The sequence below is a fragment of the Cololabis saira genome, chromosome 1 (assembly GCF_033807715.1).
Source record: "Cololabis saira isolate AMF1-May2022 chromosome 1, fColSai1.1, whole genome shotgun sequence".
Lineage (NCBI taxonomy): Eukaryota > Metazoa > Chordata > Actinopteri > Beloniformes > Belonidae > Cololabis > Cololabis saira.
This window is the reverse complement of record NC_084587.1, coordinates 39,254,123-39,326,211: the sequence shown is the minus strand read 5'-3', so window position 1 is coordinate 39,326,211 and position 72,089 is coordinate 39,254,123. Positions and strand designations below refer to the sequence as shown.

The following is a 72,089-nucleotide window of genomic DNA, read 5'->3' as shown; positions in this document are numbered from 1 at the left end:
TCATATTGTGTACCACTGGACTATTAGTATCTCTGACTTTCTATTTGAGTGACTGTACAAAGTTGATAATTGGAAACTGTACTTTTAGATCAGCGTAAAGCTTCTGCCAAGCCCTCTTGTCACAAAACTCGTGAACACATTCAAATGCTTCCATAATTGACCTCATCACATACATGTGCAGGGGCATGAGCTCACCATTGCTGTACAATGTTTTAGTCTGGAAGGGCAAACCGAGGCCTTATCAGAGGCCAGCTACTAGTCTTGTTCCATATGGCACAAATCGGGAGGCATCACATGCTCACTGGCTTCCCAGTCTTACTGCCAGGCAGGTTTGCTAATTGGGCAACAAGATCAGAGGCAATATTACAAGCCAATTAAACCAATCGGGACAGATTGGCAAGTGATGAGCTCCACTGTGTAATTGAGAGTGTGAAGTGGTTGTCACCTCTCTCTCTGGGTCCATCTGAATAAGTGATGAGACTGCAGAGGACTGAAACTAGTTAGCACATTAGTGATGTCACATGAGGCCCCTGCATCGTTACCCTCAAATCAGGAGGCTATGGAACTGGGTTAGAAGCGTTCTTGCACTGCCTGACTTTATGCCACCGTTGTAGTAAAAAGATCCACAGCACCGATTTTCCAACTGGACATCCATCAAAAGTTGGACACCCTCTCATTCAAGTTCAAAAAAACGCTTTGTTTCACATATCTCTTAATGATTTATTTCATTCTCTCCAGGATTTGAGCTTGGCTGTGACATGTGTGCCATGTTTTTCAGTTGATGTTGTGTTCTTTGCAACCGTATGAGGAGGTGCATGTATATGTCTCTGTGTTTGTGCATGTGTGAAGGGGAGTGAAAGAGAGAGAAACTGATCCATGCGACAGCTATTTTAATTTGTTGTGGGAATATTATTGTACTGGTCCAGTCCATTGGGTAGCACCTGCATGCCAAGTTTGCTTAATCATGCAAAAAGAACAGAAAAATGTATTACAGATGTCAGATTGTGTCTCAGCAGAGTCAAGAATTTGACAAACACCTTGACCCTGAGAGAACAGTGCAAAATGATTTTATGTTGCATTAAAGCAGCACTATGTAACTTTTCCACCTTAATATAATATTTCCAGAGTCATTGTGATGGTACATCAACTTACAACAGGTTTAATGACACCTCTGTCATGGTCTGAGGGGGTCTGTATTGCCTTCACTGGCACTATGGTAAGAACCCTTCCACACTAAAAAACTACACATTTTTACAGCTTTGACTGCTTTACGGCATACGTCACTTCCCCCTCCTTCCTGATTCGTAGTCGAGACCAAAGCTGGGCGGGGCGTGGAGCGCAGAGCTCAGCAGAAGCTGGTATCATGGCCGAAGCAGCGAAAGAACCGAAGAAAATAAAAGTTTTATCGGAGGGGGCGAAAAAAAAGAAAGCTGGGGAGTAACAAGCTAAATGCCCGGACAAAAAAAAAAAAAATGCCCGGACAAGAATAAACATTGGACCGGTGTTCACTCACTGGCGTGAGATGAAAGACGAGGAGGGATGTCCGACAAGAGAGACAGAATTGTTATGATACAGATGTAAATGTAGAGTTCTTTGTTCAATAAGAATCATGCCTGGTCCTGCTCAAGGTTTCTTCCCTCCTAAAGGGGAGTTTTTCCTTGCCACTGTTTGGCTTAAGGTTTTTCTCCCACTAGGGGAGTTTTTACCTGCCATTGTTTATGTAATAACTGCTTGGGGGTCATGTTCTGGGTATGGGTCTCTGTAAAGCGTCTAGAGACAACTCTGTTGTATTAGACGCTATATAAATAAAATTTAATTGAATTGAAAATCAAAATTAGAATGTTTTCACATACAGGGGATTCGTCTTGAGTTCTAGTATTTTTCCTGAGAACTGTAAAATTGTGCAGGGCTGATCTACAAAATATAAGGAATGGGCATTCAGTTATTCACAGGTTATAAAGTATTTTTTTAATTTTGTCAGTAAGTATGTTTGACTACTAATTTATGACGAAGTCCCTCTAAAAAACGTTTGTAGTTTGGGGCGCATTATCTCGCTGAAACAGGACAGGGGGGGCGGGGGTGACTTCAATAATAAAACCAAGTTGAACTTAGTGATTTTCAACATCGTCATATTATATTGTTTAGCCAAAAATAGGTACATTACCTCTTCGCTATCCATCCTGCAAACAACCGCTGAAAACAGAAAAGTAGTTTTGAAAGTCCGACCCGTCTTATTTCATTCACCATCAAAACAAATGCACGCGACGGGGACAGGATCATTCCGGCAGTACACGCTGGTGCTCATGGGAAATGTAGTGTTCTTTCTGGTAAAGCACTACCGCTTTTGTCCAAAGGAGCCGCCAAACTCAACAAAAGCTGAAAGTTACTTTGTGCTGCTTTAAAGGAGCTTGAGGCAGGATTTATGAAAAAAATCCTTATACATTTTAAGTTTTCTAGTAATAATGTCAGATGAAGCGTTCCAAACCAAAACGAATGAGCCCTCTCTAGTGTATCTCTCTGTTGCCTTGAACAGGCTGTGGGCTGCAAAATGTGCTGCAATTCGGGGGCCGAATTTCCCGCGCTGTCCTGCGGATGTGACGTCACATGACGCTGCATGCGCGTTCTCCCGGTTCTCCCGTGCCGGCTTCGCTGTTGGCTGCAGTACCCCCGACGGCCGTCGTGGCGAAGGTTGGCGCTAGAGAGTCTCATTTCTTAAAAGGCGCCTCATGCTCCTTTAAGGTAGAACTTACTCTTACCATCATGTAGGTAAAAAGCTCCATTTATCTTGTACATTAGCATGCACAGTATAACAACCATAATTTAATCACAATTTCTTTGTTGTTATTTAATGATTTTATGCATATATATGTTTGTGAATAGAAAGCATGGTGTAAAAACAAATCAAACGATATGACAAAAAAATATTTTTATCCAAATACTGAATATAAAAGAACAGAAGCTTTATTAGCTTTATTAGTTTGCAACAGAACTTAATTTATTTAGACATTAGTTTTGTAAATAGTCAACACTTTTAATACATCTTGTAACTCATAAGAACCTAACCCTATCTCTACTTGAAGAAAAAATATGTTTTAAAACATAAAACAGGTGAAGTGGACTATATGTGTAAGGAACTTCCCAGGATATTTAAAGGCAGTGTACGCCTGTTTCCCTATGGTCCCCTTATACTTTATATACTTATATATATTATACCCCCTGTCAAACAGTTTGGGGCTTTCCCACAGTTTTTTTATTTACCTCCTGTTTTATTTTGAAATCCTGTTATTGGATGTGGCTGTGTGTTTAAGTTTTACTTGACTTCCCTTGTTCCCATCTGCCCTGATCATTTGCACCTGTGTCTCATCTGTGTCTTTCCCTTGCTGCCTGCCGATCTGCACTATTCTTCCCTTCATGCGTCATGTCATGTTTTTGGTTTTGTCCCGTTTAGGTTCTTGTTTGTTGGAATTAGTGATGGCAAAATGAGGCTTTTTGAAGCAGTGAATCATTTTGAACCATTGTTTGAACCAGCCCTGTGAATGTGGTGTATCTTATACTATAATATAAACACTATAATAACGTTTATGTATCTGTGCATGTATGTTGTACATATGTGTACCTCATTAAAGATTCTGAGTAATTTACTCATGAAACAATAATTTAAAAACAATGTGAAAATTTTTGGTTTGTCATTCATGTTGTCTTTGGGAATGTTCTTGGTGTAATAAAGAGGATGCTTGTGTTACTTCAGGTGTTTTTATTCAAGAAAAGTGATTTTTGCACAGTAAAAGGGCTAAAACTGTAATGGCTGGCAGAGAACCCAAATGCAGCACACAGAGCACACAGTGGTAGTTTGTCTGGTTCACTTTATTTCCCAACAGGGGCGAAGAGCCGGCAGGAATGCAGGACAAGGATCAGGCAGTAATCAATGTCAGGTTCGGAAGATGAGGTTGGGCACCAGAGAAGAGGAGACAAGGCAGAGTCCAGGAACAGGCAGGGTCGGCAACGGGAAGTCAAAACAGGGAACGTTGGAGAGACTTGCATCAAGAGGGCAAAGAGACAATCTGGCAGTGAGCATGGAGGAGAGGGGAGCTTTTGAGCTGGCTTGATTGCCTAAGAGCTGCAGCTGGGCGAGCCGATGAGTGGAGCGACCAACGAGATGGGCGTGGCTGGCATATGGGGTGAGCAGGAGAGAGGCGAGTGGAAAACCACTGAAGGCAGGTCTGTGCGGAGGGCTGACCGTGACAAAAAAGGTTTCTTTTTTTTGTGACAATTTCTCCAGCTTTGGAAAATACTCACAGGGAACAGAGGAGGCTGGTGTGACAAGGGACTGTTTGGCAATGTGGTATACAGAGTTTTGTGCTCTGCCTAATATTTCAGTGGATCCTCTGCTCTGTCCAGAGGAGGCGCAGATAGGTATCGCTGCACCTCCACTATACAGTAGCATTTGCTGTTGTGTTTTTCCATATTCTTCAATCATTGCTCAGAAACTCCCACAGGTTAATTCACGGAGGAAGGGGCACATTATAGAATATATTTTCAATGACAATGTGGCATGAGATTGTGTCTTACCTTTGGAGGCTTTAGCGGGTGTGGTGCTGCTTTTAAAATATGTGACAATCCCTGCTCACCTGCCTGGTAAACTGTATTCCTACTTGAAATGGTGTATCTAGGATCCAGTTTTGCCACAAATGCCCTGAATGTAAGGGATATGGAGTGAACCCAATCGCAGCACAAATTAACCAGGTTTTTATATTTAAACAGTCTTTATTTGGCAGGTTATAGCAGATCAGAGAATGGCAGTAGAGACTGGATCCAGAGCTTGATAAGTTCCCAGAGGATGTTAGCTGGAGAGGAGAAGCTTATCAGGTGGGACTCTTGGTGGAGCAGGAACCGGCTTAATGCCAACCAGCCACAGGCAGACAAGAAACGGAAAGCAGGCAGGCAAACTCGTGGTCGGGGGCAGAAGGCTCAAGGATTTACCACAGCTGAGACAGAAGCGATGGCCCGGGGCCAAGTCAGGTCAATACCAGGTAAGTAATCTGGGAATAAATGCTGGAGAGTCAAGCATAGGAGCAAAAACAATCTGGCAGTGTGTGTGTGAACCAGAGAGGCTTAAATACAGGCTTGACACAGATGAGGAGCACCTGAGTGCACAGGTGAACAGAGTTTACTGATACAGTGGTTGTGGCCGGCAGGGAGAGTGGAGGGGGAGGAGAATGGAAAATTACTGGCAGGGCAGCAGAGGAACGGATTGTGACATTGAATTCAGGATCATCAGCCACAGTGAAAGACTGGGAGTCCTTCACTATGAACTCCACAAGATTTCCATAAAGCTCTTCCTTTATGGATCCTGAAACCTGCGTCTGACAGAATGGTCCCTAACATCCTGAACGGGTGGGGGGAAGATACGGGTCCCTGGACGAGCCAACATATTGGCTGGCTGGTCGGGTTGTTGCCGATCAAAGTCAGTCATGAGGGTGGATCCTACAATATGGCGACCATATGGAACCCAGGAACCTTTCCTCTGGGCCATAACCCTCCTATTCCACAAGGTACTGGAGACCTCTACCGCACTGACGAGAATGAATCAGGCGCTGCACTGCATACACTGGGCCACCATGGACGATACCTGGAGGGGGGGAGGAGGTAGTGCTAAGAGGTTGTTATGGACTGGCTTAACCTTGGATACATGGAAGTTTGGGTGAACTCTCATGGAACGTGAGAACTGCCACTGGATCTGAAAGATTGACAGTGGCAGTATAGTGACTCACAGAACAAAGGAGGGTGGAACGAGCTTGGAGCCATGTTCTGCGGCAGCGGTGGATGAAGGCTTGGACAGACGGGCAGGAAATCTCCTTCTCATGGGCTGAGAAAAGTGATCTATCAGAGGTGGGTAGACCAGTAACAAAGTCCAAAGATATGAGGGACCATGGGCGATGAGGAACAGGAAGAGGTTGAAGCAGCCCAGCAGGAGGCTGGCGAGAGGATTTGTGTTGATTGGAGGTTGGACAGGCTTTGACAAATTCCTGGATGCCCTCCTGCAAGGTGGGCCATCAGAAACGTTGGAGAATGGCATGCCGTGTCTGTAGAACACAAGGGTGACAGGATATCTTCGAGGAGTGGGCCCATAGTAATACATCTGACCTCAAAGCTTGAGGGACAAAAAGATAGTTAGGCGGGCAGGAGCTGGGACCCGGCTGGCCTTCTGTGGCTGCTCTAACCCTCTGCTCTATGTCCCAGGTCAATGTGGCAACAAGGCAAGACATAGAAAAGATGGACTTAGGTTTGTCGACAGGATCCTCCGTCCTCTGGAAGTGTCGGGAAAGGGCATCAGCCTTAACATTGTGGGACCCTGGACGGTAGGAGAGGGTGAAGTTGAACCAGGTAAAAACAGCGACCAGTGGGCCTGACCAGAGTTAAGTCTTTTAGCGGAGAGTATATATTCCAAATTCTTGTGATCTGTCCATACAAAAAAAGGATCCTTGGTGCCCTCAAACTAATGGCACCACTCCTCTAATGCCATCTTAACTGCCAACAGTTCCTTGTTGCCTATGTCATTATTTCACTCAGTGGGGGACAGATGGCGAGAGAAGAAGGCACAGGGATGGAGCTTGTGGTCAGCACCAGAGCGCTGAGACAGGACAGCCCCAACCCCAACATCTGAGGTGTCCACCTCGACCACAAACTGCTGTTTAGAGTCAGGCATCAGGAGGATGGGTGATGAGGTGAACCGATCCTTGAGGGTCCTGAAGGCTCCTGCCTTTGGAGGTGACCACTGAAAAGGCACTTTGGAGGAAGTCATGGCAATGAGGGGGGTTGCCATGGAGTTGTAGTTGCAGATAAAGCAATGGTAAAAGTTTGCAAACCGCAGGAATGCTGAAGCTATTTGCGGTTTTCAGGAACAGGATTGAACAAGAATTGACAGCAGAGACCTTGGCTTGGTCCATTTGAATGTTGCCTTGTGTCACAATGTTCCGCAGAAAAGACACTGAAGAGACATGAAATTCAATTTTTTCTGCTTTACATACAGGTAATTCTTCAGGAGGCGCTGAAGAAGGGACTAGACAAGATGGATGTGTTGCTCCTTGGACCAGGAGAAGATAAGTATGTCATCAAAGTGAGCAAAGACATATAGATTGAGCATGTCTCTGAGCACATTGTTTATCATTTCCTGGAAACCGGCAGGGGCATTGGTCAGAGCGAATGGCATTTCGAAATACTTGAAGTGTCCAGTTGGGGTGTTGAATGCCATCTTCGATTCATCTCGCTCTCTGATGCGGACGAGGTGGTAGGCGTTGCACAGGTCAAGCTTGGAGAAAATGGTGGCCCCCTGGGAGCTGTTCGATGGCAGTGGAGATGAGTGGCAGTGGGTCTTTATGGTGGTATCATTCAGTCCTCTGTAGTCGAGATATGGTCACCAAATCTTGTCTTTCTTCTGGACGAAGAAAAAAACCAGCCGAATGAGACAAGCAGCCAGGGTTTCATTGATGTAAGTCTCCATGACTTTTCTGTCGGGCTCAGAGAAAGAATACAGGCGCCCCTTGGAAGCCATCTGGAAGGAAGTGCCAAGCAGGAGATCTATGGCACAGTCGTACGGGCGGTGTGGGGGCAGAGGCTTGGCTCTGGCTTTACTAAAGACCTGACTGAAATACTGATACTCAGCTGGTACCTCGGAGAAGTCAGGTGATGAGCTGAAGCAGGAGCACGAGGAGTGAAATGGAGATGTGGCGTGATGCAGGCACCTTTGACGACAGGAGGAGCTCCACTGCAGGATGGCCCCAGTGACTCAGTCGATGCAGGGGTTGTGAAAATGGAGCCATGGATGGAAGGAAGAGCTTCGTATGTGGAACTGGACTGTCTTGTGATGATTACCAGAAAGCAGCAAGTGAACAGGAGAGGTCTGATGTGTGATAGTGCCCAAGACATGTCCATCTAAGGCTCTAGCAGGAACCGGATGAGATGTGGTGGGGTGGGGTTGGCTGTTGCAGTACCTCCATGGGCGCTGGTTGGAGAAAAGCATAGGGCCCCCCCTTGATGCTTCCGTCGTCAATGGGCCTGGATCCGTAGGTCAATGCGGATGGCCGGATCAATCACCTCTTCCAAGGTGAGGGGGGTGTCATGTGAGACCAGTTCTTCATGTATAGTCAGCCAAACTGTGGAGGAAGACCTCACAGTGGGCTGAACTGTTCCAACTGCTTTGGCTGGCTGTGGTGCAGAAATCAATAGAATAATCTGCCACGGCACGCATACCTTGCTTCAGTCCCATCAGTCCCCTTGTTGACTTGGACCCTAAATTCTCGAATCCAAAAACCTTGCGAAGTTCAGCAGCAAACAGGTCAAAGGAAGCACAGGCTGGAGACCATCTCTCCCACTCAGCTGTTCCCTACAGTCAAGCTCTGTCTGTCAGGTGGTTGATGCCAAATCCTGGGCCTTTCCTGGTTCCATGGCAAAAGTGCGAGGCTGCAGGGTGAACAGAAGAGAACAGTTGGTGAGGAAGGGGCCACAAGTCTCTCGATTCACCATCATAACTCTCTGGGGTTCCCACCCGGGGCTTGGGGGCATTTGTGGGTGGTGAAGAGACTGGTACAGGTGCCGGAGCAGGCTGCTAGCTGCTAGCTGTGGCATCTGTCCGGCTAACACTGCTAGCGCTCGTCCATGATTCTCAGCAGCTTGTCTGGCTTCAGCAGCAGATGTAGTTGGGTCCATACCAGGTAAGCAATCCAGGAACAAGTGCTGTAGAGTCTGGCATGGGATCCTAAAAAAGAATTAAAAAAAACTTACACACATTTAATTGACATTCTTTGTAACTCTCAATGTATATTTATGTTATACTTGCCTTGATTGTTGCCACGAGGCTGAGTGTTCTTGTGTTTGGCTCTATAATGCCTCAACATTGATGACGTATTATTATTAAATATCAGCAGCTGGGGGCAAAGTAAACACTGCACCTGTAAAACCAGGATAACAACCTGTTATTACGTTATTCATCTACTATTATGTGTTTGGCATCAGTAAAAACTGCACCTCTTGCATAACATGATACCATGACTATTACACTATTGCATAGTGGGCTATATGCTTTCTAATAAACACTTTGAATGTAAATTACCTTATTAGGTCGCACCAAATCGAAATATTCCCAAACTTGGGAACGCTTCCTCTATGGCTGCTCCATGACAGAATAATCCCAAACTCCAGATATCAAAGAATGAGAGCTGTTCGTAACGTATAATAGAACGGGGGACATGAACCAGGGCTTGAGTCGTGTTAAATACACTGAATCGCCCCTCAGTCTGAATGAAGCAGTGAAGTGGTTCAAACGCCATAAATTACGTCACATGAAGCAAGCTCCGGCCCACTGCTTCACCATAACTACCCTGTCGAGTTTTAAGTGTGCTTCGAAACTTCGGTGTTAGAGGTAGTATCACTAGTTGGAATCCTGCTCAGCAGGTTTCTTGGAACTCTTGCACCTCGGCCTTCTGCATCTGGGTCCGACTATTCCCAACGTTGACAGAATATATCAGCCAGCATGGACCCAGCGGGAGAAACCATTACTCTGTTTTAGTACTTGCACCGGGAGGCAGCAAAGACTATGCCACATTTGATAGAAGAGGAGTCCCCCTTCTGGGGAACACGCCTTACTCTCAGTGGGCCCAAAAGATGACTATCTGACAGATAGACCACAGTTTGTTAGATTACGGAACTGTGTGTCTGATCTTCTGATCAGTGACATCAGAGCCCCCCAGGGGACTGCGCTGTCCCCCTTCCTCTTCACCACATACACATCAGACTTTAAGTACTGCACTGAGTCGTGTATTCTGCAGAAATTCTTTGATGACACGACCATCGTGGGGTGTGTGGAGGGAGGAGGGGAGGCTGAAAACATGGACCTGGTGGACCGCTTTGTGAAGTGGTGTGGGAAGACACACCTGCAGCTGAATGTGGCGAAGACGAAGGAGATGGTGGTGAACTTCAGGAGGAACAAGCACCTGCCCCTTCCTGTCAGCATCAGTGGGACAGATGTGGATTTAGTGGACCCTTACAAGTACCTGAATGTAACACTAAACAATAAACTGGACTGGTCCACCAACACAAAGGCCGTCTGCCAAATGGACCTGAGCCGGCCTTACTTCCTGAGGAGGCTCAGGTTCTTTCATGTCTGCAACAAGAGGTTGCAGATGTTCTATCAGTCTGTTGTGGTGAGTTTAGTTTTTTTTTTTTTTTATTGTATTTGTCTATTGTATTTATTTCTATTGACTGCTATCACAACAAAATTTCCTCTTGGGGATGAATAAAGTCATCATCTAAAAGCATTAAGTCCTGTTATAGGCTAAAATAGAGATGCTGTCGGTGGCGACAATCCCCTCCTATCCCTATTCCAGAGGGGGTCCTGGACGCACCCCACCATGTCCACTTTCCGGGGGTGGTCCAGGACACACCCCACCATGTCCCTTTTCCCAGGGAGGTCCCGGATTCCCCCCAACATGTCTCTGTTCCCCTGCCTGCTCCCAGACCCCTGCCCAGGACTCTGCCCAGACCACGGCCCCAGCCCAGGCCCCGGTCAAGAGCTCTACCCAGTCCTCAGCCAAGGACTCGGCCCCGAGGCCGGCCCACTGAACTGTCTCGCCAGTCAGCCTGGCCCAGAGCCCAGGCCCCCTGAACTCTGTGTGTTGGCATGGTTTTTTCTGGGAACCCCTCACTTTTTCACTGTTTTGCTGTGTAGCAGCAGTGTTAAATAAACAGGTTTTGTGTTTGAAAGCAGAATCTGATGAAAAACTTACCAACTGTAAAAATCCAAAATGTAATGTTAAATAGGACTACTATGAAGTTGAGTAGATGGAGTGTGATTGTCATCAGTTTGTAAAGCAGAGTCAAGAGTAACATAGTAGGTAGATTTACATTACACTTTTTTGCAAAAGAAAAGCAAAACTCCGATAAAGGTCGGATTTGTGTTTCCATTGAACATTGTTTCTCTCTGTAAGAGTGTAACTCTCCGAGTTCTCGCTTTGTATCCATAACTCTCTGTATCTCATCCTGTGAGATTTCTCTTCAAAATAACGAAAAAGAAGATCTTGACATTAAAAATGATGGACAAAAACATTTTCAGTCTGACAAGCTACTGCTAGTGAGAAAATACTGAATGCAGCAGATGGTCCTTCAAATGAATATCCAGAGAAAAAACCCTTATGTAATGCAGAAATACATAATGATTAAGTAGTAATTATATCACACCTACATTGTATTAATGAGGCCAAAAACAGCTGGAAACTAGATTTTGATGACTTTTGCTTGACCGGCTCCGTCACATCCAACACTGCCAATGTAAAAAAGATGTTTCCATTACACCTTTGCAATAAACCGATTATTGACATGTCTGAAAGACCACCTCATGAAAGTATAAAAAGGTTTTTGCAACATTTGACAGTTTTTTCAAATTAGAGGCGTTTTCATATCATGTTTTTCTTTGTGATTTTGCGTGAGAATGCAACTTGTCAAGCAGCAACTCAGAAGCTGCTTCTTTGTATTTAGACTGTGAAATGAATGTCAAAACTAAAGGTAATGGAAAAACAAATTGTGGACTGACATATATTATAAATATTCTGTTGCATAGATCCACAGATCTATTGTTACATGTAGCACATTGCAATATTGTGTAGTTGGGAGAAGGCTGATATGTTGCAACACTAAGAACCAAACTTTGTCCCTTTGCTTTTTGTCTCTATCCCTTCTTTGTTTCTTCCTTGCTCTATTGGTGCCTATTGGTGTCTCTCTCAGTCTTTCCTACATCTATCCACTATACCACTGCAGCCCTTTAATATCCAATGGCTGTGATTATGCAGTGAAGTTTGAGATTGTCTTTGATATTTTCCAACTGATTTTTAAAACTAATAGGGTGTTGGCATGTGTCTTGTTATGATATACTTTTTAAATAATTATAACGACTCCTTCTGAAGGAATTCTGAGCCATTTCAAATACCAGCTAATGCTGGACTCAACCAGCTTTGTTTGTTTTAAACAGGGAAGACTGACATTTAGTGGCTAACCAAAGGGCAAGGGAGTGAACTTGAAAGTGAAAGTTTCATTTTTAAAAAGAAAGCACCAACCTAAGGTTTCTGTTATAGGCAGGTTATAATACCACGCACACACCCTACCAAACCACACACTCATGCACATCCACACACACACACACGATTTCAGCTTCAAACATAACGACCGTTTTCAGTTTTCCCCATCAATTTTAAATGCACTGCAAGGTGCATCCTTGTCACCTTTAAGCACACTTCTCTTTAAAAGGGCTATAACTTTAAAGGTAGTTGACACCAACTTCCCTTTACAAAACACAGTTACAGCTTTCACAACCTTTTTTATGAGCTTTATTGACAATTCTCCCTGCAAGGCAGAACAACTGCAGTTCAGTAGTTGAATTGTCCCCCGTTCCTCTGTTCCCTCTGCTCGTACTGCTCATGTTGTTCAAGTACCACTTGGGGAATAGGAGACCTCACACTATGGAGACTTGTAAAACCACTGTCATGTTGATGGGGAGACTCAAAAGTGAGTGTGTGCTCAGATACATGTGTGTCTACCAGCCTTTGAATGTGTGTATGAGCACACTGCAGAGACCAGTAAAATGCAGTCTGAATGAAGTCCCAGTGCAGCGGTGGTGAGTAGTGTTTGATGGCCATGTGATTTGTTTGTTCAGCCCCAATGGCCTTTTCTCCTGGCTGAGAAGGGGCAGAGAGGGAGGGGGGAGTAAGAGCAACCAGAAGTGAGGGGGGCTGATCACTTCACACCTTCTCTCCTCCTAGCCCCATCAATGAGCCATTTAATCCTCCTTCCTACAGCAATATCAACACCTCTCACACTCTCCAAGTTGGTCCAGACCACCACTACTCACTACTGTCTGCAGCGCTGTCTGACTATTTAAATTTCAGCTCTACTTGTTCTTATGTTTTATCTAAATATTTTTTTTCTGGTATTTGGACCCATTTATACCCATATATTTACATACAGTATGGCACATCCAGATGTATCTATTTTATAGTCTATTTTCCATTTTATATGCCTTGAAATGGAAGCTCTTTTTGCACATCATCTCGACCATTGGGGATGAAGTGAGAGATGAGTGAAACTGGTAGGAACAGTGTGTGAGTGAGATACAGTAATAATGGAGAGAGAAAGACTAAAAGCATCAGAGGAAAAGAGGGTTGGGTAAAGCCTTTGATGGCTACTGTAGCTTGTGGGCGGCATGTTTAGCCCGGTGTGGTAATTGTATCTCTGGGGCGAGATCCTTGGACCTGATCCTAGCTGAGCTCAGAGAGCAAGACACATCACTGTAAATCAGAGGGAGAAAGAGACAGAATTAGACCGAATTTAGACCATACAAATGTACGGGCTGATATTCATTTGTAGGTTGATGTGCTTTTCAGTGAATTATCAGGTGCATGTTTGCAACATTTTTCTCTGTTTTACAAAGGACTGTTGAGCATTTTCTGTCACACTATCATAATTTCCTAGAATGCTTCAAAAACCGATGCTATAAGCAACACCTGTGTTTCCTAATCTGACTAGTCAAAATGTACGCTGTGAGTAAAAGGACTATCGTCACAGGAATACGTCACAGTTCTGATTTTATTCATTGTCGATGTACCAGAAAAACCAAACCAAAACCAAAAACTCACAAGCAGCAAATCAGACAGTTTGCCTGATTGTCACATTTGCGTGGAGAACACAAAAGAAGACGTTAAGGGAATATTATAATGATTCAACGTTCCCTCTTTGCTATAAAGCTTGACCCCTTCATTCACCTTTGACATAATACTGTAGCAGTATTTTATGTCAATCTATTATCAAAAGAAAAGTTTAAAAAGATACAAGTTACAAGTGCCAAGTTCTAATTGTGATTTCAAAAACATATTTCTTCCTCATTACTATTTTATATTATGTTCCGACTAATATTTCAACACAGTGACGGCAGATTTTATGGACTGGAACTGCTGTTGAAGGTGTCTGCAAAGGTGTCTGTGACTGGACAATCATCAGAACAGTCACAGCAATTAAACAATTTTGCCTTATAAATGGAATCAGAATGGAATTGGTTTGTAATTTTGGCTTTATACTGTAGATAGTTTGACTGGAAAATGCGGAGGTACTTCGATATTGGAGTGATTGCCATGCCTGCTCCTCCTCCTCCTCTACCCAGGTCAGCTTCCCCACTATACTGATCACCGGCCCATACTACAGTTCCCAGGATTCCCCAGTCACTTATCCTGGTCTGCACCTGTGCCCTCCTCATTAACCTCATGTGTCACCTGTGTGCCTATCTATTATACCCTGTGTTCCACCTCCCTCACTCTGTGGTATTGTCTTGATCATGTCACCAAATGAAACACAGACTAACTCTTTCTGTTAGCTCTGTTTCACAGTGTTATCCAGCAACAATTGTAAATTAAATGTCTTTAATCTGACGTCCACCTGCTGTATTCCAGACCTCAGAGAATACTACACCACCATGGATCAAGCAGACATCCCTTCACGGCCAAAAGAATTAACCCGCATCAAGCCAGGTGGGTCCCATTTTCAAGTTTTGACTTTTCCATCTCCAGATCAGGCAGCGGAATACTAAAGCTGATGCTGTGTCTCGGCCGAGCATCGACTCGTCTGAACCAACCACCATCCTGCCCAACTCTGTGTTCCTCAACCCTATTGTTGGGAACCTCGATGCGAGAGTTGCAGCAGGACCCAGTACCACCAGAGTGCCTAGCCCAACGGAAATACATCCCCCTGTGTCTATGTGACCAGATGAGCACATATATCTACATTCACAGGTCACCCCGGGGCAAAGCACACAACCCACCTGCTTTTTCAAAAGTACTGGTACCCGTACTGGCCTCTGAAACTCCAGTATGTGCGGTCCTGCTCCCTCTGCGCCACCATCAGGACCCCTCGTCATCTGCCAGCAGGAAAGTTGGTGCTGTGACTTTGGACCTGCCTCTGAAGGGCTTACAGTGATCTTGGTGGTGGTAGATCTGTTTTGCAAGTTCATCCCATTCACTAAACTCCCCACTGCTCTCCAGGTAGCGGAGGCCTTGTTTCACGACATGTGTTTGAATTTGGGCCTTCCGGAGGACGTTGTCTCAGACTGAGGGCCCCAGTTTATCTCCCAGGTCTCGAGGTCATTCTTCCATTGCCTGGGGGTTTCAGTGAGTTTGACCTCTGGATACCACCCGGAGTCTAATGGGCAGGCAGAGCTGGGGAGTTTTCTCCATGCCCATTGCTCACAGAACCAGCATGACTGGGTCCGGTTCGTGCCTTGAACAGAATACAGCCAGAACTCCTTCCTTCCCGGTCGGACATCCTCGATCCCAATCTCATCTTGGACTTCTACTGTGCCTTTCCGGTCGCCCTGCCCCTCTGCTCACCAGCTTAGACCACATTTCCCAGGATTCCCCAGTCATTCATCATGGTCTGCACCTGTGCCATCCTCAAAAACCTCATAATGTGTCTCACCTGAGTGCCATCTAATTATACCTTGTGCTCTTCCTCCCTCACTGTGTAGTATTGTCTTCTTCGTATCACCATATGAAACCCACACCGACTAATAGCACTTTTTCACTGGTACCTACTCAGCTGTACTCATCTCAGCTGGGCATGACTCAACTTGGCCTAGTTTCTTCTCCATTACAATCCAGTACCCTGAGCAGAAGTAAGCAGGGTTAGAGCGAAGCTGCTGTGACGTACTTGATTGTGTGACGCGAAGGAAGAAGATGGTGCATGTGCTGCTTGGTCTGTGGTTTGTGTTCAATATGAAGTTAAAAAAAGAGAAAGATTCAAGCGGCGAGGCTTTTAAAAAAAATCTAAAGCTTGTCTCGGTGCTGCTGAAAAGTTCGTTGGTAGCCCTGAGCAGCTATAGACTGAGAAAACTTATGAACGAATGCACCTCAGAGTTGGACCACGGAACATGGTCCATGCCATTGCTTGAATAAACAGGAAACTGCTCAGTCACTCTTCAACTAATGTCCACATCCTGAATCAGACGTCTGACTGGCAAACCCACTGACCAATCGATGGCATGTATTAGGATCGTGTCAGATACAGCCCGCTTAGAACATGGAGCATGATTAGACCCCTAGTGGAAAAGAGCCAAAACCTAGTCGAGCCAAGTGGGTCCTAATGGAAAAGAGCCATAACTCTTTCTGTTACTTCTGTTCTACAGTCAGTGCGGTTACATGCACACCTAAATCAAGCTATTGGGAACAATCTAGCTAAGGATTAAACTGGAGTTCCAGAGAAATCTGAGTGTACAGTACACACGCGAGAAGACAATCGGTTATTGAGTGAAGTGCGCTCAACTCCGCAATGCTAGGTGGCGCCACACGCACTTTCATGTTGCCATTCTACCAGTACAATTTAATAAACAAGCGTGAAGGACAACATGTGCAAAAATAGATGCTAATAATGCAGCTGCTCTGTAAGTTTTGTTCATACTAAGCCCGGTCATGTTGCAGGTAAGATGCACACAATATTCCTCTTCTTCTGTTACCGTGTTGTTATGATGCCGTGGCTGTTAATATTCCCGCTCCCGCGGCTCGTCATTCCGGAAAGGGGAGTCCCGGGGCATTCAGTAGCTCGATTAAGCATGGGTTGCGTAGGCTATACATGCCTGAATAACGAGAATTAGGACCGCATTATCTAGCACTAAAAGCTCGATCTCAGGATTAAATATTATATTGTGCATTTGAAATGTACATTTCATTCACACAAAAGCAAAACTCAAGTTTCTGGTGATGTTACAGTACTGGTCCCACATGGTTATTTAATTAGCTTAATTCAAAATCAAACAGTTGCACCAACATCTTTTTACCCTCACGTGTTCTTTGTCTGGTTTGAATCAAAGAGGGAATTTGTGCATCCACAATTTCAAGGCTGTTAAACAACTTTGCAGTGGTATTGTTTCTGTATCTTAAAAATTTCAACACATTACAAGTTGTAATCTAGTGTTTAAAGGGGCTGCGGTCATCTTCTATTTAAGATGTAAAATACAAAATTATGTCTTTCTCTTTATTACTGCAGTAGGGTTCATGTCAGGTTATTTTGACATAAATGACAAAACTATTTGAAACAATATTAGGGATTTATGTGTTCTGACCATAAGAAATTGTGTATTTGCAAACAAGTGTGTAATTTTATACAAATGAGTTACTTTCACTTTAGTTGACTTCCACTCTACAACACTTCAGAGGGAATTACTGTTTCCCTTTAACTGCTTATATACTACATTATAAAGATTATGAAATAAAATGCTGTGTCCAGTTTTCTATCCTTTTTAGCCATTAATGTTTAGTAAAACTAGCCACATTTTACAAATGTAAATGTTTACAACTCCATAAATCTCTTCATTTCTGCAAATGCTGAAATTATGTAATTCCTCCAAGGAAAATAATTTCACCTCAAGCTGTCAACACTAACAAGCTACTTCTAATGTTTCAGTATCAACAATTTAATGATTTCAAACTGGAAATGCTCCTATTTAAGTTAATAAAAACTGGTATGTTGATGTATTACTCTAATACACTGCGATTACTTGTGTACTTTTACTTAAGCAAATGACTTTCACTAGTTCACTACATTTTCTGTGTTGGTGCTTTTACTTTGCTAAATTATCTTAATACATCTTCCACCACAAAAGACGGAGCACAATAGACACCTGACAAAATTGAGGCAGCTTACACGGGTGAATAAGATTCACAGATGATCTGCATTTGATCTAGTTGTGCAACATAAACAAGTCCATCTACATACTTTGGACCAAACTCTTGCTCAAGTGCAAAAAGCTGTTCTTGGCTGTTTTGTCATAAGGCACTGTACAAAGGGCTATTACTTTTCTTCCTACTGAAAGACCAACATATGGTGAAGTGAAACACCTCCTTATCTGCCTCTTCCAGAATGACCAGGTTTCTTTCCCTGCATCTCCACTAACAAACACATCAATGTAGGCACATTCACACACCACCCAGGGAGCAAACAGGGCTGTTCACAAGCACATGCTGATGCTCACATAAAAATGTGTATGCAGCAGGACACATGCAGACACGCAAATGTACAGAGGTTCTCTCCTTCTTTCTGATGGCAGCAAGCGATTTTTTTGGGGGGGGTCGTGAGCTCTCGTAGTCCAAGTGCCTTGGTGTCGACTGACAGATATAATTACAGGAGCGGTCTCTAAAACCTCACCCTTTCTCCCCCCTCCCTTCTCCCACCTCCCACCCTCCTTTTTCATCCTGCTACCTCTGCACCCCCCCCCCCACCCGCCAACGCTACTCTTACCCCCTCAGCTCTAACATTATTTATTTTAGCAGCTCCAGCCTGCTTCAGAAGGCTCAGCAGCACTCACAGGGCTCCTGCCAAAAAGTGGCTTTTTGACTGAAAGCTTTCCAAACAAGCTCCGCTGGTCCATTTGGCCAAGATCCAGCACTGTGCGGTCTCCCTACTACCGCTCCCTCTCTCTCTAAGAAAAGAGGGACAGAGGGAGTCTGGTTTACATTAGCATGAATTTGTGTGTGTGTGTAGCCACATGTGTGCCCATGCTTCTACACGTGTGTGTGTGTGTGTGTGTGTGTGTGTGTGTGTGTGTGTGTGTGTGTGTGTGTGTGTGTGTGTGTGTGTGTGTGTGTGTGTGTGTGTGTGCGCGTGCGCGTGCACGTGTGTGTGTGTCTATGTTTTTGGCGATTTGACCCAGACCCAGAGTGATGGTCCCTGGAACCTGAAGCTGCACTGCGCTGTATAAACAATGAGCGGTGTATTTACACAGAGCCAAGAGAGCAGGAGACTGCGGCTCCTCCGGTGCATCACGGTAAAGCCATGTCTCTGATACTATGCAGACAACCTGTTTGTGGACTTCCACATGTGTGTGTGCGTGTGTGCAGTGTGTGAGGGAGAGAGAGAGAGAGAGACAGACAGATACTGTGTTCTGCCTTCTCTGGTCTACCTCCCTCATTGCTATCTTATCAAACTATAATGGCCCTGCAGAAAAGTCTGTGATCAAGAGAAAGAGGTGGGCCTGTAACATATGATTTGATTCAAAAGTTGACACAAGAGCATACTTTGTTTTACATTTCAACTTGTCACACCAAAGTAGATGTTGAGAATATCTGAGGAGAATTTGTAATTGGTATATTCTACTTTTGGAAATAAATACACTACAACAATTAAGATAGCTGTGTAGTAATCTCTAATCAGACTTTTTGTCTTGACCAGGACACTCTTTATGCTTTCATGCTTTAACAAAACTAAAAAAAAAAAGAAAATACAAAGCCACCTGTTAATTTAACAGAAACAGCCAATTTTCTCTCTTTATGCATTTCAACAAGGCCATACAATAACTTTGCTTAAATGAATAAGCCTATTATTAGCACATTTTGGACGGCTTATTTGGATTAACTTGTGACCAAAGAGTAAGTGAAGTGTTCAGAGAAAGTATTTTAGTGTCATACAAAAGATCACTCAGGAGACAGGTCCATGGAAAAAAAGAAAAAAGACAGATATAAATTGAGTGTGAGCTCAGTTTGTGCATTTTACCCTGTGTGTGTGTGTGTGTGTGTGTGTGTGTGTGTGTGTGTGTGTGTGTGTGTGTGTGTGTGTGTGTGTTCCTTGTGTCAGCAGCATTAGTGTGAGATGCTGCAGCTGTCCACTCTTCCAGGAATCAGGAACCAGACTCAGTCTCACCTGACCTCTTGTGAGCTGTGGACTGTGACCAGAAACGTGCATGCATACGCTTGCATACTCACACATGCACACATGTGTGCACGAGCCCTGGAGGAACAGAGCAACAGGACACACTCTCTTCCCCAGGCCAGCAGGGAGGAAGGAAGTCGGGGCTGGTGGTCACACAGCACGCCAACGGCAAACTTGTCACACATTTCAAGTTGCTGTCTCCTGTCACCAGTAAAACCTCAAAAATAAAAAAGAGATTAACAGAAATATTTGGAGTTGTTTATTGTTAGTCCTGTTAAATCGAAGATAAACTATAACATTGTTACATTTATCAAAATGTCAAGTATTCACATCTATGCTGTAGTTCAACTAAACTTTAAAACTTTACCTTTTTTGTCAAAACTTAAGCTCTTTTAAAATATATTATTTGACAATATCCTTGCAATTTCAAGTGAACTTCTGTATTTTGTGGATAAAACCAGAGCAAATAAAAAAAACAAGTGTTCATGTACTGTATATTCTGATTAGAATAAGTACAATAACTGGATGCAGTCTTGAGTACAAACAAATATAAGCAACCAAAAAAAAAAGCTTAAGTTGTAGTTTGGTTTTCCCATGGGCCAAACAAATGATGAATGAATAAATAAATTAAATAAATAAATAAATAAAAACTCCTTATAACACTTGGCCATGTATAGTATAATTGAAGACAAAACAAGAAAAACTGGCCTTTGACTAACCATCTCACTAAATGGAAGCTTCATTGACAGGACTAAGTCTCCTTCTGTCCTGTGACTTGTGTTTACAGAGTCAGGGAGTGGCAACTGTGACAGGATAGTGAGCCGATCTGCACCAGGAGGACAAACAAGGCATTTTCGCTTCAGTTGTCTCAAAGCCAGCCAGGAGATATGGTGGTCAAGGTCGAATATAAACAATTGGAAAGCAACTTCACCATTATTTTGTACTATTATTCTTAAACTTCTTTAGCTGCTACCTTTAGACTTCCAGTCAATTTCCTTCCGTGTAACACAGCTGGATTCTTGAAAAATCTGCAACATCACAAGAGAATGCATCTTTCCAGCTTGAAGCTGGTGCGTTTGTGGTCAGTGATTGAAGCCAGTCGGCATCCTTTATTGGCATCTATTTTGGAAGTAATCATTATCGAAGAATAGTTCTTATTCAGGACAGGATCGAAGCTGCATTTTATTCAAGTGTACAATTATTGTGGTCAAAGGATTTCATTATGAAAAATATAATTCTAAGAGCTGTTGAAAATGAAAAAGAAAAATTATTTCAATTGACTTCTATTTCTAGTATTGATTCCATTTTTCCCCTTCGGATATGCAAATTGTTGACCCTGAAAACATGCACTTGTAGATGTGTAAGGAGCTGTTAACCATAGCCTCACAAACATGTAGATCTAAAAATAATATTCAAATGAAATCATACTTTACACCACTCAGTTATCAATGCACTTCCAGCCTAAACATAATTTTCATGGTGCGTGTTTAGATACATCTGTTCTTATCGGTTCTTTGAACCCTGGTCATGCTACTCTTGTAAAGCATTTCAAATCCTCATGAAGAGGGAAAATGATTAATGATGCTTCTATCTTTTCATCTTCTTTTTCATTAATTGTTTCAAAAAGCATTAAAAGAGATGAATCCAAGGTTGAAGCTCTGGTCTTGGTCACTTCTTAATCAAGTATTAACAGAAAAAACATAGTTACAAATCCAAGGCCATAGCTTAGCTTGAATCACACAACTAAGACCCATAAGCAAGATTTTCCATTTCAAGTTTATGTTGGTGAAATGTGCCACACGATGAATGAAAGGTGGATAACCAGTTAGTGGTATTGTCTGCAGTCATCTTTAATGATGACTCTAGATCAGTTCTTTTTGCAGACTACTTATGGCTATTTTACAGAGTCCAGTATAGTCCAATGCTGCAAGTGCGGGTAGAGAGTCTCTTTCTTGTCTGCTATCTCTTCTGACATGATTTAACGCAGCAGTATCCACACACGCTGGCTCATAGTGGCTTGACAAAGACGGCTAGGTAGCCATTTATTCCTTCAGCTCTGTGCCCCATCATCGTGTGAAGGGTAGCAAGCAGGGTTAGGGTGCAAAACCCCCTCTAACATCCTGGAAGCTCAAGAAGAAAGTAATTGACAATGGATTATATAATAGTATCATATTACTAAAATGAATGCATTATATATATTTTTCCTATTACGGTTTACACCAGTAATGGAATATGAGAACACCCCCACTTACCATACATGCATCAATTATATCCAAATATCAATATTTTTTGGGGAAAGATGAGCAAATAATGATAGTTAAGGCCTCTAATGAAAAGTAGAAGCAAGCACATACTAAAGTTTATACAATTACCTGATATGGCAGTCCGAAGAAAACATTGATGGTGCGGCATGACTTTCTAACTGCCCGCCTAACTAGCATCAGGTTAATCATTTTCATATAAACTGGTGCAAACACAGCTCATTTCATGTATTCATTTGATGCAAGTCAGTTTACATTAGGATTTGATGTATCTCCATCAGGAAGGAATGGACTTCACAACATTGGGGGAGGCCGGTTTCATGCAGCAGGAGGAACAAAAAAACATTTTCAGCTCTCAACTCTGTTGACCATAATTTGTGAACCTCTTTGCACAACCTTTTCTAAAAACGGATGTCACAACCAGACAAAGCTTTACATAAACTAAGCAAATTTGTTTTCATGACTCAAGTGCAGTCCATACTGTTGCAGTGCATTCGTCCATTTAGCCTAGTTAGTTGGAGATGGTTAACACGAAGCAGCACGGTGAAATATGGTAAATGTGAAGGTTAATTCTGGTGAATGACACCTGACATAAGCCATTTTCAAGGCTTCCTAGTTTTATTACACCAGCCAAGCTGTACAAAACGGGAACAGCTGGTTTATGTGTGGGAACACTATGTCCAAGTTAATAACCAGCATTTATAGAAGCACAGACTAAGTGATGTCACATAACAGAGAGGCGATTGTTCTGCTAGTTAGTTTGCAGTTGCTGTTTATCAGTGGGGTCAAGGCTGCCGGGTATTGCACGAGTGCAGTCACTGATCCTGCTCTGCAACTAGATGGCTGCAATGTGCAGAAGGTTTCTCTTGCTGATAACTGTCGCAAAGGGAATGTCACAGCTTACATCAATCATTTCAGTGTATCCGTTTGTGTCTGCACTTTCTTCCTCTCTACCTACATTTGCTTCCTATCTTTTTTTCTGTTTCTTTATATATATATATATATATATATATATATATATATATATATATATATATATATATATATTTTAGCCTTTTTACTGCCCTGCAATTACAGCTTATCAACAGTGGTAAACTTGGCCCCCTCCACTTCCTTATCTCTCTGGCTGGGCAGAGCAAGGGTCTCTTGAGTAAGTAGACAGAAGGACAGAAAAGGAGGAAGAGAGAAAGCTGTGCATAAGCAAAATGTGTGCAAAGTAGACCTCAAGCAAATGAATGGGTACCTTGCTGAAAAGAGACAGCCTTTACTTAATGACTTCTTAAACCCTTATTTCTTTTCTGCAACAGCAAGCGTGATCCTATTTGGTTTTCACTGTACAAAACTTTCAAAAGATGAAAAGGGCAGGTATTTTTTATTTACCAGTATTTATAGAATACGGATGGCTGGTAAATATTTAGGAAGTGTCAACAAAATGATTAAGTGCTTTTATACAGCTAATGTACCAGATTAAAAGATGTGTGTATATATGCAGATATTAACATGTGTTTTTAGTTTGTTTTCGTTTTCTTTTTTTTTTTTTTTACTGAACCACCCTCACTACCACCAACCCCCACCATACCCTTCCTTTACCCCTTCCCACTCCTCACACACTGCCCCCCTCTCTGTTGTCTCGGATGGTCAGTGGGTTCATGTGCTCCTCGGAAAGGGCCATGGGGTCAGAGAGGTAGACCTTGGCCTCTCGGTTTGACCCCAGAGAAGAAACTGGTGTCTGGGTCTGAATGCCCTGTCTGCCCTCAGTGTGTGTGTGTGTGTGTGTGTGTGTGTGTGTGTGTGTGTGTGTGTGTGTGTGTGTGTGTGTGTGTGTGTGAGAGAGAGAGAGAGAGAGAGAAAGAGAGAGAGGGAGAGAGAGAGAGAGCAGAACAGAAAAGTTAGACTGTCCATCTGAGTATCCTTTTCTATGTATAATTTTTGTTTGCATGGAGACACTCATAAACATGCATTTAATTGTGTGCAGTAACACATTAAACTGTTTTCACATATACATGCATGTATGTGTGTGCACGTTGACGGTGGGGGTTGGTTGAGTAGGGCTCTGGTCAGACGAGACAGAAGTGACAGGTATTGATCATTGTTGTACCAGTCAAGCAAAGACCCCCTCAAGCATGTGTGTTTTAAAGAGTCCTGTCTGCATCCAGGGAGAAGGAGAGAGAGACAGACAATTGAAATCAATGTTTGATTCTCCTCGAAGAGCAGCAGGGTCAGTTTGGATCTATCTCTTCTTTTTTTTCTTTCTTTTTTTTTTCTCCCCTGACTGACAGCAGTAAAAGAGTATATGTCAGTAAACAAATGGCAAAACAGCCAAAACTAGAGAATTCTATATGTATCTGTCTGTTTCCCAAATTTCTTCAGTCTTAAAGCAATGTGATTGAAAACCAATGATGAATAAATGCAGTGAACACTCAAAATTGATACCACTCACTATGACTTTCATGGTGCTGAAACTGCGATAATACAAAATTGTATCTGTTTTTACTTAATTGAGATTATCGTCAATCAAGTAATGTAGAGAATAAGGGACAATGCTTCGGGAGAAAGACCTGCAGTCGGCTCGGTGTGCACAATCTTCCATGCAACCTATTTGCCCTCACCTTTCCCACAAAAAAAAAAAAATCATTGATGAAGGGGTCCGGAGCTGGCCAGCTCTTAGAGCACCACCTTTTTCTTGCATACAGAGAACCAAGGTTATATGACTCGGTCCAACAAAAGTTGGGTAATAGAGAAACACAGAAAAAATGGAAGGGAATGAAGAGGTGAGTGAGGGCTGTAGTTGGTGAGTATTGGCTGATGGTCTCACCAAGACAAATGTTGCAGTTTGCTGCAAACCAGCCAGTTCAGATGTTTACAATGTCATCTAACACATGCAGACACACACAGCTGCAACTATGCATGCACAAGCAAATAAGCACACACAGTGCAGCACCCTCGTGCCCTCAGACCCCCCCCCCCCCCCCCCCTCCCTCCTTGTCCCTTTATCCCTGTCTGGGTGGAAAGGTCAGTGCATGTCTGGGAAAAGGGGTCCCAGAATCCCCAAGCCTCTCTTTTTACACACACACACACACACACACACACACACACACACACACACACACACACACACACACACACACACACACACACACACACACACACACACACACACACATAAAAGCCCACCGCATTAATTGTGATGTAAGCTTGCACTCACAAGTTTTGATAAATACTGTACAAAATACTGAACAAGCTTGAAATAACAACATGAATAAGGTAAGCACAAACACACACTCTCAAGCTGTTTCAGTTTAAGTAATGAAGAGGGTCTGGGATAAATTTATGTGCACTGGTCAGCATCAGCTGACCCCCTGCAAACCCGCCACATATGCACACAGTGCACCCCCTTTTACCAAAGCCCACTGTTTCCCCACCGACCTCAGTGAAAGAAGTGACTGAACACATTCAAATGGAAAACATAGTCTATTGTGACCAGTGTTTTGTCTCCTCACAATGTTAATAGCTACATTGGCTAGGAGTGAAAAATGTGCAGTTGTAGCAATCTTAGATAACAACGCTGTCTCTGTCAGTCACTATATAAGCTATCATGGGACTTATAGTATTTCCGTTAGCTTTGGCCAGTTTTAGCTTTGTAACTTTTCACTATATGCTGTGCATGTACATATCTGTGCATTTAATTTGGCTTACTGTATATGACTGATAAAATAACCATAGTAAGCATAGAATCATGTGCTGCATGCACATATGTCTGTATGCCTGTTTCTTTGATATAATAATATACAATCCAGCTCTCTTCATTTTCCCCGCGATGCCCCTATGACACTGCCCCACACAGTCTCGCGTAAGATTGCACACACACAAATCGAGAGGGAAACCGTCTCGGCCCTTCATGAACCTCCTGACCTGCAGCCCTATACAGCCAGTACTTGGGAAGGCTGTATGGTAGGGTAGAGAGGGTCGGTGGTAGGGGGTGGGGGGTGGGGGGGTGGGGGCTTCAAGGGAAGGAACTTTGTCAAGAGAGGGAGAGACTGTGGTCCCAGCTGGGGTAGAGGAGGAGTGTAACCTCCCCACCCCCACTCCTTCCCCTTTCTCCATCACCTCAGTCTGTGCTCTCTGACCTGCTGCAAGACTAAGCGCTACACATGTCTGTTCTGCTACAAGGGGTGGACAAATTTTACGGCAGGCTGCGATTAACACTTCTTCTAAGAGCACTGTTTTCGCTCATGTCTCCAATCTATGTAACTCGTACTGTCATTCACCGTACCTTAATCTGATGATTGTTTTCTGACAATTTTCCCAGATGTACAAATATAATGCTACAGGTAGTTTTGTTTGCCACATTGATTTAGTACATCCTTAACAGGGCACACTCAAAAGTAATTCTACAATTTCAAACAAGAAAAAGTTGAGAAGATATGTGCAATTATAACATGTACTTGTACTTTAATTTGTTTGCCGATATTATTAACTATCAGATTATGCCATCTCTTAATGTACGTCATATGTTCATATGTCCCAGAAAAGTTGGGACAGTAATGTTACCCTTTCGCTACACTTAAAATGATATATTGACATTGAGATATGGAGAATTGATGCATTTCCATTGTTATGGTGTACAATTCTTCTTGCAGATATATTTTAAGGTATGCAATAGTATGGAGTCATCGTTGTGGCACTTTTCATTTCAAAATGACCCACACATGATGTTCTTTTAGAAATAGGGGCAGAAGAGAGCTGGGATAGGCTCCAGGAGATCCTCCTGACCTTTAATAGGAATAAGCAGGTATAATGGATGGAATGATACGATCCTTTAATGCGTGTATGTTAATTTAATTAATTTTTTGTTTTACTTTAAAGTTTGAAAACAGAATACTTTTGTTTTAAAACCCAGAGGACAATAGTGATGAGGAATAACACACAAAATGTTGTTCCTGGGTAAATTGAGGAATATTGTTTCGGAGGTGTGCAAATGTTCAAGGAGGTGAAGCCATGTTATCAAGAGCAGCTGCCTACAGTGAAGCGAAGGCACAGACAAAACAGTGACGTGGGCCAACAGTAAGGGCAGTTACACAGATAAGTTACAAATCCTGGACAAGAGAAGGAAGGCTATGTTGAGTCTAAATTTTGATTGTCCCTGATGCTGATGACGAGTGCCTCTGCTTCGTCTGTCTCTGTGCCAGAATTTGTATTTCTGTCTGTGCTTAAATGTGCTTATGTTTACATTTTGACACATAAGAGTGCATCGCTGGTTCGGACTAGGAGGGGTTGAAGAGGTGGCGTGGGGAGGTAGTCATCACCCAATTGGTCTGATGCCCTGCACAGCATGAGGATTTCTGCTGGTCCACCTCATGATCTGGGTCAGGGGACAGCCCATTCATTCACCCTATTCCATCCCCCAGAACCCCCTGCCGCTTCAGTGCTCTACCCTCATCTCAACAGCCTCTTACTTATCCATACCAGGGATTGTTTGCAAGACTACGCTTAATATGAATATCCATAAGCAGAATGGGACTCCCAGACTGTGAAAGCTATCAAAGACATATTTGCATCTAATCCTCTCAAAAAAAACCCTCCCTGCTCTTACAGAGAGCCATCTACCCCCTTTCAGCCCCCACGGACAGATCTTACTAAACTACCCAGAGAGAGAGAGAGAAACATCAAACCTGCCATCCCCCAACCCCTAAAACCCTTTTCTCTTGCCCCCCGGACCATCACATCCATTCCCCAACCGTTGGGCCAGACAAGACGAGACCAATTCTGTTGGGGATTATTTAGCTTAGAGATGAATAATGGATGACCATCTCCCCTCTGGCTCTCCACCGCAGTAGCACCTCTCAATTGGCCTTGGCATCGAGCCATTCGCTGGCCTGTCTGGATGACTGCTTGGCCGGCTGGCTGCCTATCCAACCCAAGAGATCTACAAGGTGATTGGAATATTGGAAAAGTATGGACAGAACGTTAGGTTATATATATATATATATATATATATATATATATATATATATATATATATATATATATATATATATATATATATATATTTACACTGTAAAATGATGCATCCTTACACAGAGAGCTTATTCTGTGGTCTAAAACAATGTAGTGACAACTTTTATCCATTTAATGAATAAAAGTCTTATTTTCAAGCTAGAATTATTTTGAGATTTATAATCTAGTTTAATTTTATTCAACTTTTCCTCACACTTCTGTCCCCCTCGAGAATTTATTGGTGAGCTGCTCACTGAACATGAAACTACTAGAGGCCTTTCAATAAATTTTTATATGAACTGATATTCTTTGACACTAAGCAGACCATGGGGGCAGAGAAAGTGTTGTACAGAGCGTGGGAGAAAGGCCTGAACATTGTCCTTGCCCTGAAAAGCAAGGAAGCCACTCTTCTTTTAGTCCTCCTCTCATCCTTGTTTTGCACTTTATCTCTTTTCATCCACTTCGCTCTCCGTCTTATTTTCAATGGAGCACTTGGGGCCAAAGAGATGTCAGTGCTGTGGACACACACACACGGACACACACACACACGCACACACACACACACACACACACACACACACACACACACACACACACACACACACACACACACACACACACACACACACACACACACACACACACACACACACACACACACACACACACACACACACACACACACAACACACCTGGGCATAAGAGTGCCAGCTGAAAGGAGACAAGTTCATCCAAAGGGCCTTGCTAACAGTAGCACAGGAGGGGCCAAGTCCCTTTGTGCCCCCAGTCTGCTCAGAGCCTTCTTACCCCTCACTCATCCTGAAGACAGGCTCCCAAGGTGCAATTCGACAAGATGGTTTTTGTATACTCATTATTTGTGACCTCCTTTTTGTCGTTCATTTTCTTGTTTTACGGCTTTGTTTGTTTGTTTCTTTCAGCCACAGGAAGAGTAGCCTTGGGTCTTTTGACGACAGCTGTGCTGCCGAGCGGCATATAGAAACAACACAAGTTCAACACAATGACTGACAAGCTCTTTGTAGGAAGGGAGGCCCTCGCTGAATGTAGGCTCACTAAACAATGTTGGTTGGTCCTATAAAAACCAGAATATTAGAGGCAGTCTGATCCAAGGATGTCAACTACACTACTGCAACGCCTCTGCGGAACTTTAGACAACTTAGACATTGTCATGCAGCATGCTGTGCAAGTGTTTTTACAGTGAATGTGAAAACTAAACTGGAATAAGAGAAGAGTAACAATTTGGTATATCTGTGAGAGAAAAAAAGAAAAATAAATAAATAAATAGCTCAAAAATGTTAAGCATAAGAGACATGGATGCAAAATTGCACAAAATTGCTAATTCTTCTACAACCTGTAACAAACTTTACAGATTTATGTTTTTGAAGTACACAGGTTCATATTCAAAAAACTGGAGCTACTCAGACAGGAAGGGATGGGTGGAGTATAGTAAGGTCAAGGGCTGCTAGGTCAAGCATGTGACCGTAGCCCTACCATCCCTTTTCCCTTCCCCCTTGTATCCCCATCTTCGTAACCCTTGGGCCTCAGCGATGAACCAGGAGTGAACCAAGAGCAGAGCAACAATTCTCAGAAACTTCCTGTAACTTCCAAAGCCCTTCACCCCTCAACCTCGACGGTCTAAGCCTGCACCACCCCTGCAGCAGCTGGAGTGGATCAGAGTGCTGGGCCGGCCCCCACAGGGAGGGTCAGTACCTCAGTAACCCTTAAGTATACACAAACACATTAAAAGACACGTACAAGAGAAGATACAGTGGGTAAATTGTGATGAGAGGAAAAAAAAGTTGAAGTTTATAAACACAAAAGAAATATAAATATAGATATATAGATAGCAAACATAATAAACAGCCATGGCCCAAAGTCAAACAACAAGTATAGACATCGGCCATATTCAATAACTCTTGGATCATATATCCAAGAGTTACCACCCTCTTTCATAGGTGGGGTACAATATATGAATATGCTGAGTTACTGTCCAGCCTTACTGCCGGTGAGATATAGAGCCATAAGGAGGGTGACCTTTGGTTCTGTATTCACAGGACAGTAAACAAGAGCACTGTCTCTCCCATTGCACACACAGCATACAATACACACACACACGTACGCACACCGGCACGCACACACGCACACACACATACACGTGCAATTTAAAGCACACAGAAGTCAGAGGGTACTGATAATACAAGCCGGTTTTACTAGCCATATAAACTCGGCAAGCAGGGCACCTGGAGACCATGCATACACCTATAAATAAATAAAAATATACTGACCCTGACATTTGCATCCATGTGAGGTGAGTACTTACCACCCTCCCATGCATAAATATATTTACATCTGTACTGCAAAGCAAGGGTTAATAAATGGTGTCATGCTGATGCGACACGCCCACAGAGTCGAGGTCAGATCAGTCACTTTTTGGAACCTTCTTCCCTTCCCCTTCACCTATGTACAGTTCCCTTCTCCACCATCTATCCATGCTCTGCCCTGCAGTGTGCCGAAGAAAACCCTTTCAGTGACAGAACAACAACACAGTGACACCACAGATACCAGCTTGCACTGCCATAGTCAGGATTTCTGTATAGATGGCCCTTGTCTGTTACTGCATTATTTGTCCATTATTGCTTTATCGTGTGTTTGGATTGTGCACACAGATAGTTTGTCCCAAATCATTCTTAGGAATGCAGGTCAGTCATAAAAGCTATAGGTCATGTATGATTGTGTAGCATGAAACCAAAAGACGCCGCTCGATTGTAGCCTCCATCAATGTATTCAACACATTCCTTCGTCGCTCACCCCTCGCCCCCTGTACTTCTTTTTCACTCTGAGGTCAAAGTTTTCACCTTATCTGGAAGCCATCAGCAGTACCAGTCCCACTTCTGTGAGTCATTTAGTCGAAACTGTTGCACGCCATTAAAATCCTTCTCACTAGATCTGAGAAGAAGGGGGAAAAAAAAAATCACAAACACAGACATTTAAAGCAAAACTTCACATGGAAGATAATTCAGGTCAAGATTTTCCTTGCCATTTACAGCCCATATTAGTAGACTAGGGAGGAGGTGGACAGAGTTGATTCTGCTGTGATCCATTTTACAATTTGACTGGGGCCTTATTCTTGCTGTGTGGTCATGGGGGACATCAGCGGGGACTGAGGACACTGGCAAGCTGCAGCTCAACACGGAAGCCACATGGTCAGAAGGGGAAGGAGAGATGAAATGAGAGAGGCAAGCATAGCTCTGGGGTTGAGGAATTTGGGTGCTTTACTCTTTTTGTGTGTCTTCACATTCTCTCTGTCTGTGTCCCTGACTCTTCTTCCCCTCCTTCGTACTTCTCGATCACTTCCCCCCTTGATCTTGCACTTCAGCTTCGGCGGTCTCTGCCTGGCCAAACTCTGAAGCTTCGTCCATCTTTCCATCTCTCTTTTTTTCTCCCTTCCCCCCTCTTTCTCCTTCAGACAGACACAGCTACCCTCCTGGACGTTTCCTTTCTGCTGGCCTGCCCCAACAAAGGTGCTCAGTCATGTGAAACCTAATCTTCAGCCCCCCAAAAAATGACCCTTGACCCCTTCAGTCTTCACACAGCCAGAGGGGGAGGGAAGCCGAGACAGGAAGGGGAGGCTTTTGGGAAAAAGGTCAAATTCCCGAAGACACTTTTGTATATGCACGTGTGTGTGTGTGAGTCTATGCATGTATGTGAGCGTGCATGCACCCGAACCATTATGTGGTTTGGGTTCCAGGATAAGCATGTGTGATTGATTCTGTGTATGGGTACAAACATGCAAAAGGGGAACTTTTCCTGCGTGCTTCATTATGTATTGCAGCCTTTTAAGTTCTGGTGTGTGTGCTCCATTACTGTCGGTTGTACAGTAAAGATAGCTACGCACATATGTGCATGTTTGTGAGAGAACTTTCAGCCCTGAAGTGTTCGTGCCCATAGACAAAACACAGGCTTTGTTTTCCAGCCAGGCCAGACCTGCAACTCTTGTCCGGGCAGAGCTCCTCTCCTTCCACCATATAATAGCTATCCTCAGATCTCTGTGTATGTGTGAGCTCGCCTGTGAAATACAGTGAGTATATGTGTGAGGCACGGGGTGTCAGCTGTCCTAGATGATTAGTGCTTTTATATTGTTCCAAGCAGCCCGGACGAGGCCCCCCTCTTCACTGCAACGCAGCACAGCTGCAGTCTGCCTCTCCATCTCTGTGCTTCAGTCCTTCCCTACGCACTGACACTTCTGAGACGAGACTGGGCCCAAGAAAAAAATTTGCCTGAAACTGAGGCCAAAAGTGAAAATGCATAAATGTTTAAAAAAAAAAAAAAGAAACATGGAAGAGTGCAAAACAGATATAAGAGATTCGGTTATGGGACCACTGACAGTTTAAACAAGGGAGAGACAGAAGCGTCAGGAAGAAAGGAGCAAAGCAGCGGAAGAGAGGTCCCAACCAACAACAGACAGAAAGAAGTGGGATATTAGGGGGATTTAAGAGTTGATTCAACACAGCTACTCTCTCCTGAACAAGATTTCCCCAGCTATGCCTCGGAGGCCTCCCCTGCTTTAAGCACACATTAGGACAAAGAAAAAAATAGACATGAGAGATGGGGAGTATCGTACTGTTTTCATGAGTTTTTGAACTAGTTTAAATTTGTATAATGATTGCCCTCAAAGGTGAACCCAAAAAGAAATGTTCAGAAATAAGCATAACGATAATAAAACTTTAATTTCTTTCCATTTTGAAAATCAAAATACAAGTTCCTTTATTAAATGCTTAAAAGAAGAGCAAATATCTTATTTTAAAACTTCATTCTTTCAGTCAAAAAGAAGTGACTGCTGTTATTTTTAGGAGTTGAGGACCTATGTCTGCACAACGAAGAGGAGTAAAGCAGGACACAACAGGCAAGGGCTGGATGTCTGTTATGGGGAAAGTATGCGTGATATGCGTAGGTTGATTGGAAGTAGGATCTGTGGGTCTGAGCACAGTTGTTCTCCTGGCAATGAACTCCAGTGATCTACAGCAAGTATGCAGAGGTAACGACTATGTCAAAGAGTACCAGAGTGTATATGTGCAAGAACACACAGAGGATAACAATTCCTTTCTCCCAGCACCCACCCAACCAGCTCCACTTCCGTGCAAACCTGCTTTATCTCAACTGTCAACACCTGGCCTGAGCAGGAACCTCTCTCTATCTGTGAACTTTAATCTGGCCTTGCAAGGCAAACAGCGCTGGGCTTGGGCAATAAGAGTGATTGGTCTTTCACATTGCACTCCAGTGTTTCTCCAGGTATAGAAGGAAACATGGAAGGGAGCGGCTGAGAGAAAAGAAATACTGGGACATTTGTGGACGCATGTGACATTAGATAAAGCATCGTGAAAAAAGAAATGAATGAGGGTGAAAAAGAAGATGTGATAGGCTAAACTAAGAGATGGAGAGATGGAGAGAGATGGAGAGAGATGGCCACAGAGCACATGATGATGATCTTCATAACCAGTTAAAACGAAACAAACAAAAAATACCCACTAAGTATGATATATATATATATATATATATATATATATATATATATATATATATATATATATATATATATATATATATATATATATATATATATATACATTTCTTTTTTTTAGCTCTTGTGTATAATCAGGTTTTACAGTATATGTTTTTCAATTAGTGTAAGTAGACGATAATAAAAAGAGAAGGCACAAAATCAGATATGTATGTAATACTTTTTATTTTCACTTTTTCAAGACAAAATGGCTGAGTGAAGAGAATTATGCAGAGAACAGCTGAAAAATAGAGTGGTATCTCCATAACTGAAACATAACAACAACAAACCTGTAAGTTGAGTGAAACCTCATAAATGTTGGTCGATGACCTTTGGTCATCAAACAGAAAAACGAGTCCATCATAATTTATCAGAGGGGAGAAAACTGAATTGATTTGATTTGCAGTGCCTCCGTTCTGAACAGAGCATGTGTGTGTATAGTCATAATAAATAATGTTGACCCGTGCCGTAGGTCAACTTCAAGTTCAGTGGGGAGCAAATAGCTTGAGCGTAAATACAGAACACAGGATGAAATCAAGCTGAAAACTTAAATGTACCTCAATACTGTCAGCATAATAACATGTACCAAACCTTTTTTTTATGATTTTTGTTCTGTTTGGAATATGCCTAGCATATACCAAATTAAAATTATTAAGCACCATGTTTTATTTTGGCTGTAAAAGACAAAAAAAAAGAAGAACAAAAAAAGTGAATAACAACAACAACGAAAGCTTTTAAGGTTGATGTTGGATTGATTGCATATGACAAAATCTCTTTTTTTCAGAAAACAGCTGGAATGTTATCAGGTGGTGCATGATCGACAACAGTAAAAAGTTGGCTACCAAGAAAACCCAACAATAGCTTGTATTACTGCATATAAAATGGCAGGAGAGAAAAATATATAAAACAAACTGAAAAGATATGTACAACCACTTATTTTTACCTCACTGTGGTCACTCCAGCGGGACTGCCTGAAAAGGCCATCATATGACCTCTCACCCTTGGGGAACACCACAGCACTTTATTTTTCAAAAACATGCTTGTATTTTCAAGCATACAAATTATTCACACTATATTATCCTGCCAAATTAAGAAAATATACGGTGGCAGCTTGTTGGGATTTTTTTCACTACAGAAAAAAAAGATTACATTGAAACCTTTAAAGAGTACAGGCAAAACAGTTAAAAATACAGGCTCCAACATAAATACTATAAGTGCCTACGCTAAGTGAACATTAATTTCAAATACCATTCTAAATACAGGAAAAAAGTAGACCATAAATGTGTTTTGAACATAGGAACTTACAAGAGTGTGCATTTTCCTATGTGTTTTAAGTTCTTTCTATATATTTATATATCGTAAATCTCTCCCCAATGCAAAATTTTATTCAACCTGAAGACTTGTGTGTAGTAAAGGCAAAACACGAGAGACATGGTCATTACAGTTCATTACATAGTGATCAAGTCTTGGACGTCGCCATGACAGAGAAGAGAAATGGTAATAAAAAATAAAAAACAAAAATTTTGACCACAATTTAAATAAGGTTCTCCCCTAAAGATATTGAAGTGTTACTTTAGAAAAATAAAATAACAATAATAATAATAAAAAAATCCCACACATTTTACTTATCTTTTAAAATCAGATTTGTAGAATTAAAATTTTTATGTACGGAGCAGTATAATTCTACAGTTTAAAACGGGATATTTCTATGGCGGTTCCTGCTTTCATACCCCCCCACCCCATCCCTACCCCCAAGAGGCAAACTAATGTTTAGTTCTCAGATGAAGACATGGCTGGCAACAGATTTTTAGTTCAGCTCCTTTTTAAAAGTTTTTTTAGTCTTTTTTTTTTTTTTAATGCAAAGCAATGTCACCACACTAATCTGTCAGCATAAGAGCAAGTTTTCCCTTGAGCGCCTAACTGTAAACTGGGAAAATTGAACAGTGCACGTAGGTAGTTCCAGATCTGTAATCTGGTCCTCATTTTATACTCAACCAACTGTACCTCCGATTAGAGAGACAGATACAGACTCCAAGGCAGAGTGACAAGTGCTATATAATAAACAATAACAAGGGATGGAGACTTATATAAAAAAATACAGCTACAATAACAACCTCTAAAGCATGACAAAAAAAGAACTATTCATTAAACTTGTCTGTAAAAAGTAGCTTGCTGAATTCAAATGCTTGATTTAGATTATCATTTTAGATAGTTTTCATGATGGGTTAATAAAAAATAGGATTCAGATTACTCCAGGGTTTCTTAATCTAATGTGGTAAAGAGCATTATCACTGCAGGGGCTTAATTTTGAATTGTAGAGACACCTGTTGAACCCACACACCACTTTGGCCCTAAATGACCCTTATAAACCTGACCAAAACCTAAACCAAAATCTGTCTCGCTTGTGACAACTAAATCCCACTCTGTAGTCGCCAAGTGACTGTTGGATTTACTGCCTGTCTGGCTGACACAGAAGAAACATAAATCTCTGCTACTTACAAATTCAAACCGGCCAACTTTTTATTTTCAAAGAAAATAAACACTCTGGAAAAATTAAGAGCTTTATGTTGGTTCAAACTATTTGTAAGAGTACCCTCTTAGTTGTACCGAAAAAAAATGCACCCAAATCAAACCCAACTTTGATCCCTTTTTAGCATGTAACATGCTAGTAAATTAAACCGTAATTGTTAAAATATCAATATATATGAGTCAGGCAGACTACCAGAGATACACATAATCCTTTCTTTTTTTTCACCTTTGTGTCAGGTGGTTCCCCATGTTCTGCTGAGTCCAAAAATGACAGCGTCACACAGGTGCTTGATGCAAGGACCTGCTTATTCCACATGTGCACAAAAAATGTTCTGTAGTAATTTATAGCTGAAACTCCGAGCTTATAGCAAAAATCTTGATTAACTAATGCAGGTAGAATATCCAAGGCACTCTTTGTTATCATTTCACACCATATTGTTAATTTAATTGCTGTTTGTAAAAGAAATATTTAATGGCAATAGTGGTGATATGGTTATGGATATATATATATATATATATATATATATATATATATATATATATATATATATATATATATATATATATACATACTGTATATTCATTTATGAGGTGTGGTGACTTCTCAATGCTGCATGAAAAATCTTTCACAAAGATCAGTTTTATGTTTGACCCTGCTTGTATGGGTGTTTGACAATGTGAAATGTGAAATGCTTTAACACAAACTGTACATGATATGTAAAACAGTATGCATTGTATGCAGCTTGGGTTTTGATAACTAATCTTTTCTTTATGTCAAGGAAATCAAAAGTATCAACAGCAACACATGTACGACCAAATCCACCAGCCAAGGACAATTTTTTTTCTCTAAGTAGCCAAAACACACCGAGCATGCTGTCCAGTTACAAAAAATACAAAACATGTAAATTATTGCACAATAGAAAGGCTCAAAAAGTTTTGATGCATTAATATCGCCCCAATGATGGATCATGAATCCAGCTTTTTTCCAGAATGGAATAAGATCAGGGCTGCACTGTGTTCTGGCATCTAACCCAGTTGTCTTCTCCACTTGCGTGTAGGCTAGCTGCTTTGTAGCCAGAGGTGCTGACAGAAAGAACTGATCTTTGTCTACTCAGTTTTAATGTCATTGGCCAGAGGGCGGTCACTGTGCCACTTCTTCATGTGTTTTTCTAGAGTGCTGTATACACTAAAAGGCATGTGGCAGATTTCACATTTGTACACATCCTTGCCCATCTGTCCATGGGTCTTCATATGGCGGGTGAGCTTCGAGCTCTGGGCACATGCATAGCTGCATAGCTCACATTTGTATGGCCGCTCTCCAGTGTGACTGCGTCGGTGAACTGTCAAGTTGCTGCAGTTCTTGAACACTTTGCCACAAAACTCACAGGTGTCACTGCGGCGGCCATCCTTGGAGCTTGGTCTGCCGTTGCCACCATGGGGCGTGCTGGCCCCGCTGCCGGTGCCGCTGCGTCCTGAAGCAGTCCGTTCACCGTCAAGCTCACAAGGGGGAGTGGAGAAGCGCAAGCTGCCGTTTTCTGATGAGTGCTCAGATGAGGAAGCGAAGGGCGATTGTCTAGAGTCCCCACCGGTAAAATTGATGAAGGGGTCCTTGAGTTGCCGGGAGGCAGCGTAACCAGCTAGCCACTGAGAGTAGACGTTCTCTGTGTTTGGGATGGTGGGCATTGGTGGATCAAGATCTTTTTCCACCTTGATGCGTTTTGAAATGGGACTGAGGGAGTCAGGACTAACCCTACCACCTAATAGCTTCCTAGACAGGCTGTCATTGCTTAAAGGCCCCAGGCCGTTAATGGTAGTGGTGGTACCATCGTCTGGCTGATCTAATTCTACAGCTGACTCATCAGTGCCAGGCTCTCGGGACAAGTTCCTGCGGTGTGGATGTAGAGCATCATTGTTCTGGTGATGTCGGGCTCCTTCTAGCAGCAGGCTGAAACGATAGTCACTCATTTTCTCTTCCTCAGTTCCAAGCTTATTTTCAGTTTCATCCTCCTCCCTCTCCTCCTCCTCTTCCTCTTCATCTTCTTCTTCCTCCTCCTCTTCCTCCTCTTCCTCCTCTTCCTCATCTTCTTCTCCATTTTCAGGCATAAGGCCATTGTTTTCACTCTTGAACTTGGACACCACTGACTTGAGAGCATCTGTAGCACTGCTCATCAGATCACTGGTACCTGGTTCAGGGGAACTAGCAGTTGAGAGACCATCATCTGACTTGGCATTAAGCGCTGATGACTTGTTCTGACAGTGCGTCTTCATGTGGCGTTTTAGTTTACTGGCCTGGGTGCAGGCATGGTTACAGAGATGACACTTGAATGGCTTTTCCCCTGTATGGCTTCGCCTGTGCACAATAAGGTTGCTCTGGAACTTGAAGGTCTTTCCACAGAACTCACAAGATTTTGCCTTGAGAGGAGTTCCAGGCTGGACTAAATTGGATACAAGATTTGGGGTGGACCGTGAGCCTGATGGGGACTGAGAGGTGGAGAGAGGAGGAGTAGCTGAAAATGGAGGCTTGGAACCTGGCTGGAATGGCTGCAGCAGTCGTTGCATAGGGTTGGGCCTGTTAGGAGACAGAGGCGGGGAACCGCCAGTGGCATTGCCAGCCAACTCACGTAGACGTCTAGAGAAGTCCATGCTCTGTGGGGGTTCTATTGGGACTGAATTCAATCTCATAACCCTGTCAAAGGCGCTAGGATGGTGGGTTGCCAAAGCCAGGTCATCCGGGCTGAGGTGGTGACGTGGTGGTGGACTAAACAGTGGCGGTGTTCGGGGGTAACGTCCCTCACGAGGTGTGGATGCTGAATCCCTGCCAGACCCAGAGCCTGGCATCCTCAGGAGGCTGTAGGGACTGCCATCAGCCAAGTGGACAGCATGGAGGGGTGGCTGGGAGGAGGCACAATCACCCCCCATCCCAGGAGCTGCAGCCACGCGGGGTGTGAGGGGGCTGCCAGGCTCACTCTCCAGATAGATGCGGAAGCCGTGGGTGTTCTGGGCATGCTGGAGCAGGAACCAGGCACTAGTGAAGGGCTGTTTGCATGTGGTGCAGGTGTAACTGCTGGGCTCATCTTTATCTGACAAAAAAGAGACACAGAGACAAAATGTAAATTGACCTGGCGAAAAAAAACAAAAACACATCATGGGTTGAGTTATTGGATTATATGATTAACATTACATCAAACTTCAAGAAGCATTACAAAAAGAAGTATGCTCAACTCGAGAGAAGAAAGTGAGTTTTAAAATAGATAAAATAAACTTTTTTAGTTTATTTATCTTAGAATTTAATCTAATTTAATCTAATCTGGATTTAATTAAATTTTTCTATTTAATTTTGTTTTATTTCATTTCTGGCATTTTCTGTCAAACCATGTGTAAAACGTTATATCCACTTTCACTCATGGCCAAAGTGAGTATTAAAAACCTGAAATTAAAACATTAAAAAAATAAATAAGCTAAATAAATAATATGCTAGAATTAAAAAAAACAACATATGAGAATTTTAAAAATATGCCTTTAAAAAAATATATATTGTAACAAGATAGGGTGAAAAACATTTGGGAAGGTACAGGAATAATTCCAACAGTAATTAACTTTCAACAGCTTTTGTGCGCTGACCTAAGATTTACCTGACAACGAACGCCTAATCTTGTTGGACACACTCATCCACCCTCCAATATCTTGTTTACAAAATGAATAAGGCAGTACATGCTTTGGATGTTGTATATTAACAATGTTAATAAATTATATCAGTATTGACCAAGAAAACACACTTTTTTAACAAAAAGAAGCAAAAAGGGGAACTTCTCTGTGTGTTTGTGTGTGGGAGGGGAGGACTTTATAAAAATGCATTTCATGCATTCCTTGTCTATTTCTGATATTTCATGCTTTATGGGTTTATTTAAATCCTCTCAGGTGAATAGAAAAGGAGAACAAGGGGAAAGCAGAAGTGAAAGCCATGCAAAATAAGAAGCATCTGGCACTTGCAAATGTGCTCCTTCTTTCATCTTTTGCCTTACTGATCCTTTACCTTTTTCGCTCTGCAGGATTTTTTTAAGTTATTTTGTTGTTGATATTAAGCCCAAAATAATAGCCATACTGTGGCAGGGAGGAAGAACAAGGGTGCATGAAAGGAGAAGATAGGCTACGTGTGCATGACTGTGCCTATGAACGAACCCTAAGATGGTGGGTGGATAGTCCTGCATGTTTTAGGCTGGCTGTGTGTGAGAGACAAAGGGGCTGAGAAAGGGCTGAAAAACATTGCTGCTTTGAAAAAAGATGGTTGGTGTGGACGAGCACACGACTGAGTTTGGCATTTTGTGGTTCCACTTTCTACGTCCTGTCCACAGCCACAGTGGCCCCCTCTGAACAATCTCACTTAAAGACCAGAACACAGAACAAAATGTGCACCCAATCAGACCTCTACGCAAACCTTTTTCTCTTGACTGAAAAGAGTTGGAGGGGGTATAATGGTAAATTATGGATCATTACAATCTGCAAAAATTACAGTTAATTGCTGCCACCTGCAAGGGGTTTTGACCCACTATGGAATTTTTCCATCATAAAAAAGCCATTTGCCCATACGCATTTTTGCTCCCTCTCTCATAAGCACAAATAAAATGTGCCCATTACACCGGCTTTGGCCCCATGTACGTTTCCTGATTATGTGTGTGTTTTTACGGCTTGAAGTAGAAAGCCCCATATCACTCGTAAAACGTTGCAATAACCTGTGCTCTCCTGTACACTTTTCTTTGATTTGCAGCCTAGACACACTTCCTCTACCCGGCCCTAATGTGCAAGAAGAGAGTGCATATGCATGAGGACGAATATAGATGATTTTTTTTTCTGTTGTTTGTGAAGGACAAGAGGGGGAGAAGGGGTTGGGGGTGTTGCTACAGTGTTGTGTCTGTCAAATGAAAGAAATAACTGAGGAATCCTGAAAGTGAGGGACGGATGCTGAGGAAAAAGAAACGGAATGAACGAGGGAGAGAAGATGTGGCGTGAAGGGGATATTTCTAATGAAATCCATCACCATTGCTGAAGGACACAAGGGACACAACACAACACTTAGAAGACTATAGTACTTTTTTATGTGCTTGTCATAATGAGTATATCTGAGCAATGCAATCACACATCCATCTAAGGACATTTGAAAAACAGTTAAACCTACTAAAACCAGTGATTAATTGTTATTTCAGTTCAGGCAGGGAACACGTTGATGGGCATTAGCAAGATACACCAATGCACGCTCAGATTCACAACAATGACAAAGAAGATGTCCAAATAAGCCCACTATTGTTCTTAATAGCTGTCCTCAAAGGGATGGAAGGACAGTTATTCAAAAGGATGAAAGACATTTTGACAAGGCGTTTGATGTTTTTCTATTTTTTCCAGTATGGAGGAACACAGAACTGTGCGAGGGAGGAAGGATGATCTTACAAATTAGTTTGTCCTCTAATGGAATAAAAGAGAGCTCCCACTCTCTGTCTGTTACTCTCCTCCAAGTAACTTAAAGTCTGTGGCGAGTTAGGGCTGGAGAGCAAGAGAACTGGGGCTAATGCTGGATCTCCAGGTCTCTTTGAAATAGGATCAGCAGAGAGAAGAAACCACACTGACAAACCCTTAGCTGCCATTTCATGACAGGGGCTGAAGAAGGGGGACTTCGGAGGAGAAACGAAAGAAAGTGTATAGCAGACCCAAAAGAGGAAAGAAAATAAAAGAATAATGGAGAAACGGAAAGAACGAGAGATGAAGAGGCCAGATTAGGGAAAATAGTCAAAGGACAAAAATATGGGGTTTACCAAGTCCTTCGATGTCTTTCAACACATAGCCAGGGTTGCAATTATGACACCAGCAATGGACATTGTATTACCAGATAATATGATCTAAGGCATGTTTAAAAAGGACTACATAAACGGAAAAGAAAGAAGGGAAATGATGGACCTTTCAAGAGTCTAGGTTACTGAGCTTAGTTTAGACAATATTGTTAGTGACCAAAATAAAAACCTGGTTTTTCATCATACTACAAATACTCAGATAACTACAACATCCCATTCCTCTTAAACCCTCCAACTAAAACATGGCCAAAAACACAAAAGAGCAGGCAACAAAAGACAAGACAACATTGATGTCCTAGTTAAGAAAGCACACCATAGCTATACTCCCTGAAACTTCTAACCATGCATTTAAACGTTGACAGACTTGACCTCTTATTTATTTATTTGTCCTTGACCAACCCTGAAATGGGGCTCAAGCTGTTCTATGGCCATGCAGCTTTCACTGATATTGGTCATTTAGCTAATGGAGGAATGAGCAAACAGGATTAGCATGCAGGTCTCTCAAAAGGAGACGCAAGGAAGGAGCAGAGGCAGAAGACACAGGGAACACGGCAAGTCATGGCCATTTCCTGAAGTTATCAGTTGCTGTGGCTTGAGAGAGCACTCACACTCACACCTTAAAAGTGATTATGCTAATAGCAGGTCTTTGCCAATATTCATAAGTGTTTATAGGTGTTGGAGTGAGTGCTTTGGGAAGATGGAGGGTTGTCAATACAATGCCTCTTAAGAGTACCTCGGCCGTAACTGCCGTTAATGTGATTACTACTCTGTTTATGTCATTAGGGTATTCACAGTCAGGGATTGGACAGGGGTGAAGGGGGTGAAGCAGGAAAGGAGAGGTTGAGTGAAAAGATGGGGGAGTTGCCGAGACTCACATAAGAGCGCTTCTTTAGTTAACTGCTTTTATACATTCATTCTCTAGTCAATTACTTTCAGAAGAACTGGATGTATATGGAAAATGGAAAATAGCTATATTTATTTAGCAGTTGCTTGAGAGAGAAATGCAAATGTGTAACATGTGATGTCTCATCATCTCTAAGCTGCGTTATCTGTCTGCTTCTGTTTGTATTTGGGAAAATACCGGATAGCGCAAATTGGCTGGCCGTGACCTTCCGACTTATTTCAATATCTCTATCTGTTGATCTGTGGTTCTCTGCCACACACCCAGATTCATACACTCAGTTTGCTGTCCAGGGCCAGGCTTGTAGAAGTGCACTGCACAGGCAAACAAAGACAAAAAGCTTGTTTGACCAACACTTTCACCTCAGACAAAGCCAGACGGAGAAAATGCACCTTATTTAACAGAAAATCAATTAACACAAATTTTTGCTGAGCCAACATTACACAGTTGAGAGTTGAGCTCAACTGCCACTTCCACTAGATATTTCACAAACAAAGAAAAAAAAGAGGGGGGCATAGAGAGATGTAGTAAGAAATAGCTAATACAGCAAAAGATGGAGGTGCAGTAGACTTGGAGAAGAAAAGCCTGGCTGGCGTGTACAAGTGACATGGGTAAAGATGCAAGATAAAGATGCAAGGTGGTCTTTGAGGGCCTGTGCCCAGTATTAAGTAATCTGTTGGCTGTGTGCTCTTCTCCAATCAGACTTTTACACTTCTTACATTTCCTTTCTCCCTTCTCTTGAAAGTTGATAAGAGCAACTGAATTTCTCTGAGCCAGTGAGAAACCCCTGTGGACAAATGGCACCCACTCAGGGACCAATGACTTGATGCAGCATATGAAACCTAGTATTGTATGTGTGTGTGTGTGTGTGTGCATGTGTGTGCTGGGGAAGCAGAATGTTTCTTTTATACAAAGTACATGTGTACTCACTGTTAGCCAGTATGACTACATGACATTTTGAATGAATCTGTAGGGGTGTGTGTGTTGGGAAAGTTGTATGCAAAAGAGGTAAAAGCCACAATCATTTTGAAATTAGCATTCCTACTGTGTCTTTTTCCCTGTGTGACCTTACTCCCTTTGATCCTTTCTAAGTTGAACTGTGTTTGAACTGACTATGCAACCCACCCATCTATCCATCTCTCTCTCTCCATCTATCATTCTATGCATTCATTCATCCATTACAACTAGGCCCCACTGGACATCTTCGCGCTTGCTTTCAGATCGCATCCAACAGGCCTTATGATAAGTTGGCCCAGCCGTATCTCCGATGTAGTTTATTACTGCTCTGTTTACTGATGACAGTGGAAGGCCACACTATTGTTTTTTTTTTTTTTATCCTAGGTCTAATGGCAACACTGAAAACACCTCTGGGCCTCGACGCTTAAGCCGTCTAATTAAACGGACCATCGCTTAAGTAAGCATCCACGGAGATTATTTATTGCATTGGGATACGATTCACAAGATCAAAACATCATCAACAAAAGACGATGCTCAGAGGACAAGGAATTAAATTAAGTAGGGGAATAAAAGAAACTGCCAAGAATCACGTTAAGCACACATATCCAGGTACATAAGAAGACTTAATCAAGCAGGAGTATTTTTGGACACGGGCAATATCCCAGATGGGCCAGAAGTCTCTGAGCACATCAGAGGGGAAATGTGAAAAGTGTTCTGTCAAAGACAGGATATGTCTCAATAACCTGCAGCCGGGGGGGGCAGGGGCGGGGGGGGGTCAGAGTAAATATGACAGAAGTACATTTAATACAGTAGAATATGATAAAATATATGAACATTGATGGGCTTCTTTGTTATTAAAATACAGTCTACGACATCCAGATGAGTGTTTCATCCCTGTTTGAAATGCTATGACAAGATAGCCCCCACATGACATGAGCCAAGCAGCCTGAGCTTCACTATCTCTGCATAGCTCAGCTTATGACAAGCTGGCGTCCCCGCAGAAAGGATGGAGGGGGACCTGGGAGGTCGACTAGCTGCACATTTCTGCATAAATCTCCAGATAGATAGCATCAGGAGAAGAGAAACCAGGGAGGGAGGCCAGCAAGCGGCGAAGGATGATAAGGCCCGCAGGGCAGGGCATTCGACACTGTCAAAACTGTTTCATCCTTGGCTATTGGATAAGTGAAGCGAGTTATAAGCCTGCATACCATTTGCCAGGATGCAATTCGGCTTCACCAGAGCATACAAGGCCCTGTATCTGACCTCTCTTCTTTACTTCTCCTTGACATGCAGGGAGATGGACAGAGCATCACAAACACAAGATCTGAAGCAGGCATACTGTTCCGATAAACAGCTTTTGACCAATAAAAGGCACTGACATAAACTGTAAGGAGGAAACATGGAGCTCCTCCATGAATTAACAAACAGGAACTGTAAACTGCCAGCCGCACTTATATCATATTTGACAGGTCTGCCATTTGTATGCAATTTGTATTAAAATCCAACAAAATATTGCGTATAGGGAGCAAAAACATTTACTGAGTACAGGTTTAATTGTTTTTGCCATGTTGTGTTTTGATGTTTTTCCCACTGTAAATTCACAAGAATACAAACAAAAAAGACCAATTCTACATTTGGCCTCTGGGAGGTAGCCAGAAATAGCAAAGACGAAAGCTGAAGTTCCAACTCACTATAGATGAGATCAAAACGTTGACTTTGTTTTATGTTTAAAACCGGCTTTCATCTCCAACACTGAATGTGGAGACTTCTATTATGTCAAGCTTTTTAAAGGGACTGGTTTGTTTGTCATCGCGACAGCACTTATCATGAGCTGAATTTCACATTGTTGAGTGATTTCTCATTTCAAAGAGTCCAATATGCGGGCAAAGCTCAGATCAAGTACTGAACAATTCAGTGCACAAATCTAGTGATTCAGTTTACAGAAAAGGAGTGGCCGTGCCCATCGGCAACCACAGGCAGCACAAAGGGAGCGACCAAGTAAATGCTGAGAGACGATGAAAGAGATAATTGGAGTTAATCTAAAACTAAAGCTGCTGTATCAATGATGTTAAACCCAGCTGTAAGTGAAGCAAGCCCTTTCGTAAGGATAGTTAATAAGAGGAGCCAAAAAAATAAACTAATGATGCTGAATTGTAAAACCCTGCTTTTACCTCGACACCTACTCCAGCCCCATCCATCCCTGCCTGGCCACACAGATAAGCCAGGTCAGAAATCAGGTTCCACGACAGACTGGATTGACCTTGTTAAGCACTGGAAGTGACAATGGGAAGGCAACTGGCCTAAATTGGCCTCAATACTCTTGGCTTTGGCTCGACAGTGGGAAAGCGACAAATGCCCCCCTCATCTATTCCTCATCCGTCTCTAGTGTTGGACTACAACACGCACAAACAACTGTGTCACAATATTCCACTCATCGACTTCACTCATTCATTTAGCACTGCAACAATCTGAGGCCCCGTTTACACGGAGCAAAAACGGAGGCGTTTTCATGCGTTTTGGCCGTTCGTTTACACGAAAACGCAGCTCAAAGCCCGCAAAAACGATCATTTCTGAAAACTCCGGCCAAAGTGGAGATTTTCAAAAACTCTGTTTTCACGTTTGCGTCTAAACAGAGGAAAACGGAGGAAAACAGAGGAAAACGGAGATTTAAGCTTCAGAACGTCACATTATGCACCAGAAACTCACCAGCGTCATGTGTGCGACCTGTGTTTACAATTAGTTTGGCCACCGTCAATATTTTCTTGTATTTTACCTGTTTTATATTCTATATAAAAGACTCTCGTTCCGTCTTGGAAGTAAAGCCTGAATTATGGTCCCGCGTTAAATCGACGCGTACCCTACGCCGTAGGCTCTGCGTTGGTGTAACGGGGGACCATAATTCAGCCTTAACTGGAAGTTACACGTGTCATTTGTTGATGTTTTTTCCAGGATTCTGATTGGCTGGCAAGACGTTAACAGCGTTTTCATGCGGGTTCTTGTAAACGGGGATATTTTTGAAAACGTAGAGGGGAAAATATCAGTTTTTGTAAATACCCGGCTACGTGTAAACGTGGCCTGAAAATAAATGCATTCTGAAAAATGTAAGGGATGAAATAGTATCCTTATCTAAGCATGTAAAACAGCATGAGGGTTTATTTAACATGCTTCGGCTGTCAAATGCACTTAGGTCACTGGTAAAATTTCAATTGTCTTTGCCCCGCTGCTAAAGTGGAGAAGTGTTAGGAGACACAAAGTTATGACTGATGTTGACTTGAGTTGTTTGTTCCTTGAACACACTAGCAGTACCCCCAGAAGCTCTCCAGCATGGTCATCATCATTTAAATACCAGTGAACAAGGGCTGTTTTAAACATGCAGTTATTTTTCACCCTGTCCCACCACCTCAGGGTGAGAGGACCAGGGCATGTGAGCTCGGGCCAACCATAGCAGCTCGTTATGCACAGGAGCCTCAAGGCATTGTGGAGGGACATGGCACTTTAAAACAAGAGGGCCAGTGTTAAGAGTGTCCCGAGGCCCGGAGCTGTGGAGGCTGAGGGTTTAACACGCGTCCCATCTGGTGTGTGTGACTGTGCACACGGTGGTCGAGTGGTTAAGGAAGCATCAATAGCCACTCTTTAGATCGAGGGCTGTCTCAGGGTCAGCTGTGGCTCAGAAATTTGTTTTCCCTTACAAGCAGAGATGATAAAAAACAGAAGGTGACTCTGTCACAAGTTCAGTGTGATTTTTTGAAAATGTTAAAAGCCATCCTTTACAGAGCCTCATTTTACCAAGCTGATATCACTGCAAGGAGAAATCTAGTGAAGCAACAGACACAAAGTTCTGAAAATGTGTAACAGGATGCATCCACAAATGGCAAGACCTCAGTGCCACAACCCACCACCATCCAACCATCCAATCCTCCATGCGCCATTCTATTATTAATTCATTGAGGAGAAAACTGTGCTGGGGCAAATCTTGATTAAAATTGCAAAATGGCCTCCTGTTCAGCCCTATTTCAGCCCCTTGAAGACATTCTGACAGAAGCAGGAAGAGACATGGCAGAGCAAGGAAGTGGTCAGACAACCAAAGTGACCTACATATGTTTCCTTGGGTGCTCCTCTGCTCAGTGTTAAAGCTTAAAAAGCAGCGTGCTAGATTATGTAGAGGCTTGGTAGCAACCCAAAGGAGCACCTTTGTGACATGCTCTTTTTAGGGCTGGGCGATATATCGAGATTTTAATATATATCGATATATTTTCAAACACGATATGGTACGAGACAATATCCTTTATATCGATTAAAAAAAAAAAAAAAAAAAAATCTTTTTTTTTTTTTACATTTTTTTTTTAATGATTTTGATATAGCTTATTTTGTGACAAATTGACTTGAATGTTTTATTTGAGATTTGCACAAATGTTTTGTTATTTGCACAACTGTCAACCTCAGTGGAAAAGTCTGCCTGTTACTGTCTACATTGTATTAATTGCACAGTGTATTTTAATTTAATTGTTATGCAGGAAAGGGATATTTGTTTTATTTTATTCAAGAAGCATTTTTATTCTATATATGCAGGCAGTTTATTTTTATTTCATTTGTTTTATACATTTTGATATTGTGCAGACCTCTGTTAATAAAGGAACCTGTGTGACATTTGGCACGAGGCTTTGTATTAAAACTGACTGTTTTTTTAAGGGTTTGCCTCAGAAAAAAATGAAGCTAACAGAGATGCTATGCTATAATGCTTTGGGGGATACCCCAATTAAGGCACAGAAAAAATATCGAGATATATATCGAGTATCGCCATTTAGCTAGAAAATATCGAGATATGACTTTTGGTCCATATCGCCCATAGCTCTTTTGGACAAATGCCTCAAAAATGGCAGCAAATATATGATACAATATGTACATTGAAGTGAAGAATATTCAAAATGTCACAAGATTGCATTAAATATGCTAGAATAAAAAAAGACTGTACAGTTGAAAACCTTGTGAAGTCAGCCAATAAATGTACATGTAACGTTTAACATCAATTACAGCCTGTAAGATGGATGGACCATATGCTTGGCACGCTCCACACAATTCTTCATCTTTGAGACTCTCAGCACAAGATTCCTTTCTGCTAATTGAAGACATGTGACCGGCCTCTATCGCAACAAAGGAATGGATGGTAAAATAGTGGAGAACAGGAGAAAGGTTGAAGCTCATGAAGCCAACAACTAGGAGCATATTGTCATTTTGACATCCTTCCAATAGGTGACACAATCACGGATACTTGTGAAAGTAATCTGAAATCATCCTTAACACCGCCACCACTGCAGTTGCATCACACGCTGTTAAAAACACAGCATGTGGATACTTCCACTTACTCTTTTAAGGGGTGTGTCAGGAACATGCATAGGTCCAAGCAGTCGTGAGTATGATATTAATTAAGGTAGCCAACAAGTAGGTTCCTTTGTGCCCAGATGTAGAGCATAAATCAAATTTTTAACAAGGCTAGGGTCCTATGATCTCAAACCAGGCTGCATAGCCATGCCAAAAATCTGTCTGAGTCTAGGGCTCCTATAGATCACCACTTTTATAAGGGGCACTGTAGCAACCTACCCTGGGGTGGGGGGTGGGGGGCAAAAAAGAGGAGCAGAAAAGGAGGGTGGCAAAAAGGGGACAGGGGCTATTTCTATTAGGTCAGTAGGTTTAAGTGAGCATGTGTGGAGCTGTCGTGTGTGCATGAGTACTGCATACAGGTTACAGTATGTGCTGCACAGCAAGACATTAATCCATGCAGGACAAAATTGATGGAACGTTGTGTTTCTGTGAAAGGAATCAATTTATGGAACAATCTGAACAAAGAAAACAAAGAATCCAAATCAAACATTACATTCAAAAGAACAATTAAAACCTGTATGTTAAGGAAATATAACGAAAAATGTTGAGTTTGATTGACATACCCGTAGGCGGTGGTAATTTTATTTAATGTTATTTTAATTTTATTTTAGTTGTTTTTATTCACTTAGTTTTCTTTTTTTTTTTTTAATTATTATTAATTTATGTTATTTGTGAAAGGGGCAGATCAGATAAGATTCTTCTTCTTTCTGCTCCCTTTTCATTCATAAGTTAGGAACATTTGTATTTGTGTTTGTATTAAATTGTTTTGTTTTTTGAATGAAATAAAGAATAAAATGAAATTAAATGAATGAAAATTAATCCAAGTTTTTTAAAAAGGCTCTGTATAAAAGCCAAAAGTAACAAGCACTAAGAAAAAGAGCGACTGGGACAGGTGACAGGGACATAGTCAGAGGTACAAACTTTTGCATAATCTTCATACCATTCTGTTTTATATACATCATAAATACACACAATAAAGAAATACCCAGTTGAGCTTTTAAACTAGATATACAGGACATGTGAAGATAGCCTGAGTGCCTTTGGTGACAGAGGGATTTATTCAGAGGCAGCTGCAGGACAGGACAAGCGCACAAACAGACTGACAGACTGGCTAAAGGACTGGTTTAAAAACAGGCTCAATCCACCTGCGAGCCATCATCTTTTCTGCATAGAAAGGGCCTGTGTACTCACACATTTCACAGCAGGCAATGGAAAGACACACACGTACACAAATTCACACACGTACAGAGCTAATAGCTAATTGGCAGGTATGTAAATCCACACTTACACTCACTGGAGTACATCCATTAATCCTAACAAACCGATGTGTTCTACACTGGCAATGTTACTAGATCGTAAGCTATGTACATATAGGTTCGTGTAGAAGTGCGTGAATTTGAATTACCGGCTAATCAGACGATAATAGAGATGTTTTTTTTTCAATGCTGCCCTTTGTAGCACCAATTGAAATGTATGTGCCAAATCTTTGTGTCACTGTAACTGCCAATGCAAATGCAATGCTTCTCAGAATTAAAAGAGATCTTACTCCAAACACTTTTCTTCCTCACTCTCTTTTTCCCCCTCTCTCTCATGTCAATTTAACATCACAGCTCTGACAGGAATGTAACTCTGCTCCTTGCCAACATGAACCCAGGTTCTCAAGATCCATCCTGTCACTTTAAGCTGGGCTGACAACCCCTGACTGACACAGGGGTTGCAGGGGCAGCGACCCCAGCAGACTGCTTATGTTGCATTCCCAGAAATGAACTTTGTTTGCGCAAGGTCAAACTATAAAGGTCCCATGTACTCATTCCATACATGTCCAGCTGATATGGTGCACGTCTACAGAAAATCCTCAGAGGCCTGAGAATGCAGTAACTATCTTGTACAGTTTTGACACGGGTGTATTGATATACAAGGGCACAGAAACACACGGTTGGTCCTAAACATATTGTGTGACTGTTATTGCTAGTTTTATACTCCATCAGCTATTTAAAAAGATGAATAGCTGAACAAAAATGGTAAACAAATGAAAAAAACAAAGGTATTATCTGAAGAGGAAGGTGTGCAGGTGAGAGGTGTTAAGAAGGGCATTAAAAGCTATTAGGAGGAGGAGGAGAAAAAAGAAAAAAAAAGTGGTGGACAGCTTTACACTGCAGCACCCCATTCTAGATTACATTAATGGCAGCTGCTTCCTTTGTGCAGTTTTATGGCCCGGCCCCAAGAAAAAGCTGCTAAAATTTCATTTAATCTGCTGCAGAAACTCAAGTGTCTGTGAGCCACTCAAACAAGGACTAAAAGCACCATGCTCATATAACTGAGACAAAATAATGCTAATAATATCTCTCCAATAGGCCGACATTTTGTGAAACCAAAGAGGGCCTGCCACTGTCGGCGGTGCATGGGAAACTGGCCTACTCTCCCAGTCCAGTGACAGACCCCTATAGTGGGCGAGGGCCAGAAAACATCCTTCTTCCCTCCTCTCCCCCTTTATATTTACCCCCTGTTCATCCTATAAAGACATTAGGTTAAGTTAATGGCTTAAACTAGCAAGCGCAAACCCCAATTTCATTTAGCATACTGACGCTACCGCTGATCTATCGGGGTCAAATTATACACCTACACTTATGTTTTGGACTGATTTGTTTATTTTGCTTTGCCCTAGGGCTGTGCGATTAATCGATTTTAAATCTAAATCGGATTTATTAATCACAATCGATGTTAAAAAAAGGAAAATCGGAAAATCAATTTTCCTTTTTTGCAGCTTTTTTGCAGCTTTTTACAGACAGAGCTCGTCTAGTCATCTTTGTTTGGTCAAGAAAATTGTAAATGTTGTCACTTTACTAAACTCAAGGAGGATTTACAGTATCTTTCAATTGCACTTCATTCCCAATAGGGAAATTTGTTTGCTATTTTTCTTTAAAAATGAAGATAAAATATTTGAAACAATTTATTCCATTGTCTTTTATAGTTTTACCAAAAAATATCGAAATCGAAATCGAAAATCGGGTTTTCAGAGAAAAAAATCGGGATTTTATTTTTGTCCAAAATCGCCCAGCCCTACTTTGCCCCATTCAGTTAATTTCATTTCAGGATATATGTGACCCAAAGAAAAAACTAAATCCTCAATCCAAAAAGATGGAAGTCAAATGCATGGGTGAAGGTTATAATGGTCAACATCTCTACACCTGCATGAATTAGCGATGACGAGAGGAGTCAGGTTACTTTACATCCCACCTGAGAAGGTCTCACTTGCGCAGCACTCATCCGCTCGGGATTAGCTTAGGCTTTACAGGCGGATTGCACATTGTAACACTGATGGAGCATGGCCACATAAATTGAAAAAGTTGTAGATTTTTCTCTTTGACTTGCGAGCTTGACAGGTGTTTCCTCTCAGTGTAATATTTGCACAAAACCTAGAAACACAGTAATGCCTAACATGTGCCCGATACTCATTGAGCTTGCTGACTTTGTGTCATTGTTACCTATCTAAGACTGTGGAGAGTTTTTAGAAGGCTTGAGTTTTTCTAAAAGCAAAAACAACTGAACCAAATACTTTGTTTGGTTTTGATCTGATTTCTTGAGAAAAATATGACTTAGGCCATTATTTTAAGACTTGTAACTGAGAAGAATATTTTCATTGTTCTCATAACTATGAGGGGGATCTTTTCTTAGTTCTAAAAAGTCATATTTCAAGAGAAGTGAAGACGATTTAATTTTGGATGAGAGTAACTGACATCAGTAGCAACAAAATCCCTGAGGCCCACTAAAAAACACATTTCTTTTGTCCAAGACACACAAAAGGAGAAAAAATATATATTTTCAAAGCAGAATATACATATGCAGAAATACAAGCAGTCACTTCATGAAGTCTCTGCTTACACATGACAAGACTGACTCCTTCCCCTGTATTTGCAGTCTAGGTACATTCGCTGAGCCATGTATCTCATATGCCTGTGTGCAATTCTATCACTTATAGATTCTCATATTTAATATTTTTCTATATATATTTATATATATATATATATATATATATATAGGGAGAAAAAAATGATAATCAAAATACCATACTTTTCATTTAATTTCTTCTTTTTAAGAAAAGAAAAATCAATGTTTACAAAAGCCAACTAATATGAGTCACAAAGAGTAAAAAGAGAAAGCAGAACACAGAAGCAAATGAGTTCTAATGAAGACATGGAAAGCTGTGCGGGGAGGGTTGGGGGTCTGGACAAATTAACCTTTTTAATTGGTGAGTGCTAGTCCCCTTTGGACCCTGCAGTTGGATCCAGAGTGCTGACAGATGATGAGTGGGAAATGGCAGACCTATTGCTGGCAATCTGGCCCCGCAACTTGGCAGACCACCACTGTACCAGAGCCTGGGGAGATCAGGGCAACATCCACCACGGAAAGCGTTCCCTGCCAGACCACTCACTGGCAGAAATGAGCTTGTCTCAATAAAGGTATAAATAGAGAATGGTTATCTTGGCACTTTGAACTATGGGATAAAGGGCTGTCATAAGAGAGTCTGGTTTCTTGTGCGATAACAGAATACTACCTGGTCAAGAAAAAGAAGAAAGCGTTTTGCTTTAATGAAAGGGAGAGAAAACCAGTTTGACAGGTATGAGAAAGGTTGTTATGGGACTGAGGAAATGCACACTGAAAAATTCACACACCATTTGAGATAACCTGAGATTGTACTCATGCACACAAGGCATTTTTTAAGCTTCATACATCTTGCCCCATGCTCACAGACGAGCCAGATGCAAGAGAAAAACATCAGAGAGGAAAACTTCCTGTCTGTCTGTGTGTCTGGATGCAACAACCATGTTTATGTCTGGGGAAACAAGGAAAACAAACATCAAGGTCAGAAGAGCTGGAGTCTGTCCAAGCGATGGATAGCCTCTTCTTAACACGGCTGCAGCCCTGTTTTAACATACACCCCCGGGGGCTGGACGGGCAACAAGATTGAAACATAACCCTTAGGTAGGATTGCTTTTTGTATATCAGAACTTTTACACTGTAAAACCCCCTCCCACACATTTAATACTTTTTACCTGACGTTGTAGATACACACCCCTCAACAGCACACAGTCATAGCAAAAGATTGTTCTCCAAATCTCCTTTTAGGTGCCAAATCTCTTTGCACAAACATGCCTTACACTAGAATGTTTGGTAATGCCCTCGTCTCTCAATTGCTGTCTTGACAGTCACTTTTTCACCGTCCAGTGGATAGTTAGAGCAAACATAATCCTGATGCCCACTCTTTAAGACTAATTTTCCTGAAATTCATAAGAGATGGTCTCCACTAAAACAAAGAGTCACCAGTCACCATATTGTCACCCTTTGTCAGTCCATCCACACTTTATCTTCTTCTGACCTTCCCTCTCTCTCTCTCTCTCTCTCTCAAGCAGATCACATTGGACATCTTTTAGTCACGTCATGTTAGGGCTGGGCGATATATCGAGATTTTAATATATATCGATATATTTTCAAACGCGATATGGTACGAGACAATATCGTTTATATCGATTTACATTTTTTTTTTATTATTTTTTTTTTAATGATTTTGATATAGCTTATTTTGTGACAAATTGACTTGAATGTTTTATTTGAGATTTGCACAAATGTTTTGTTATTTGCACAACTGTCAACCTCAGTGGAAAAGTCTGCCTGTTACTGTCTGAATTGTATTAATTGCACAGTGTATTTTAATGTAATTGTTATGCAGGAAAGGGATATTTGTTTTATTTTATTCAAGAAGCATTTTTATTCTATATATGCAGGCAGTTTATTTTTATTTCATTTTGATATTGTGCAGACCTCTTTTAATAAAGGAACCTGTGTGACATTTGGCACGAGGCATTGTATTAAAACAGTTTTTTTTAAGGGTTTGCCTCAGAAAAACATGAAGCTAACAGAGATGCTATGCTATAATGCTTTGCGGGAAACCCCAATTATGTCACAGAAAAAATATCGATATATATCGAGTATCGCCATTCAGCTAGAAAATATCGAGATATGACTTTTGGTCCATATCGCCCAGCCCTACGTCATGTGTAGCCATACAAAGAACGATGCGAAAGTCCATAAAACCTTATACTCCGCTTGTTCAGGCAATTACATACCCATTATCTATAAGCATCTCCCTAAAATTTCATGTGCACAACTTTCGCCTTAAAATGTTTCCATCACTCTCTTTCCCTTCTCTGCCTCAATCCAAAGCACAAACACACGCATGCATATATATATATATATATATATATATATATATATATACATATATACACACACCAGACACATGGCCGGAGAGAGCAGACTACCATCTGGGAGTAGTGGCCGGCTTTGTCTGGGGGGGGGGGGGGTTAAAGCGCCGAGAAGACCCCCCTTTAATACTCACCCATAAACCATACACTCAACTCTTACAATAGCCCCCCAACACCCTTCCCATCCCACTGCTTGAAGTGTGAGAGCTCTCTTCTCATACAATCTGCACATATACATATGCAAATTAGCAGGAGGCATTATAAAAACAACCATCCTCTCACACTCTCACACATACACGGTACCAAGAGACTCAGTGGTAGCAAAGTCGCCACACTAGTTTTATGGAAAAGAAAGCACGCAATTCTCCGAAATAGAGCAAGATTTGAAAGGCTGGAAGAAATGTGGGAGGATAAAAAGAAGAATCCTCTCTTCAAATAATAAACTAATCTGAGCATGTGTGAAATACATGCAAATGGGATTGCATGCATTTACATGGAGACACAAACACATGCGCACACAGACAGGCAAACATACATTATCCATGTTTGCCCTGGAGCCTGTATGATTTATACATAAAGACTCCCTCCATCCATTGATACAAGATGTTAGAAAATCTGTTCCCAGATTGAACAGCACACACAATTTTATATGGGACACCTTTTGATATTTCCAATGTACGCATAGGAGGGTATTTTTTTTCTTACAACCACCAGGCATTTATGTTAAAAAAATAAATAAATAAATAAATAAAGATGATAAAAGATGAAACAAGTTCTACTTGGCTGCACTTAAACATTTAACTTTTGTATTATCTATAGTCAAAGACCACAAAGGATCTGACGAGAGCAAAAAAATGGTGAAAAATACAGCTCCGTAAAAAAATGTGAAACAGTCATGAACCTGCAAAACTAGCAACAAAGTCCCTTCTGCTTTAGTCATAAACACATTTTCATAATCAAGTTATTTGATCCTATTATTTTCATGTCAACATTGTGACCATGTGCATTTGTAAACAAAGTCTATCACAGGAAGCAGCGAAACAGAACAGACAAATGAATGACTAAACCTTGGACTATATTGCTTGACAAAACTTTGTGATCTGCCATGTTTGTGCATCGTTAGTGTGTACACTTAACGCACATGAGATGCAACAGTGAAACTAAGTATTCACAATTTCCATTTCTGAACCATATGAAGATATCATTTGAGAGATTTTGTTATCGGAAGAGCTGGCGTTAATAAAACATTTCTTCCCCACACAGCAGCTCATTATGTACATCTTCCATATCAAATTCGTTCACCCAGTTTTCACCATGCTCAGGTTTACTGTAATGTTTCCAGATTACAATAGTGGTGTTAAGCTCATGTTGCCCCATCAAGAGTGGAGCATCAACAACAACCAAACACTTTTCCCTCTTCTTTTCCCACCCTGTTTACGACCAGATCCATTGGTGTCTCACTTTGTTCCCACGCTCCTTTGCTTCTTTTTTCTCTCCTCTGCTTTGTCCTGTACCCTCAGGTTAGAGGTTCTCTCTGTTTCCTCCTCTAAAGCCTGGAAAACAGAGCAGGAGGATGAGAGGAGGAGAGGGGAGAGACAAGAGGGCCCGGGCGATGAGGCCTGCCCATTCGCCTCCTTCGGCCCTGACTGGCTAACCGGTCTGAACTGGTTCTGACATAGGTGAACCAGAGATGTGTACTCTTTCACCTATGGACTAAAAAGAACCACGGTGGCATTCCAACCATAGTCAGCAGGTACCAGGGAGGCATCTCTGAGCGTGTGTGCGTGTGTGCGTGTGTGCATGTGCGTGTGTGTGTGTGTGCGTGCGTGCGTGCGTGCGTGCGTGCGTGCGTGCGTGCGTGCGTGCGTGCGTGCGTGCGTGCGTGCGTGCGTGCGTGCGTGCGTGCGTGCGTGCGTGCGTGCGTGCGTGCGTGCGTGCGTGCGTGCGTGCGTGCGTGCGTGTGTGTATGTGTGTCTCCCAAGACCTTTGAAGCCTGGATCATTGCCAAGTTCATCTGTTAATGGACAGCTACTACCAGAGCTGTCCCATCCCCCCCTTCTCCTCGCCGGTGTCTCTCAAGCAGCCTTGCCTGCCCGGGACCCCCACCGCCACCACCGCCACCACCACCCTTAACCTCTCCACCAGCCCCCATCCAGGCCTGCTCAAACACACTTTCCCTCTTTCTTCACTCCCATTTTCTGTCTTCCTCTGAAAGCTATATCATTCCCTTCCTCCCTCTTCTCCTCCTCCTTGCTGGCCCCAACACTCTGTGCTTCTCCTATTCAAGATAAACAGAGTGCTTCAAGTTCAGGGGACACCCTGGGACCTTTTAACAAAGCCATCTATCATGCTGTCTGCCTGAGCCTCCTTTGGCCATAGTAGGCCAGCTTGTAGGTCTGTCTCTCAGTCTGCATGTGTGCATGTGAGTGTGAACACCCACAGGCCAGACACAGAGCAGCCAGCCAGCCTGCTAACTCTAAGTAGCCACTTGCGCTTACTGATCAGTGCTCGCTAGGACAGTTTTCCACACTTAAAGTCCCCTAACCCTCTGAGACCTCAAGAAACAGTGTGAATCCTCCACTCCTAAAGGAGAAAAAACTCTGAACATGAAGGAACAACAGAGAGCAAAAAACAGTATGCAAATGGTCCCATACCTTGGAGACAGCATCTGCTGACCCCTCACTCAATCCCCTGTGGTCAAACTGCTGGACGATTTACAGAACTGTCAACTGTTTAATAGTCTGGGACCAAGAGAGTGACAGTGGGCCTGGAAGCTGTGTGTAGTAGACTCCACGGAGCTAATGAGCAGTACAAAAAAACAGACAGAAAACCGAAAGAAAGAAACTAATTTCCCACCATGACCCTGTAGTATTAAAAGGGACACAATTTGAAAAAAAATAAATTGTATGTAATTGACAATATACATAATTACATTTTAATAAAATCAGTTAATACAAGCCTGTGTCATTTTGTTCTGGGTCAGCTAAATCTCAAAATATATGATTTAATTAATGAAATATATATTTCAATAATTTAATCTAGTCTGATGTCCAAGATTAGACTAGAATTGTCAAAAAGATGCATGTTAATCGCCAGCCTGCAGCATCAGCATCATCATCATGCTGTTTTTGCTGTAACTCAGAACTTAAAACCATGAGAGCCATTTACAGTATAAAGAAGCCCATTGCGCAGGAGATGGACATGAGAACAGCAGCGAGAAGGAAAACAAGAAATCATGGTAACATAAAAGGATTCCACTAAACCTGTGGTCTAAATGTTTTGATTTCAATATTATGTTTCCACATAACATAATTAAAGACTAGTTTATGAACTTTACAAATTAAGATCCATAAAGTGGGGTGTGACAGCGCTTGGAGATAAGTCCATCAACTGCTGACATCACCATCTCATTCCAAGTACTCGCATCATGATAAACCACACACTTTTCCACACATTTTCTGTGTTCCTCATGCTTTCAGGCATATTTTACTTCCCATTTTGTCATTCTGTATATCCAATGAACATCCGCACCCTGCACTCCAGCTGCTGTCCTCTCCACCTCTCCAGGCTGCTGCTGCTGCTGCTGGGGGGGGTACTAGTCGGCTGGTTTTAGAGCACTAAATTATCCATTAGATGTTATCAAGTTGTAGCATGCCAGTGCCATTCTGCGGGGCTGCTTGGAACCATCAATGTTTCATAAGTCCAAGACATAGCGTGCATTCGGATGCACTATCAGAATCTCTCAGAACTCCAGTCTATCCCATCCAACAAACAGAAGTCCACACAAACTTGAACATGGACACATAAGGAAGTCCTCCTGACACAAACAAATACACATGCTGACGTAAATGCAACCAGGTACATGCTCTTGCACTCAAGCTCTGCAGAAACAACCAGGGCAGAACTTGTTTGTACAAGATCCAATTTGACATTTATTGTATTGAATCTTTTAAGCTTTTTGCTATCCATTTTTTTTTTTTTTTTTTGCTTTCAAATCAACATTGTGGGCTAAATTTCAAAATAAACACTGTATTTCACTGCCCATCACACCTTCCTTGTAACAATCTGCATCCCTCCTTCTGCTTCTTGCTGTGGCCTGGCAGGCAAGCAGGGCATACATGTTCAGAATGTGCCTCAGTAATGGGCTAATCAAAAATGCAAAACAATTGGCAATTACCGCACCAGGCCCTAATGGTCATTAGAATTTACAACAAGGTAATGAACTGAGAGTCAGCTCAGACCATGCATATTCATAAAGCAATCAGGCCTTTGAAGATTAAAGAAGCGCTTCAAATTTAAATGAGGGTGCCAGGATGTTATCAGTGAGATTCAGCCTGCAAAAGTAAAGGGTGCCTGGGACAGGAGTGCGGATTTATAAATGTGTGTACACGTGTGTCTGCGTGGAGTGAGGGCTGGGGGGTCAGTTTGGTATGGGGGATGGAATGGAAGTGCAAGTATGTGTGTGCATGTGTGCATCTGAGCATACGCGATCACCGTCGGTCTGCATGCCAATCTCATCTGTGTGCCAGTTTGTGACTGAAAGCTTTTGTTTAAAGTAAATTATGCCGCACCAATACCCTCTTCTAGCCTAAAGTGATTCTAAAAAAAATGAAGACTCCTTCAAATTAATGGAAGGTGTAATCTTGTGAACAACATTTAAAGATGTGGGATTTGAATCTAACATCAAATGCACACTTAACTTATGCAGCTGTGAAGCACTTGAGACTTTTACAGACACGCGGTAGTGATTTTTCACAAATGTAACACATGCACAAGGGCCCCCTGTTCTGTATAGCTCAGTTTTAAGATAAGGCAGGTGAGACATACAAACGGTACTAAGAGACTCACAAAATACATATGATACTGAGAGCCTATATCCGTCTTACATGGAGGAAACACTAGCGAGACCCATGGTGAGCAGGATCAGCGAGTTCAGACAAACATGATGCCCTTGTCACCGTGCTCTCGTGTGGCCTTTGCATTATCACAATGGGTGTGAGAAAGACAAAGCAACTGTCTTACGGCAATAAAAAAGTCACAACAGAAATAACAGAGGTTGAGATGACACTGAACAATGATACAGGTTGGAATAATGTGATACAGACACAAACTAATCAAATCTGTACCAGTTTCATTGACCTGGATGAAGACAGAATTATGACAAGAAGTGGATTTTTAAAGAAACGATCAAAGGGAAAATTACCCAGTAAATCTCTGTTCTCATTCTCACCCACAAACTAACCTGCCTACTTCTTAAAATAACACATCTCTAGTTTTTCTCTCTGATCTGTCACTTCCTGAGCTGCAGCTGTATCAAAGCCATTTTTTTTTCTCTGTTTCTATTCTGTCTAAAAATAAAGTCATTAACCTGCAGGTGGTGCGGCCAGCGGATGGTATGACAGGCACTGGCGCTGTCAGACGACCCCTGACCCAGAGATGGGTCTGCCTGCCACGCCACTGACAGGACAGCGGCAGGACATGCTCATTTCTGAGGATACTTTTTCATCCTGTGTGACGTAGCTCTGGACAAACAGGAACATTTTCTGTAGTATAGCGTCGTCCGACAGTTAGGTGGAGCGGATAAAAAAGAGGCAGCGTGAGTGTGTCTGTCTCACTCTGCAGCCAAATCTGAGAAAGTGAGAATGAGCTCCAGGGTGGATAGGGTAGAAGCTTTCAAGAGGTGCAGACACGCTAATGCAGCCAAAACTTTTAGTTTCCAGGTTCCCAAACCCGACCCACTGGAGCGATGTGTGGAGAAGACAGCATGAGTGGTGGTGGTGGAGGGCTATAATAAGAATCATATGTTCCTGACAGATCTCATCATCTCAAAGCACATCATGGGGCCTCTCCCAGAACACATTTGTTCTCAACAGCTTCACAGGAGGGAGCCGGCATCGTGTGTGTTTGCGTGTAACTCGCAAGGGGTGGAGGTGTGTTCATATGTTCGTAAAACAGGTTTGGTTCTGAGTGCATTTGGTGATTGCATTTGTACGAGCCACTTTTTGTGCCCTTGTGTGCCAGTTTGTGTTTGTGTGAGTCTGTTTGTGTGCATACTTCAACTGGCCTCCACCTGAATGGCCTGAGGCTGTAGTGTTGGGGTTGTTAAAAGACAAACAGAGACACAGGAAGCCCGAGCCAGAAACCCCTGAGGATAGCACACACACACATATGCAAACACACACTCTGCACTGCATACCTACCCCTGAGTACACGCATACACTCGCCGCTGTCACTCGCGTACATGCAACCACCACCTCAGCGTATGTTTTGTCTTATGGAACCGCAGCGCAGATGCACCCTTTCTGGCTTTGCTGCTAAACACACACACATTTAAGCCCGGGCCGTCTTACGGGCCGACCGCTGTGTGCCAAGTGTGGCCTGGCATGGTCCACTGAGGGGTGTCCTCGAGCAAAGCTTGCCAAGTCAGAGACACTTTCATGTTCAGCCCGCATGCCCAGGGCAGTAAAGCCTTGACAAACATCACTTCACACACACTTTTTCTGTCTCACATTCGCAATTCAAAAACTGTAAAACATTTTTTATGTGGTAAAAAAACTACACTCATATCCACTCATGGATGTTCTCATATGCACATGTATTAACATCACATTCAAATGCAAGGTGTAAACAGTCAATAGTCTTCAGCTCTTCAATACAGTCAGAGCCACACCATTATTTAATCCTACAACAAAGGCTGACAAAATCTCCTCCGACAACATTGGTGGGTGTTTTGAGCTTGGCTTTCCAATGCAAACATTTCCTCTATGAAAAATTCATCCTTAAAACCATTTCTGTTCACCTTCATTAAAAACTTACCAAAGCTCATGGCCAAAAATAGACCTATAAGAGCTTAAAGTGTATATCTACTGCTGGATCAAGTTAGAGTCAGTTTTCGCAGACAATGGACCGCTTATGTTAAAGTATTAGTAATAGCCGGTGTCCAATAATTACAGCAGCGTGCATCTGTGGCTTTTCAGTATCAATTAAAGCAACCGCTGAAACAAAGGCCCCTGCATGTGAACTTGCACAATGCCCCATATGCCTGTGCACATACATGTGGGCTAAACACTGGACAAGATACCCTGAACAAGGACCCCCTCCATCCAATACACCCCCATAGCGTTGCCTTATAGACATCCTGTGTGTATGCATACGTAAAGCAGGGTAGCGGTGTGTTGGGGGGGGGTTGAAGAAAGGTGGCAAAGTGCCAACATGAAGCCTGCTAAACACCTTTGTCTCCTCAGCACACAGGGAGAAAACAGGACTGGCAAGCCGCAGCAGGAAAACTCGCTTCAGCCACAGAGAAGTGTTACAAGAAATATTGCTCTGTTGTTAGGATGTTTTCCCCCACAAAGAGAAAAAAAAGGGAAAGGTGGCCGCCATAATTGACTCAGTATTGATTGAGAGTCCACGTTACAATGGATGCAGCACGCCGGAAAGAAGCAAAAGAGTGAGATGGTGGTTGATTTGCACAGCTACAGTGGCCTCATTAACACATGTGGCTCTGCTGGTAAGAATGTAAGAGGTGCTAACGCTGGCACAGATAAGTGGACAGGAGCCAAAACACTGTGGCAAAACAAGCGCAAAGATGTAAAACCACACTAATAAAATCTAGAAAGGAGAAATCATTTTAGAAATATTAATCATCGAGACCCAAATAAACCCACATTAAATGGTGTATATCTGAATTTAGACCTGAAGGCCTCTTGATCCAATTATTCTGTATAAGAAGAACATAAAAAAAATACTTAAACACATCCGTTACTATCATGGTTATGAAATAATGAATATTAATACAAAGGAAGTAATTTCACCAGTATGCCTCTATACTACTGATTATATCGTCCCATCCTGTCACTCGATGCAGCAGTCATGGGTTGAGAAACCATCATCTGCTTTCTTTCTGGGCCATCCATAATCTGCAGACAAGCGTCCATGTCTCTATGCATATCTTAAATTGTTTATCATGCAAATGATGGCACACAGGCTGCTCTGCCTTCTCCTAACGGCCCACAGCCCCAGACAGCAGACCCCAACCGCAGCTGCAGTCATGAGACTCCCAGACGGCCTCAGCTGCCCCCTAGACAGAGACCGAAAGGCACAGCTTCATCTCCAGCTCTGGGCCCATTACAGATGGACAACCCCCCCCCCTCCCTTTAAGTTCAACCATCCCAGTTGTCAGCTTCCTCTGGTTCAGCAGCTTCTTTCCATAACCTTGTCCGAGCCTTTGCTTTTTAAAGCTGCTGTCTGTATGGAAATCCATCTGTGTCAAATGATAGTTCAGGGGGAGGTGGGGGGGGGGGGGGGGGGTGGAGGGGCCACTTTTAAGTGCTGGTCTGTAACATATAGCATCGTCCCTTGGAATGGATTGTGATTAAGGCAAGTGTTGGGACAGTATGCAAAGAGATGCCTCAGCCTGGTGTCAGCCTCCACCCAAGCAGGGGGTGCAGAAGATGGTAGATAGCGCATGAAGTGCAGGGTGTCCGACTGGCAGAGCCATGTTCATGTTCTGGGTTCTGGGAAAGCGCCTAGAGACAACTTCTGTTTTAATAGATGCTATATAAATAAAATTGAATTGAATTGAATATATCAATCTCAATTGCAGAAAGCAAGTCGGGGGGAGGCTGGCTTATATGCATACTGTGTTTAACTGATGGGTAGTTTGTCTTGCAGAGAAAGCGACCCCTCCGTTTGACTCCCAAACATCTAAATAAGTTAATTTAGTGACGGATCTGGACTATTTCAACCTGAGATGCTTTAATGGGGCCACAACAAAATCAGATGAGCTGACACAGCAGTCTTACTCCTAACATACATCCAAATAAATCTATTTATCATCAACTCAAGCAAATCCAGACTCTTACACAAAGTACTCAGACATAAAGCCTATAAATAAAGCTCTGCTCACAATGCCAATGACCTTATGATATCATGTGAACTTCACTGCATGATGAGCTAAATGAGCAAAGAAAAGCATGTTTGAACAGCTGACAAAGCCAAGAGGCATGTCAGATGTGTGTGTGCGTGTGTGTGTGTGTGTGCGTGTGTGTGTGTGTGTGTGTGTGTGTGTGTGTGTGTGTGTGTGTGTGTGTGTGTGTGTGTGTGTGTGTGTGTGTGTGAGCGCACACAGATGTTTAACAAACTGTACACTAATGAATGGGAGCTATTCTGTGTCGCAGGGGGCTAACTAACCAACGAAAAATAAGAGTAGCACCATACAATGCCTACGACGCCATCTGCAAAGCTGCAGCATTTACTAATGTGGTGCAGTAGTGCAAATGATGGAGTACAGTCTGTGTGTTTAGCCTGAATTGGTTTCAAATTAAATCACAACTGCCCACACAATCAGCACAATCTGGAACATGCCACGGGCTCTGTTAGAGGAAAGGAACAAACATTCAGTTGGGCTGGTCAAAATCAAACGCCACTCTATAAAACCAGTCATATGGGACTTATGCTTGTTTTGCATGGCGACCCGTGTTTTTTCGCCGAGGCCTCATTTAGCCCCCGTGGACAACCAACAAACCAACAAGCCGTCTTAAGAAGTCCCTAATTACTCAAATCAAGAAAAACACTGACAATTAGTGGCTGTGGAGATCCTCAAATAAACACTTCTTTGTTGACGGATAATTACCTTCTCTATTGCTTTTTAATTTTAGCATCAGAGCGAGCCTTTGCAGCCGCATATTTGAGGGTACAAAAGATACTGTATGACAGTGTAATAAGCCTGTGAGGGACAGAGATGCATCGCTCACAACCACATGAGAGAGAATCTGAGGTTCACAGGATCTTAGCACATCTGTGATGCAGGACAAACCAAGAGAAATTCATATCTTCTTTTTCACTGGTTGTCTGACTGTATGTATCTGCTTTTCACTGTGTGCAAATGCATCCTTTTTCTCACAGTCATTTTTAAGTCAGATGGTCCTAATTTGGGTTCATGACTCAGCTCAGGAAAATTCACAGCTCCTAAATGCAGCAGCAGATATTTCACACCCTGGTTATGCAGATTGGATACTTTCCCCATAACCACAAGCAAAACAAGTATGTTTCACGGAGTATTTGTTTTGATCTGGACTAAACCCTCTTAAGAACCTCCGAAAGTGTGACCCACTATGTTAGGCCTAAAAGATTCACTTCACACCTTTTTCTCTCTGCTCATCTGTAGACTCTTGCATGGTAGCCATTTTAAGCTCCCAGCGCGTTTACCTGTGACATGCTCCTGCTTGGGGATTATTCCTTGCAAAGGTGCAGATAAACAATCCTCGTCCTGCGGCGACACTTGGACAGCCACCTCCACGGGCTGATGCAGCCTCCGCGGCTGCTGGTGTTGGGTTCGTGAGTGCGTGGAGGAGGACGTGGAGAGGGGTGAGGCAAGTGGGGAGGACGGCGGCCTGTCCAGAGGTTTGTCCGTACAGAGGCTGCCGTGGCACTGCCTCCGTTTGTGCTCGATAAAAAGCAGGATGTCCGCCAGGGGAAAGCGGGAGTGGCACTGGCCGCAAGTGAGCAGGTCCTGGTCCCCTTTTAGGGGCTCGTCCTGAGCCACTCCCAGCCTGGGGGAGTCCTGAGAGTCTTCTTCTGGTAAAACACCTGAGAGTGGCTCAGCTGAAAAAGCAGACAAAAGAGAGAACATTGATATAAAATGCAGCGAGAGACAGCAAGTTGGGTGAAAGTTGTAAACAAATGTTGCGCAAAGGTGCATCACTTTGTCTCATACACTTGCTATGTCTGCAGGAATAAGGTCAGGTTATAAGTGTGGCCAGTGTACTTTTTTTGGCAAGAAAGAAGAAATCAGAGAAAGAACGCTTGCACGCACTGTTTCGATAAGGACAGACATGTTCAGCTTGCAGGCAGCAGTCAAATGATTAAGTTGCTTGACCCTCTTTATTGTGCTGCCAATCTCACTTTTTTAATGAACCTAACACCTCAGAGAATCAAAAAATAGATTCTAATTTGAGTTCAAGATGATTGGACCCCATTTCGTCAAAAGTGCTGGGATCTCGTGAACCAAGGTTAGACATTGAGGGGTTGGATGTGGAGTAGGTCCCTGAAGTAAAGGCAGAGAGAGGAAGGAGTTGAGAGGAGAGAGGGAGCATTTTGAAAGAAGTCATCTTGCCACATAGTAAACGACACTGGGTGCCCTGACTGGGATGCTGAGATAAGACGCAATGATTTCTTGCCACCGGTTCAACCTTTAATTCTGTCTCGTGTCAGATGAGAAGATGGGAAAGCATTATGCAAGATAGGTCCCGTTACCTGTATGTTCAAGTCCATTAAAGATGAAGGAAGGCGTTCATATTTTACTGGACCTTATCTTAACCAGCTTATGCCGTACACACAAGCGAGGTGTGTGTGACGTTGGGTGAGGTGGAAAGATTTTCTTCAAACCAAATAATCTCATTTTGATGCCAAGCAAGAGCGATGGGAATAACTTTGAAAACTAAAATATAATCCTTTTTTCAGAGATCTCACTGTGCCAGAATTTTAAGTAGTTTAGGCCAATGTGTCCCACTGGGCTTCTGAAGCACAAAGCACAACTGCTTCACTATCAGGAAAATCATTCGGCCTTTCTTCACTTGGCATTTTAGACCAAAACCAGTCTTTGTAATAAAAGTGGATCAATATTTTTATTCCACTCACTACCTAAGAATGGCCAAAGGGACTTGCTCTGTTCATTTTCGAATTAATTAACAAAAAATTATCCACGGATCATGCGCTCTATCTGCCCGTATTAAGAGGAACTTGTGTCTATTAGCTTCATGACAGAAAATTATGCCTCAAAGGAAAACTGTACAGAATCCTATATTGCAGTCTTGATTACTAACTACTAATCACATGGACACACACATATATATATATATATATATATATATATATATATATATATATATATATATATATGTGTGTGTGTGTGTGTGTGTGTGTGTGTGTGTGTGTGTGTGTGTGTGTGTGTGTGTGTGTGTATCGGAATAAAGTGGATGAAGTTCATGATCATAAGGGGCCTTTAGGACTACAATCATAGTGCGCCCCCAACTGGCAACATCTTTGACAATGATCCGGATAAAATGAGGGAGTTCATATTGCCAGATCATAATTGATTTCGACCGAATTTTAAACTGAAACAAAACACCTTAACATGCACATAATAAGAAGAGCTTCGATGAGGTGAAAGTAAAACACGCCGAGGCTTCATGTCCACCACCGACACAGGTGACGGGAAATCAAGCCGCACATTTGGAGATGTGTCCACATTCACAGACGCGGGAAGAGTGCGTGGAAAAAGCAGATCAAGGCTTCCTGCTGGCAGTCGCAGAGTTGTGGGTTATCAATCCTGCCACATTCATCAATTCTTCTCCTCTCTGCGTTAGAGCTGCCCCGCCATCCAGGGCAAGCGCCTGCGTTTTTCTCACGCACACGTGTGCGTAAAAACGACTTCCACGCTTTTCTTTCAGACTAATGTTAAATCTTAATGTTAAATGTGATACCTTTTTGTTGATAAAGCCACATAACAGTCCGTGAATAGGTGATTATTAGACATAATTGACAAATTTGTGGCAAAGAAACTCCAATCTTGTGAGCTGCGCAAAAGTGGGTTCATGTGGACACCACTTTCCTGTGTTCAAACCTGCCCAAGATTTTGGTAAGAACTTTATAGAAATAAAAGAAGCAGGAGGGGGGCTGGACACGAACATGAGGCTATATTGGAGTCGGTTCGACAGCTACATATGGAAACTTGTAAGGGAATGAGCGCATGCAGCTGCTGGTCTGCGCTGCGTTCACGTATAGGCAAAGGTCTCTGGCCATAAAGCTCATGCATGCCCTTTAATGGCGAAAGAAACCTTGAAGACTGCGTTATACAACACGTTAACCAGCTCAAGTTTAAGTTGTCTGTCATGTTGTTTCAAAACTTTCACCCGGAGAGCCTTCATTGTTTTAAAAGATAACATATGTTTTTGACATGTATCGCTATTGTAATTTCACTCAGGACAGCGGTGAGTCTCTCAGACCCTGCCTATTAATCCCCGTGGAAGTTGTTCCAAACCAAAGAGAAAAAAAAAGGAGGAGGAGAGGGGGAAACAGAGACAGGGAGAGAGGGGGGAAACAAGAGCAATTAAATCAAGAGGAAGATTTAACTCCACTTACGCGAAAACTCCCGTTTGCTCAAGTGCTGGGGTTTGCCTTGCTTGCGGCGAGACATAGTTGGATCAGCGGCGGCGTTTTTCAGCTGAGTTCACATTGGGAAATCCGTTCCTACAAGGTAGACTCCAAATGAAATATTTTCATTGATGCGTCTGTCATCCAGACAGGGAAAAGAAAAGCGAGCGGCGGATCACACGGAGCGGGATGCGTAACGCGCTGCGGGCTGTGCGGAGCTCCTCATGACTTTTTTGCAGAGACAGAGGGAGAGAGTGAGAGAGTGATGGGGGGTATAACGGCGGAGCCCCCTGAGCTGCAAGTTCAAGTGCGGACGTGACGTTCCTGCGAACTTGAACGTCAGGCGGTGGACGGACTGAGACACACAAAACATGGGCAGGGCGAAGCCGGCCAGTGGGAGGGAGGGGGGCCAGCCTCGCTGGAAACCAATGGACACTCATTACGGGCTACCTATGGAGGGAGAGGAGAGGAGACACCCCGAAGACACCAATGGACGGAGGGGATCAAGGGGGCCGGGCTATGAGAGAGGGAGGGAGGGAGAGAGGGAGGGAGAGGGAGAGAGAGAGAGAGAGAACAAGTTGTGGACGAGAAGCGCACGGAGCTCTCGGCTCACAGGAGGATAAACTCAGCGCTGCTATTGTGCTCATATGAATATTATATATAGCTGCAGAAGAAGAGCGGATTTGTCCTTACTGTGATATTAATGATATTGAAAATGAGTTCCATTTTTATTGTACTCTGTAACATGAGTTGCGTCAGAAATTATTTGATAGGTGTAAGAATTTGGATTTGATGTGGGTAAGTGATGCTGAGAGGCTCAAATGGATTTTTGATTATAAAGTATTTGCACTTGCTGACTATTTAGAGAAAGCGTGGGATAAACGAAGAAAAGTAACATAGGCTATGTGTGAAAATATCCATTCTGGTTTTTGTTGGGGAGAAAGAAATATTAAGTATTTTTATTTTATTTATTTATTTTTTAATTTGATTTATTTGTTTTGTTTTTCTGGTGTACATTGTGTAGCTCCCAATTAAGTGAGTGTGATATTGTATATTGATTATTTTCTGTTTTTGATGTCTTAATCTTGTAAGGGATGGGTCTTCGGACATGACACAAAAAATAAGACTCATTCATTCATTCATTCATTCATTCATTCATTCATTCATTCATTCATTCATTCATTCATTCATTCATTCATTCATTCATTTATTCATACAGAGTATGTAAATATGCAGACTTGAAGATTTGGAGTGGATGGAGGGAAATGCGAAATTTTTAAAGATACATTGATTAACAGTTTTTTTCTCTTATGAATGAATAGGATAATACACCTACTTTCTTTTTGTTTCATTTTCTATGAATAAAATAATAAATAGTGCCTTTTTGTTGAATTTTCTGGCTTGTTGTAAAAGCTCACAGAGAATGGGACAAAATCTTAGTTTTGTTTCTAATAAACTTTCTGGGTACCAGAATGTAAAACTCACCTTTACAAAAAGAGAAATGTGAAAATATCCCTTAAGCAATAACCACTATCTGTGGTTTGACATAAGTAAAAAAAAAATAAAATAAAAAATCTGATATTATAAAATTGTCATTATTGTCATTTTTATTTTCACCTCCAGCTCTATATTGCAAACTAGAAATATTAGTGGAACAGATTACAAATTAAACTGTAATTGTCACTCAAAACCATGTGCAACATCAGTGAATTTCCCACTGGAAACTTACCTGTAATTTTCAGAAGTATATTTGTACATTTCTCTCATCATTTTATGTGCATTATTTGACCTTTTATTGTTCAGACAGGGTCTAATTGTTACTTTATATCTTAAAATGTGCAGAAGCCAGAACTTATAAGCACATACCATCATGCCAAATTGAAACTTGGAATTCAACACAAAACAAAACAAACCACATCTTTAAAAGTTTGTAATAAGTTTAGTTAGAACTTTACATTGATTAATTACATTTCTGCATATGCAACAATTTTTTATTTCTTTTACAACTGTCTGCGCGTATAGTTAGTGCCGACGCTGGCAAAAGAAACACTTTTTATATTTCTATATATATTTGATGTTGGAGCAGATGTAAGTTTTCTTTGCACATGTGAGATTGAAGGTGAAAGTGCCTTACTGGTGTAAGGCACTTTCACCTCTTGACAGTCTAATTTATCAAAACTTTATTAGTACCTGAGACAGATTATGTCAGGACTAAAATCACAGACAACGCATCACAGAAAGACAAAACAGAAGATTGTGATGGATGTTGTTTGTGTTATTGATAATGCATTGACGTTGGTGTAGTGTGGTGTGATGAGTGTAAATCAGTGTATTATGTTTTGTGGTTGTGCTGGATGTAACAGCCTTCCAATTTGTGCAAGAGCTGTAACAGTCAGAGCTGATTAGACACATAAAGCAGTGATGTTGACATCCAACACGATTTCAGCAACAACTAAGCAACCAAAACTTTGGGCTGAATCACAGTTGGTACTGGTGTCTTGGATCAGTGTCATAGCAGACCTCCCCGAGCGCCCCCCTGCCCAGGATGCACAAGGCGGAAAGGAGGAACCGGACCCATGAGGCAGAGTCGAGAGCTGCCCCACATCGATCCCCGGCATCCGGGATCACCACATCCCATGGGGATCCGGCCAGTGACCCCCCCCCATACCACTCGCACAACCAGGTTCCAGAGACAACCCACCTCACCAGCACCCACCAGGAGACGAGCCACCAACTGTAGCAGGCGAGAGAGGGGATAATGGGGAGAAAGGAAGAAAGAAATAATAAGAAATAATCAAAGAAACCAAGGGCCACCCCCCTCCCCACAGTAGCTGTTGATGGTGTTGATGTTGCTACTGCATGTCAATAAAAGTTAGCTTCAGCCAAACTCTGCCAAAATATCTGCAGAGCTGCCATCAGACATTTATTTCAGCTATATCGTTTAACATGTTGACTCGACGACAAAATTAAAATGACTGTCACGTTTAGCAGACCCTGGATTAATAAAAACGGTTGGATGCTTCGCTAAGCACAGTAGTATGACGATGACGGATGAGGAAGTGAAAACGGTTAGCCATCGGCTGAGCCAACTGTCAATCAATTCAATTAGAAATAAATGTATTGCTTGATATGAACACTCCTGGTGTGGTACAAAAAATCCTGAACCCTGTCAGAGTTGTCATGGCTGTGAAATCAAACAACTGACACCAATATGGTCTTTTGAACCAGGCTGTTAATATCTATATCTGCTCTAAAGTTGGACATTTTAACATGGGAGTCAGTGGAGATTGGCTCCCCTTTGCGATCAGCCTCTATTGGTAAGTCGAGGAACAGCAATAAATCTTAGTCATGCATGAGCCTCAATGCGGAAGTTAGATGGCTGGCGCTTGGTGCTACCAAACCCTGCATACCCAAATTCAATGAGTAGGATAGGTATTGCATTACAAGGAGTGTCAGAGTGGGCAGGGGAGTGGTGGGAGGACACTGACACTCTCCTGTGCCACA

The 72,089-nt window shown here is 42.4% G+C and overlaps 1 protein-coding gene across 2 annotated transcripts; it reads right to left on the bottom strand.

The window, feature by feature from the left end:
- Positions 1–36,631: 36,631 nt before the first annotated feature.
- Positions 36,632–68,922, bottom strand: LOC133445239 (B-cell lymphoma/leukemia 11A-like). Of its 2 annotated transcripts, XM_061722837.1 has the most exons (3): positions 68,574–68,922; positions 65,640–66,035; positions 36,633–39,170 (listed from the first exon to the last, which is right to left on the bottom strand). In XM_061722837.1, the coding sequence occupies exons 1-3, from the start codon at positions 68,626–68,628 to the stop codon at positions 37,198–37,200; spliced, it is 2,424 nt and encodes an 807-aa protein (XP_061578821.1). In that variant the 5' UTR covers positions 68,629–68,922; the 3' UTR covers positions 36,633–37,197. The 2 variants fall into 2 exon arrangements, with proteins under 2 accessions (XP_061578822.1, XP_061578821.1); XM_061722838.1 differs by lacking the exon at positions 68,574–68,922 and having other exon boundaries at positions 36,632–39,170; positions 65,575–65,647.
- Between the last annotated feature and the right edge of the window lie 3,167 nt (positions 68,923–72,089).

Excerpts from the sequence above, each read along its gene's own strand:
- LOC133445239 (XM_061722837.1), bottom strand. The coding sequence starts at position 68,628 with ATGTCTCGCCGCAAGCAAGGCAAACCCCAGCACTTGAGCAAACGGGAG. Across the intron at positions 66,036-68,573 it reads GAGCAAACGGGAGTTTTCGC|CTGAGCCACTCTCAGGTGTT; the intron begins GTAAGTGGAGTT and ends CTGCTTTTTCAG. Across the intron at positions 39,171-65,639 it reads CAAGCAGGAGCATGTCACAG|ATAAAGATGAGCCCAGCAGT; the intron begins GTAAACGCGCTG and ends CTTTTTTGTCAG.